Source organism: Molossus molossus, unplaced genomic scaffold (assembly GCF_014108415.1).
Source record: "Molossus molossus isolate mMolMol1 unplaced genomic scaffold, mMolMol1.p scaffold_m16_p_6, whole genome shotgun sequence".
Classification (NCBI taxonomy): Eukaryota; Metazoa; Chordata; class Mammalia; order Chiroptera; family Molossidae; genus Molossus; species Molossus molossus.
This window is the reverse complement of record NW_023425399.1, coordinates 22,045,832-22,111,638: the sequence shown is the minus strand read 5'-3', so window position 1 is coordinate 22,111,638 and position 65,807 is coordinate 22,045,832. Positions and strand designations below refer to the sequence as shown.

At 49.2% G+C, this 65,807-nt stretch overlaps 2 protein-coding genes across 2 annotated transcripts; both read left to right on the top strand.

Moving 5' to 3' along the window:
• Positions 1-7,003: 7,003 nt before the first annotated feature.
• On the top strand, positions 7,004-11,495 carry BPIFA1 (BPI fold containing family A member 1). Its single transcript, XM_036244726.1, has 7 exons — positions 7,004-7,142; positions 7,299-7,470; positions 8,917-9,024; positions 9,334-9,480; positions 10,364-10,448; positions 11,035-11,098; positions 11,455-11,495. The coding sequence occupies exons 1-7, from the start codon at positions 7,004-7,006 to the stop codon at positions 11,493-11,495; spliced, it is 756 nt and encodes a 251-aa protein (XP_036100619.1).
• A 30,776-nt stretch (positions 11,496-42,271) lies between these two features.
• On the top strand, positions 42,272-61,961 carry BPIFB1 (BPI fold containing family B member 1). Its single transcript, XM_036245531.1, has 15 exons — positions 42,272-42,386; positions 44,816-44,957; positions 45,935-46,042; positions 47,242-47,391; positions 48,190-48,271; positions 51,360-51,423; positions 53,080-53,165; positions 54,135-54,314; positions 55,180-55,233; positions 55,729-55,887; positions 57,159-57,226; positions 58,082-58,127; positions 58,980-59,043; positions 60,074-60,150; positions 61,856-61,961. Exons 1-15 carry the CDS (start codon positions 42,272-42,274, stop codon positions 61,886-61,888), a joined length of 1,428 nt encoding a protein of 475 aa, XP_036101424.1. The 3' UTR covers positions 61,889-61,961.
• Positions 61,962-65,807: the final 3,846 nt, after the last annotated feature.

Here is a 65,807-nt window from a genome sequence, read left to right as displayed (position 1 = left end):
CCACCCTCCTCCACCTGAGGGTAGGGAAAGCCTGCTGAGAAATCAAGGGGAAATAACACACACATATTAAGCCCTTGGCACATGCCAAGCTTAGTGACAGGAGCTCACATTCAGCATCCCATCAAATCCCCATGAAGTACTATTCTGTTACCCATAAGGACACAGAGGCTCAGAGAGAGAGCCATGTGCCCGAAGCCACACAGTGATGAAATGACCACGTCGACTTCATTCAGGCAGCCAGACTCTGGAGCCCCCACTCTTGACCACTGCCAATTCCCCTCCAATCTTCTCTCCCTTCTAACACCGCCCCCCAACACACACACACACACACACACACTAAGGGGAATGTGTTGAAATGTGCGTTCAGCTGGATTGAGAAGCTCAAATAAGGAAGTGTCAACATCTGAGAAACGAGAACAGGGGAGAGAGACTCACACCGGTGATTCCCCTGGCAGCCTGAGATTGTGGGGTTCTTCCTTCTCATGATTCAAAGAGCAAACATGGGAGGACTGGGCAAACGAGGCTGCCTGGCCCCTTGGTGAAGGCAGCTTTTGTCTGCCTTCCTCCTGACCCTTCCAGGGGTGGCTCAGGGACCTCCTTCCTCAAGTGGCCTTCTTGGGTTTCTTGCGTTGTTTTCATTTTAAGGTTCACAGAGCCGTGGGTACATTCTGTTTTCTCCTAACAGAGTTTGTACAATGGACCTCTGTTATGAGACTGGGGTCTGGGTGGGGAGAAATTTAAGCAGAAATTCAGCCCCAAATGCTCAGAAACTCTGTGCCCCATAACTTCACACCCTTCCATTGCTGAGTCCTGACTCTGTGCCAGGGATCGGGCTGCATGCTATGTTTGTTTCCCCCGTTTAACCCTCTCCACCGCCCGAGGAGGCAGGTGCCACCAGCTCCCTGTTGCAGGAGAGGGCACTGAGGCTGGAAGAGGAGAAGCATCTTGCCCAGAGTCATCAGCCGAGCCGGGTTTGGAACTCAGCGCTGTCTGATTTTCCAGCACTTTCTGAAGACTGAGGCACAAACTTGCTCTGGAAGTTATGAGCACTAAAGGCAGAGAGCCCCGAGACCGTCTGAGTCCACTCCTGCCTCGCTGAGGGGACCCTGGGCCGCTGGCTGTCCTCCCTGAGCCTCCGAGTCCCCACGGGTGTGTTTGGAAGGGCACAAAGCTCTGGTGTCCTGTGAAAAGCTTTTACTATTATTAGCTGTCAAAGGAAGGAAGATTGATCTCCAGAGTAAGCGGAATTTGCCTTAAGCAAAAATATCTTTTCTCATCCAAGTTGGGGCACCTAGCTCTCCGTGAATCCTCTTTGCCCTCTGCCCCTCCACAAACCACTGGACTTCAAGGCCATCTGAAGCTCCCCTCAGACTCAGCCCCCACCCGATCTGCGGGAACAGAACCAATGTCCCACTCCCGGGTTCTGAGAATAGCCCTGGGGTACCTCAGCGCTCCTGGAAGAAATGAACTCTGCCCTTGAAAAACAGATCTCTTGGGTCCGGCGGGTGTGGCTCAGTGGTTGAGCTTCGACCCACGGACCAAGAGGTCGCCGGTTCGATTCCCAGTCAGGACACATGCCCAGGTTGTGGGCCCGATCCCCAATGGGGGACATGCAGGAGGCAGCCAATCAATGTTCTCTCTCATTGATGTTTCCATCTCTCTCCCTCTCTCTTCCTCTCTCTCTAAAATCAATAAAGGAAAAACAATTTTTAAACAAAAATAAATGTATCTCTTGGTTCACAAAACACCACCGTTCAAGGCTCCCAACCACAACCACAATCAGACATGTAGGAAGGAAAGCGCACCATCGAAAGTTCTTGAGAAACATGTTGGGAAGGCACTGACGTCACCAACGTGGAAAGCAGTCCTGGAACGTCAGCGGCGTGTCCTTCCACATTCCTGATGTTCCACTGCCCGCACCCTGCACGGCTTCCAGGAGCGGCAACGTCGGCAGAAACCTGGGTTTCTGCACCAGGTCTTTACAAAACAGTAGTGACAGAGGACAGATCAGTGCTCACCAGAGGGCTGGTGACTCTCACAGGGAAGTGTGAGGGTGTCTGGAGGGTGATGGAACTGCTCTATTTCCTGATTATGATGGTGGTGACAAAGCTACGTGTACATTACCGTTTCTAGAACTACACACCAAAGGATAAAAAGCCAATTTTACTGTGGGTTAATTTTTTTTATATTTTTGTAAGCCTGGGCTTTTTCATTTCAAAACTCTGGACATAGGAGACATCAAGATTAGCACATATGAGTTAAAACCAGGTTTCCTGCCCCAAGACTAGAAAATCTCCATGTTGGGTTGGTGGAGTGTGAGAGTCCAGGAGAAATCGTGAACATAGTTCTGGTGGGTTCTGGAAAGTGTCTTGTGCCCTTGCGACCTCCCAAGCAAAGCTTGTCATAGGACAGCAGACACCTCAGGTTGATGCACAGGATTCAAGAACAGCCCTGGCCGGTTTGGCTCAGCGGTTAGAGCGTCGGCCTGCGGTCCTGAGAGACCCGGGTTCGGTTCCCGCTAGGGGCACGTACTTCGGTTGCAGTTTGTCCCCGGCCCTGGTTGGTCGTGCGGGTGGCAGCCACTCGATGTGTCCCTTTCACGTCGATGTTTCTCTCTCTCTCTCTCTCTCCCTACCACTCTATCTGTACAAAAATTGGAAAAATGTCCTCGGGTGAGGATAAAAAAAAAAAAAAAAAAAAAAAGAACAGAGGGCATCTGAGCCCATGTCCCTTCCAGAGCCAGGGGAGATGACAAGACCCCAGGGGAAGACGGGCTGGGCAGCCTGCATGGTCCTGCCTGAGGCTCACGGGATCGAGAAGCAGCAGAACCATTTGGGGTGTCTAACAGGGGAGTCTTAAGTGAATGCCAACTCTAAAGGGGCCTTTTGGAAGGAGGGACACACGATGTCTCAGGGATCAGGGGCCAGACGGCACGTGGATGTTTCTGTATTTCCAGTCAAAACAGGCAGGGCAGCCTCCTCCACATGCCGTGGTACAAATGAAACCCCTGGAACAAAAACAAAATAAAACCCCAGGGGAACAAGGGGAAGTTTCTGTTATGCAGCAAATAGCATTTGAAATGGTACTAAACTATAGATACATTAGCAAGAAAACTGTATAGATACATGAGTTTGTGAACTGAGATTCTACCAGCTCTCCAGACATGACCCCCCCACAGCCCTAAGTAGATATTATCCCCTCACTTTAAAGGGGAGTGAACTGCCCAGCTGGTGTGGCTCAGTGGTCGAGCATTAACCCATGCACCAAGAGGTCCCGGTTTGATTCCCGGTCAGGGCACCAGCCCAGGTTGTGGGCCAGATCCCCAGTGGGAGGCATGCAGGAGGCGGCCAATCGATGATCTCTCTCATTGATGTTTCTCTCTCTAAAAATCAATGAAGGAGAGTGAACTGAAGTTCGAGGGGTTAGAGTGAATTGCCCAGGTTAACAGGGTTTAAACCAGGGCAACCTGTGCCCAAATCCATCCCTTTTGTGCCTCAGACACATAGCAAACTGAGGTCGTTACCTGTCCCATAACTGGCTGTGTAAACTGAATCAGTTCCTTGATGTATCTGCCTTGGTTTTCTCCCAAAGACAGTAGCAACCTAACTCAACCCATAACGAAAAATGGGACCCCTTTGAGGATGACTGGCAACGTACAAGCTCTGGGAGAGTCTAGGGAGTGCTTGAATGGATAATTGAGTTCAAAGCCACAGCCCTGGCCCCTCAGAGGCATCGCCAAACCCTCCCAGGACCTGGGAGCAGCTCCCAGGAAGGTCTGTCATGAGGACAAGCAGCGTGGCTCACTGACGACAGGAGTGACGACACGGGGCGAGTTCGGACTCCACTACCCATTCGCGGCACGTCCCTGGGAAGCAGTCACCTCTCTGAGCCTCAGTCTCCTTATCTGATATTTGAGGGACAATAATACCAACCACTCCTGAGGAAGATGAAGTTCAAATATGGAGAGCACCCAGCACAGTAGGTGTTCAACAAACGTGCATTTCCTCCTTTCTTTCTGTTGCTTATAAAGTGTTAGGTGTTGCCCTGGCCGGTTTGCTCAGTGGTTAGAGTGTCGGCCCCGCGGACCTGAGTCCCGGCTCCGGTTCCTGATAAGGGCACATACCTCGGCTGCAGTTTGTCCCTGGCCACAGTTAGGGTCGTGTGGGTGGTAACCAGTCGATGTGTCTCTCTCACATCAATGTTTCTATCTCTCTCTCTCTCTTCTTCCCTCTCTCCCTCCCACTGTGTCTGAAGATAAATGCAAAATGTCCTCGGGTGATAATAAAACATTTAAAAATAAAGTGTTAGGTTTTGCAGGGCAGGACCTGCGCTCACTGGTCTAAGACCTTGACATCTCCATGCCTCATTTTGTCCTCTGTAAAATAGGCGGCAAAGGCCCAAATTGTGGGGACAAGTGCCTTATTACTTCATTTAGGGAAGGGAGGAAGAAAGGGTAAAGGTAGAAACCAGGATGCTACAGCATCCCTCAGACCTGGGGACCTGCAAAGACTTTCCCAGGATATAAGATTGAAATTTCATGACAGCAGAGACTCAACGGTGTGGGAAAGCAGGAGACAGTGAACGTACGGCACGGTGACTCGGGGAAAGGACGAGTGTGACTGCCTCAGCCCCATGTCCCCTGTGCATCTCTGGACCTGTCAGCTCCCACTCTGGGCCTCAGTTTCCCCGTGAAAGTGGGAGTCCTCATTCCACTCCATGCGAGCTGTGAGGATACGCAAGACGCTGCCTGTGAAAACCAGTCTGGTCCCAGCACCCAGCAAGGGCTCGGCAAGTGCTGTCTGTTGATACCGTCCTTATTGTTACTATTTTCCAACGAGTCGCTGTCTTTGGGCACTTATCTCCACTGGGCCTCAGTTTCCTCCTCTGCAAAGGGGGAGCAGCAACCCCTCCCTTCCAGGGTTAGGGTAAGAATGGCGAGCCCACAGATGGAGGGAAATCAGAAGCAATTTGACTGTTGTTGGCACTCTGGAAACAAGAGCCCTCTAATCGGAGCACAAGAGCTGGACCTAGAATGGAAAAGGTCCTATGTATGAGACTGAGTCTCCTCCTGGGCTCGCTGGCTGCCTTCTCCCATGTTCCAGATTTGATCTCCCAGGTCACCCTGGAGCGCGGGTCCCCCGCCTCAGCTGCTCATGGAACCATGAAGTCTTGAATAACATCCCTATCTCAGGTTTTCCTCTGTTTGACTTGTCGATCAAATGGCTTAACTGTCCCACCTATTAATGTAACTGGCAATTATTTACTTTGGAGAGCCCTGAAAGACACCACCAGATTGCAGAATTTTGAATTCTCTAGAAACCCATCATCCGGTTGCACGTTTCCTTCTTGCCACGCTATAAAAGAGGCGCCTCCTCCGCAGCGGCCAGCAGTAGAGGGCTGCGGAGACGGACAGCCGCCGGAACGGAGCAGCCCAGGTGAGACCTGCCCGGTCGGCTCCCGCTCTGCAGCGGCTGGCAGGGGTGCCAGGCTTTCTGCTGAGGGGTGGGCACTGGCTGACTTCACTTAGGATCACTCATTGGGGGTCTTCTAAAGGAAACGGGGCTGGCTATTCTAGGGGCATGGGGATGGCCATTCACTCCGCTTCCCTGGAAACCAGTAATGTCGATACAGGAATGTGGGAATGTGGCACAGGGAATGTGATGGTGAGGGGAGGCGTGTGGCTGCAGGTGTGCACCACGAATTCTCTCACAGGCTCACCCTGTGTACCCAAAGTCAAATCTCTGTGGCACGAGTTTCAACTTGTGGCTGCCGCAGTGGATTCAGACCATCATCCACAAACCTCCTAAAATCCACCCAATTTACACATTTGGATGCATTTTTTTTTTCCGGAACTAGGGTCTTTAGCTTCCATGGATTCATAAAAGGTCTGTTTCCCAAAGGACCCCATTCAGGGGGCCCACTCCCCAGCGAGGCCACAGCTGGCTCTTTGGACCGAAAGCTTTTCAATTTCAGTTGGCCACAGCAACGATGCTGCTTTGGCCCAATAGGCCAGTGGGTGTAATTTTGCCTCAAGCAGCCAGGCGGCCCCAAAGTATAGGGACCAGGTCCAGCTTTGGACACCTTTGCTAGCTGCTAAATGAGTCTGTGAGAGGGTTGGTGATATCGAGAGGAGACTGGTGAAAGTGGAGACAGATGGCAGGGGTCCCCCAGAAGTTCATCCAGGTCAGTCTGAGGGGAAAGAGGGAGAAGAGACAGGCATAGAAAAGTGTGTGTGTGTGTGTGTGTGTGTGTGTGTGTGTGTGTGGAGGGGGCAGGTTCAGAGACCTACTTTCAACCACAGCTCTGTTATCCATTTGTTGTGTGACCTTGAGACTGTCACTACCTTTTCTGGTCCCCTGATTCTCCTTGTGAAATGAAGACTTTGAATGGCCCAAGATCTCCTCAACACTGGTCTGGATGAGATGGTAGCTCTGACCATATGATCCCTGATGGTTTGTGTCTTGCAAAGGCTTCCACACAGCATCGCAGGCTGAACCCAGACCAAAGGACTTAACAGGGATGGTGGCGAAACAGTTTGGCTCCTCAGCCACTAGCGTGTTTAAGTTTTTTATTTGCTTTGTTTAAAGAGTAGGAACTAGGGGCAATGATTGAAGCCACTACAAGCAAGCGCCATTAGAGAGTAAATCTGATGGGCACTTAATTGAAACAGAAGCCTGTGGGTCCAACAGATCTGACTTGAAATCCTGTCCTCAGGTGTACTTTGACCTTGGGGGAAGTTACCTAAACTCACTAGACCCCCATTTCCTCACCTGAGCAATGCAGACAATTAGCGCCACATCTTAGGGTGCAGTTAAGGTGAAAACAGGTACCGAGTGTGCAGAGTTCACCCTGATGCCTGGCACAGAAGAAATTCTGAGTAGTGTCAGCAATTGCTATCCTCTGCCGGTGTTCTGAGGGCCGGGGTGGGTGGTGGATAAATTTCTCTCTGGTATCCATGCCACAGTGGGCCTGTCATTCTGTCCACAGACACCAAGGAGAGAAGATGTTTCAAGCTGGGGGCCTCATTGTCTTCTGTGGGCTGCTGGCCCAGCTGGAAGGCCTATACTTGCCTGATGCCATTACCCTGCCCCGGGATCTGCATCCACAGCCGGTCTCAGATCTCATTACAAACTTGAAGACTGGTAAGTGAGTCTGTGACAGCCTCCTTTAGGGGTGTGTGTGTGTGTGTGTGTGTGTGTGTGTCCAATCATGGGGGTGGCCAGGGATGAATGAGGGAGAGGGGGTGAGGATCTGAAATTGTCAAATCTGACCCCTAAGAGCCCCATACCCATTTGCAGCTCTCAGCGGAAACCTGCTCGCTGGAGGGCTGTTGGATGATCTCACACAGCTTCCTCTGCTGGACAGCCTGAAGGGGGAGGCTGGCACTTCTGGTGGCATGGTTGGTGGCCTGGTTGGTGGCCTGCTTGGGAAAGTGTCTTCAGGGGTCTCTCTCCTGACGGACATCATTGAGTGAGTAGCCCTAAAGTAGGACCTTGGTCCCCACCAGAGAAGTCCCTTTGGATATATGTTGACCCCAGGCAGTGGCCCTGAAGAGGGAGGGGTGGTCTGAACATGAGGCCAGGACTCGGTCTGAGACCCTTCGCACAGTCTGGCAGGGAACACCAGTCCTCTTGAACCAGTAACTGCCCTCAGTCCTGAGGCATATCCTGAGTCCCCAGCACCATCTGTAACCCTCATGACAACCCTTGGAGGGCAATTCAATAATCCTCACTTTGCAGATGGGAGACAGGAGAGATGCAGAACAGGCTCCACCTCTGATTCACTCGGTTCCAAAGTCACAGTTTTCCCCACCACACAGTGGTGATTCTGTCCTCACCTTCAGAATCCCTTAGAACACAGGTGGCCGTCAATGGTAGCAAGAAACTGTAAATCACTGTCTTCAATTACATCGTCAACATTATGTCCATGGAATGATCTAATACGGTGTTTCCTGCGAGACATCCGAGAGCTTGCTAAGCAAGAAGGAATAATGGAAGACGTAATGCAATGAGCTGCAGAGCCTGGGTCCTTGATAGGCTGGATTAAAGCCATTTCCAAGATTCCCACCCATGCTGGGGTTTAACCCTGATTTGAAGACAGAGAGATAACCCTGAGTTTGATTTCCAAATGCACCATGTACTTACCGGATGACCTGGGACCAGGCCCTCAATCTCTCTGGGTTTCTTAGTCCCACTCAGTTTCTCTATCTACAAAGTAAATATTATGGTATCCACAGAGAAAAAGTGTTGGGAGGACAGAGCGATGTAATCACCTGGCACAGGGGCTGACTCAGAGAAGAGGCTCACTTCCATCTGCTATCCTCTCTCCCTGACTTCCTGCTCCTCAATCTCCATGATGAACACTGTTAATTAACCTGCCATCAAATGTCATGGCAGGACAAGCGATTCCTACCCATAAATATTTATTAAAAACTTACTCTGCTTGCCCATACAGCATCCACTCATCCACTTACCCATCCACCCATCCATTTGTCCATCTTTCCTTCCATCTAACCACCTACTCTTCCATGCATCCATTCACACATCCATGTACTCACCTGCTCATCAATCCACAAAGTCAACCAATATGGATGGAGTAGCCCCTTTCTTTGTAAGGCCCTGGACTGGCATACAGAATGCAAATATAATTCAGACAGAATACAGTCTCTATCCTAGAATACCTCACAAACTTGACTTGAGGAGAGAGCCATGGGTATGTCAGCATCTGGCCCGGTGCAGAGGTTGGGAAAACTGATGCAATGCAGAACCCATGTGGTTTTGCCTAAAGACGCCCCTTCTGTCTTCCCTACCCACCTCATGGGGAGCTCCACCTCTGGGATGGGTACAGTTGGGCTAAAGCTGGTTTCTACTTTTGGAGCTAGAAGAACTGATGTTTCTCCCTTCATATCCTGGGCAGTCTGCAGATCACTAATACCAAGATGCTGGAACTTGGCCTTGAGCAGAGCCCCGATGGCCATCGTCTCTATGTCACCATCCCTCTGGGCTTGGTCCTTAATGTGAAAACGTAAGTGGGCCCCAAGCTGGAATGGGAGGGTGGCTTACCAAACAAGGCTGAATGACCATGGGTGGCCAAAAAGGGGGTGTTGGAGTCTAACAGACATAAATCTCCAAGTTCAGTTAGTTTCCTGCTATCTTCAGTGACCTGGAGTCACTTGGGAAACTCACTTGACCTCTTTGAGCCTTGGTTTCCCCTACTGGGAAATGAGATGAGTTCAGCTATGGGCCAGATGGAGTGAGGTGAGGCTGGCGTTCCTGGCAAGGAGAAAAGCCTCCTCTTCCTTGGAATGTGGTGGGGCCACTGTCTCCTCTGCAGGCCCCTCGGGAGTGTGTTAAAGCTGTCTGTGAAGCTAAACTACACAGTAGAAGTCAAAGCTGTGAGAAATGAACAGGGGGAGACTCACTTGGTTGTTGGCAACTGCGCTCACCGCCCTGGCAGTCTGGACATCTCACTGCTTAATAGGTAAGGCCAGAGCGGGGGCTTCACCTGCCCAGAGACAACAGGCCAGGATGATGGACAGATGGTTGGAAACATAGACAATGGGAGAATGGATGAGTGGGAGGATGGAGGGTGGGAGAATGAAAGGATGGGAAGATTGATGGGAGGGAGGGAAGACGGAGGGATGGGTGGATGGATGGGTGGATGAGTGGGTGGGTGGATGGATGGATGGATGGATGAGTAAATAGATGGGTAAATAGTGACTTACATCTTCTGAAGCTGGACTTACCAATTTTATGCTGGATCAGGCAACAAGAAATCTGAGTTCAAGCCCCATCTACTAGAGGTCATGGGGAGGGGTGGAGGGCTTCCTGGGTAAACCTGGACAGTACTTCCCCAAACTGTGAGATCAAGCTGCATTGGGGTTATTGACGGATAACCCACCAGGATAGTAGGTGTGAATGTGCTTTGTCCTACTGAGGGGCAAAATAACTACGGAACCTACCTGGGTTACTCATTCTGGTTGTCTGTCACAAGACAGCCGTGCACAGTGCAGCAGGAGTCGCCCCATCATGCTAACATGTACTGAGCACACGTGTGCTCCACGTGTGTCATCTCATGAATCCTCATGACAGCGACACACCAAGCTGTTTCATTTGTGGGTTCTACAAAGTCTCACTGGGCTCTTGCTATATACTGGGACTGCGTTTACTCTATGTGTGCCACTCTGTGTGTTCTGTGTGGGCCATCACTCCCTCTGGACAGTCCCCTTAGTGTTTGCCTGCATGTGGGTGTGGATGGTCAAGGACTGGTTTCAGTTACTTAATGCTGAGATTGTGATGGGCCTAGTGGCCCCTCCGAAACCTTCTCCACACCAACCCCAGACCCTGTGGCTTTTCTCTTTCAGAGTTGGTTTACTCCCCATTCAAAACCTAGTTGACGAGTTCAGTGGGGTCTTGACTAAAGTCCTTCCTGAGCTGGTGCAGGACAGGGTAAGTGGGTAAAAGTGGTGCTCCTAGTCCTTGGGTCTTAGTTTCTCAGGCTGAAAGAGGCCCCTGGGATGCTCTTTTCTGAGCCCATCAGTTTGATAAGTAAATTTGATCCATGTCTATTTGTCCATTGATCCATCTTTCCAGTTTCTTCTTTCCATCCTTCAAATGAATTGATTGGTTCTTGCCCTGGGCCAGGCCCTGAGTATGTCCACCCTACAGCTACAATGGATTGGCCTTGCCTAGATAAGCTTCCAGTCCACCCCAACAATGGCTGCAGACCAGTGCTCTTACAGCCTGTGCTTGGATGCCTCCTCTAGCCAGAAATGCACTCTTCCCAGAGCAGTCCACCTCCTTAGGGATCGCTGTTGTGTCCCAGAGTGAACACTGGCTCGCTGTGCGATTGGGCACTTTCCACACGTGCCTTCAGCTTCTCCTTCTGCCCAGGGGAAGTGTGAACATTTACCTGTGGAAATGCTCAGAAACAAACACTCTCAGACACAGAGAAATGATAGAAAATCTGCCCCAGAGAATTCATCCTAAAATGCTGCTGCTCCCAGGGTAACTCCCCTCTCTGCCCCTGGATCAGGTGTGCCCTCTGTTCAATAAGATTCTCGAGGGATTGGACATAACACTGGTGCATGCCATCACGCGTAAGTACCTGCCCCCAATCCCTCTCACCCCCCTGCAGCACCGGTGCTCGCCCCCAGGAGCACTGCACTCCCGGAACACATAGATCCCTCTAGCCACAACTCTCTCCATTTCCAGTTTCCTTTTGCCTTGAATTATAATGTCAAGGTATAGACCCTGTCTCCCCCCATCAGCCCTGACACAGAACAGCTGGGCTGGTTGGTGGACGGAGGCATTGCCCCTGCCAAGCCCGGCCTTGGTCAGACCTCCAGAGTTCCCATTCCCGGCCCCGGGCCTCAGGGGAAATGTGGGGTATTCCAGATTCCTTCACACTGAGACCATCACTCAGGTCTGCAGTGGTTGTCTTTTCATTTTCCAGACAAACTGATCCATGGGCTGCAATTTGTCACCAAGTTCTAAGCCTTCCAGAAAGGGACCTGGCCCCTGCTGAGCTGTGAGTGCTGCTCCCACCTCCCCAGGGTTTGGGGGCTACTCCTCTTCCCCTTGTAGAGGCTGCGACAGTAACATCCAAAGAGAGACAAACAGCCACATTGACAAGCACAGATGTGCACAGAGAAGTCCACAGAAATGCTGATATGTGGAGAGACACAGGTGGCAGCACAACATAGTCAGAAACAGAAACACGCATGGTCATGGGTGCACACACACACGCCCAAACACGAGTTCACTCAGACAGACACACACTGTTACACCAGCACACTCGCACATGCGCACACATTTGCAAACAAACTCACTATGCACAAGTGCCCATGGATACACAGACACACACTCACTTGAACGCATGCACAAGGAGCCCCCTGACCCCAGGCCTGGGCTCCCCTTGTGGCTGAGACAAGACCCCTAGCCCCAAGGTGTCAGCCTCCTTCCTCTCTCTGGAGGGTTTGATGATGGGCCAGTACCAACAAGAGTCAGTGACTTCGAGTCCCCATTCTGATCGGGGTCTTCTCCCAACAGAACCATTTTCTGCTGCTCAGTCCACTCCCTGTCCAGCTTCTGAGGACTCACAGAAGGCTGCTCATGTCCTGGACACTGTTTGGGAACCAGAGCAGCCTTCTCTCCAAGGAAACTGCCCCCCTCCTTTCCCACCACATTCTACGTTCCTCACCAAATAAAATCGCTCCTTGTCTGCACAGGGGCCTTGTCATTCTTCACCATCACTTGAGGGCTCATAATTTGGAAGAAGCCCTGGCCTGAGTGGTTGGGCCATAGAACAGAGTTTGGACCTTACAGCGGAGATCCTAACGGTTTTCAGCAGGACCGAGAGATGTTCAGATGGATGTGGATTTCAGAGGGACTGCTCTGGGGTCTGTAGAATGGGTGGGCAGGACGTTAGGGGCAGATGTAACATGCCGGGCAGAGATGATGATGACACACAAGGTAACCACACAAGTAAAAGTGGTGGATTTGAGAGGTGTTCAGGAAGTGGGCCTGGATGGGTGTAGATGAGGGAGCAGGTGGGGCTCCTGTCCATGTCCCAGGTTGGGGATCCCAAAGGTAACTGTAAATGTGGGAGGATGAGTTGATTTCAGCAGGACGATTGTGCGGTGGCCACACTGCACAGAAGTGCCTGAAAGACCCCGAGAGAGTGTCCAGGAAGCTGACGGATACGCAAGTCATCTCCACTCCTCTTTGCTCACTTGCAACCAGTCATACTGGCCTCTTATCTGTCCTCAGAGCAAGAGGATGATAGAGATGACAAAAAGGAAGTGAAGGAGGAAGGACAAACTGGTCCAGAGTGCTCATAGCTGAAAGGCTCGAGGAAGTAGGGATAGAGAAAGGTCATTGGCATTACATGTGAAAAGATTGTTCATGCTTTGGGTGAGAGCCATAGTTTTGGAGAAAGAAGACTGATTTAGAGGAAGAAAGAAGAGAAAGGGACTAAGGATGTTGAGATTGTTAACACAGATAAGATTTATGAAACACTAAAGGCAAGAAGGAAGAAAAACAGGGCTATCCAGAATGGTGAAGGTTTCCCTTCAAATAAAAATTAAGATGTCAGTATTGTTTGAGATCCTACAGGGCTAGCCCAACCCTTTCACTCCACACATGAGGGTGCTAAGCCTTGGGGTACACGTGAATGACTTGTACAAGGTTACAGAGTCAGAAAAAGGCAAATCAAGGGCTGAAACATCCCAGACTTCACAGAAAATCTTGTCCCTTGATCTTTGGGAGACCCCATTGACCTTGTGAAAATGAGCACATTCAGTTGGTGTTTCGCAGCCCCTGCCAAATATGTGTCATCATGTCCAGACCCACTACTGTCTGTACCTACTATTGCCCCCAACCAACATGACATCGTGGGAAGACAGTCCCAGAGTTCAGAGTTCAGAGTTCAGAACTACAAGAAGGTTAACTGTAGGAAACCAGCAGGTGTCTCCTGGTGAGGACTTAAGAGAGGAAGCATCTTCCACACTCACAGAAGTAGATCTTTGAGCCTAGGGTGAGTAAATGCCATAAACAGCTGTATGATCACTGTGAATGTCTATCTAGTTAGTACCTGAAGTACAGAGGACCTTCCTGAATGGGAACCAGCTATCAGGAACTGATTGGGTTAGGAGGGGATCCAGGCATTAGCTAACTTCATGTCCTCTTGGGGCAGGCACTAGGTCAAGACTGAGAGTCCTCCTTGGCTGAGGCTCTAAGTGTTGTGGCATGACAGAGTCAAAGAAAGATGACTAGAGAATTGAAATCCAAATAAGAGCCATTTATTAGCCAGCATCTGATTCTGAACACCCCTGTAACAGAGTCTCCAGAATCAGCCTCGATATGCTTTATTACATGCCTTTTATACCTTACAGCAAAAGTTTAATGATATAAGAAAATAGGATCTTCTTGATATAATGCCCAGGGCTACAACAATGCTGTATAGAATTAGTTTGCTTTGCGGGTAACAGGAACACCCAGGCACACCCAGGAACACGCAGGAACACCCAGGTATTTCAAGGTGCATTAGGTCACATTTAGTCACGAGCTGCACAGACACAATACAAGCCTAATTCCTTGAGACTGTGGGGGAGGTCGAGTCTCTGACTCAAGACCTCCAGGCTCCATGGACTCTGTCAAACATGTAGCCGGCTCCCAACAATTTCTTGGTTCAGGGGTCTTTACAAAACAGGTTCAGCTAGACGGCACAGTGACTTTCCCAATCACCAATTATGGAGCTTTAAACAAGTCTGCACAATAATTTACCAATCATCAACTATGGAGTTATAAACATGCCAGCACACAAGAATCAAGATGGATAAGGAGAGGCACACACACCTGGGACCATCAGAATTGTCCTGCTCCCCCTTGACCATGGTACCAAACTGCATTCCTTCCTGGACACACATCCACTGCCCACGTCTGGACCATTTTCCCACTGTTCCCAAGACTTCTTCCTGTAGCTCACAGATGAGTCTTCCCCTCCCCTAACAACTTCAATTCCTAACTGACTAATCTAAGACTCCCCTGGATACAAAACAGTCTGAGAGGGGCAGGTTAATGAGAACACATTTATGACTTTTTTTCTTAATCCTCACCTGAGGATATTTTTCCACTGATTTTCAGATAGAGTGGGAGGGAGGGATGGAGAGAGAGAGAAACATCAGTCTGAAAGAGACACATTTGCTACCTCCCACACGACCCTGACCAGGTCCGGGACCAAACCGAAACTGAGGTGCCCTTGACCGGAATCAAACCCTCAACTCATTGGTCTGAGAGGCGATGCTCTAACTGCTGAGCCAAACCAGCCAGGGCACATTTATGACTTTTAAATAGAGACAACATTTTAACATTTAAAAAAAACTCCCTAAGAGGCCTTCCAGTCAAGATGGCAGCTTAGGTAAACGCAGTATCGCCTCCTCCCACAACCACATCAAAATTACAACTAACTACAGAACAGCTATCCTTCAGAACCACCTGAAATTGAACTAATGGAAGTCCTACAACTATGAAATTAAAGAAGCCACATCGAGACTGGTAGGAGGGGCAGAGGCAGAGACAGGCGGGTCCCACACCCATGTGTGGATAAAAATCAGGAGGGACACCTCAACTGGGAAGGTCCTCCCTGAGGAGAGAAGGGTCCTGGTCCCACACTAGGAGCCCAGCTCAGGGTTCCAGTGCCAAGAAGAGAAATCCCCATCACTTCTGACTGTAAAACCAGTGGGAACTAAGGCTGAGGGAGGCTGAGGCTTCTGGAGCCCCAGCAGCTCCTCTTAAAGGGCCTGCACACAGACTTACTCAGATTCACACCCTCCAGACTCCAGCATGGGGGAGGCATCTTGAAAGGCACCAGAGACATACAGTAGAGAACTGAATTGTGAGGATGTGACAATGGCGGCGGAGTGAATGGAATCTACACAGACGATCTCCCAGGACCAAAGGGAATTACAACTAAAATAAAGACACATCTTTGGGAAAAAGCAACAGAAAAGCAGCGGGACAGGACCATATAACCAGGGACACTGGGAGGATCTGCGGAGGCGTGAGAGGGTGGTGGGCTGGGAGCCCACGGACAGCAGCAGTCTGAGCTGTGAGCAGCGCCCTTGGGGAATAAAGACCAAGCCTGCTCCACAGCGCAGAGAGCCAGGACAGAGTGCTAAAGTAGCCCCAGCCACTCACCTGGGGCTCTGGCAGAGGAAGGGCAGACTGGGCTGGAACTCTGGAGACACCCAGGATTTGGAGGGCACTCAGAGTTTTTGTTAAGTTGCGGTCACAAAGGACAGTGGCCAGTGTGCTCCTTCCCAGAGCTGTGGGGAAAAGCAGCAGCCCCTCCCTCGGAGATTCAGCCTTTTCCAGGTGAGGCAAAGAAATGCAAATTGAGGCTCATTAACAACCAGCCTCTATCCCACCCTCTGGAAATCCTCTTATGCAGAACACCAGGGCTACATTCCAAGGCCCTGAGTAACTGAGACTACTAGCCTCCAGGAAAAAAGCTACAGGATAGCTGAACCTTTCCTGGGCTTGCAAATTTACCCAGAAAAGTAAGACTTGACAGTGGTGTTTGACGTGGGCCCACCCAGGCTCATTCAAACCCAGTAGAGGGAGCCACAAACAGCAGAACACCAACACCCACAGGGAAAATTTGGCAGGCTCCAAAACCCACTGAGATAGCCAAAATGGTGAAACAAAGAAACAAATCTCAAATGAAAAAACAAGAGAAGTCTGTCAAAGATGAGATAAATGAAATGCAGTTAAGCAAATTATCAGAGGTAGAGTTCAGAGCCATGATCTTGAGGAAGCTCAACAGCATGAGTAAGGACATCAGCACCATGAGTAAAGATATAGAAACATTGAAAACCAACCAAATGGAAATAAAGAATGACATAGCAGAAATTAAGAACCTATTGGAAGGACTAACCAGCAGAGTATAGAAAGCTGAGGACCAGATCAGTGAATTAGAAGACAGAGTAGAAAAAATTCAACCAATCAAAAAACCAAAAGGAAAAAACAATTTAAAAAAAACAGGAAGATAGCTTAAGAGAACTGTGGGACAACTGGAAATGTAATAACTTTCGCATCATAGGAGTCCCCAAAGAGGAAGAAAATGGGCAAGGGTTAGAGAATATATTTGAAGAAATAGTGACAGAAAACTTTCCTAACTTGGTGAAGAAAGAAGGCATTCAAGTTCAAGAAGCACAGAGAGCCCCAAGTAAGAAGAACCCAAACAGCCCTGGCCAGTTTGGCTCAGTGGTTGGAATGTTGGCCTGCGGACCAGAGAGTCCCAGGTTTGGTTCTTACTAAAGGGGGGAAGAAGAAAGAAGAAGAAGAAGGAGAAGGAGAAGGAGAAGGAGAAGGAGAAGGAGAAGGAGAAGAAGAACCCAAACAGGCCCACACCAAGACACATAATAATTAAAATGCCAAAAATTAAAGATAAAGAGAGAATACTAAAGGCAGCAAGAGATAAGCAACAGGTTACCTACAAAGGAAACCCCATAAGGCTCTCAGCTGACCTCTCAACAGAAACACTACAGAAGGGAATGGCATAAAGTAATCAAAGTCATGAAAAAAAGGATCTGAATCCAAGACTACTCTATCCAGCAAGGCTATCATTCAAAATAGAAGGTCAAATAAAGAACTTTCCAGACCAAAAAAAGGCTAAGGGAATATATTAACACCAAACCATCACTGCAAGATATGATAAAAGGACTGCTGTACTTAGTAGAAGACATAGAAAGAAAAATATAACCACACTAAACAAAAATGGCAATAAATAAGTACATATCAATTATCACCTTAAATGTAAATGGTTTGAATGCTCCGATAAAAAGACACAGAGTAGTTGACTGGATAAAAAAGCATGACTCACATATATGTTGTTTACAAGAGACCCACCTCACAACAAAAGACTTACATAGGTTGAAAGTGGAGGGATGGAAAAAACGCTTTCAAGCAAACAGAAAGGAAAGAAAAACTGGGGTAGCAATATTCATATCTGATAAATTAGATTTCAAAATGAAGGCCATAACTAGAGACAAAGAAGGCCACTACATAATATTGAAAAGATCTATCCAACAGGAAGATATAGCCTTGGTTAACATATATGCACCCAATATAGGAGCACCAACATATATTAAAAATCTTCTGGAGGACTTCAAAGGAGAAATTGACAGCAATACAATCATAGCAGGGGACTTCAACACCCCACTGACATCACTAGATAAATCATCTAGATAAAAAATTAACAAGGAAACACAGACTCTAAATGAAGCGCTAGATCAAATGGATTTCATAGATATCTACAGAGAATTACACCCCAAAACTGCAGAATTCACATTCTTGTCAAGTGCACATGGGACATTCTCAAAGATAGACCACATGTTAGGGCACAAACTAAGTCTCTACAAGTTCAAGAAGATTCAAATCATATCAAGCATCTTCTCAGATTACAATGGCATGAAACTAGAAATCAATTGCAACAAGAACATGCAAAGACATTTGAAAACATGGAGGCTAAATAGCATGTTATTGAACAATGAGTGGGTTACCATGGAGATCAAAGAAAAAATTTAAAACTTCCTGGAAACCAATGAAAATGAACACACAACAACACAAAATCTATGAGATGCAGCAAAAGTAGTTTTGACAGGGAAGTTCATAGCACTATAGGCCTACCTCAAGAAACAAGAAAAATTTCTAATAAACTATATAACCTCACAACTTAAAGAATTAGAAAGCAAACAAAAAGTAAACCCCAGAGCAAGTAGAAGGAAGGAAATAGTAAAGATCAGAACAGAAATAAATGACATGGAGACCAAAAAAACAATTCAAAGGATTAATAAAACAAAGAGCTGGTTCTTTGAAAACATAAACAAGATTGATGGACCCTTAGCTAGCTAGCCTCACCAAGAAACAAAGAGAGAGGGCCCAAATACACAAAATCAGAAATGAAAGAGGAGAAATAACAACTGACACCACAGAAATACAAAGGATTGTTAACAAATATTATGAACAATTATACGGCAACAAATTCGACAATCTAAGTGAAATGGACAAATTTCTAGAAACACATAGTCTCCCAAAACTGAATCAGGAAGAGATAGAAAACATGAACAGACCAATAACAACAAAAGAAATTGAAGATATAATCAAGACTCTCCCAGCAAACAAAAGCCCAGGCCTGGACGGCTTCACAGGGGAATATTACTAAACATTCAAAGAAGAACTAATACCCATTCTCCTCAAACTATTTCCAAAAATTCAAGAAGAAGGAAGACTTCCAAACTCGTTTTATGAGGCCAGCATAATTCGAATTCCAAAACTGGAAAAAGACACTACAAAGAAAGAAAACTATAGGCCAATATCCCTGATGAACATAGATGCCAAAATCCTGAACAAAATACTAGCAAATTGAATTCAGCAATACATCAAAAAAATTATTCACCATGACCAAGTAGGATTCATCCCAGGGATGCAAGGCTGGTACAATATTTGCAAGTCAATAAATGTGATACACTACATAAACAAAATGAAAGATAAAAATCATATGATTATATGAATAGACACTGAAAAAGCATTCGACAAAATCTAGCACCCATTTCTGATAAAAATGCTCAGCAATTTGGGAATAGAGGAATAATATCTCAACATAATAAAGGCCATATATGAAAGACCTACAGCCAACATCATACTCAATGGGCAAAAACTAAAAGCATTTCCCTTAAGAACAGGAACAAGACAAGGATGCCCACTTTTGCCACTCTTATTTAACATAGTACTGAAAATCTTAGCCACAGCAATCAGACATGAAGAAAAAATAAAAGGGATCCAAATTGGAAAGGAGGAAACTATCATTATTCACAGATGACATGATATTATACATAGAAAACCCCAAAGACTCCATCAGCAATCTACTAGACTTAATAAATGAATTTCGCAAAGTAGCACGATACATAATTAACATCAAGAAATTGATGGCATTCTTATACACCAATGATGAACTCATAGAAAGAGAAACTAAAAAAAAAAAAAAAAAATCCCATTTACCTATTCACAGAAAACTACAGGTCATTGAAAGAAGAAATAGAGGAAGATATAAAAAAGTGGAAGCACATACCTTGTTCATGGATTGGAAGAATTAACATCATTGAAATGTCCATACTACCCAAAGCAATCTATAGATTCAATGCAATCCCCATCAAAATACCAACGGCATACTTCACAGAATTAGAACAAATACTTGAAAAGTTCATATGGAACCAAAAAGATCTTGAATAGCCACAGCAATCTTGAAAAAGAAGAACAAAGTTGGAGGGATCACATTACCAGATTTCAGGTTATACTACAAAGCCACTGTAATCAAAACAGACTGGTACTGGCACAAGAACAGGCAGATAGACCAATGGAACAAAATAGAGAACCCAGAAATGGACCCAAGACAATATGCTCAATTAATATTTGACAAAGGTGGCAAGAGTATACAGTGGAGTAAAGACAGCCTCTTTAATAAATAGGGTTGGGAAAATTGGACAGCTACCTGCAAAAAAAAAAATGAAATTAGACCATCAACTTACATCATACATAAGAATAAACTCAAAATGGATAAAAGACTTAAATGTGACTCATGAATCCATAAAAATCCTAGAAGAAAATGTAGGCAACAAAATTTCAGACATCATACGCAGCAGAATTTTCACTGATACATCAGAGGCAACAGAAACAAAGGAAAAAATGAACACATGGGACTACATCAAACTAAAAAGCTTCTGCACAGCAAAAGAAACAACCATCAAAATGGAAAGGCAAGCCACTGTATGGGAGAGCATAATTGCCAATGATACATCAGATAAGGGGTTAATTTCCAAAATATATAGAGTGTTCATACAGCTCAACAAAAGGAAGACAAAGAACCCAGATAAAAATGGGCAGAGGCTGGAAACAGCTCAAGTGTCCATCAGTAGACAAATGGATAAAAAAGCTGTGGTACATATACACAATGGAGTACTATGCAGCTGTAAGAAAGAAAGATCTCTTATCCTTTGAAATGACATGGAGGGACCAGGAAAGTGTTATCCTAAGTGAAACAAGCCAAGCAGAAAAAGACAAATACCACATGATCTCACTTATTTGTGGAATATAATGAACATAACAGTCTGAGGAATAGGGTAGACCCAGAAACATGGAAGTAGGGTACAGACTGACAACCCTCAGAAGAAGGGGTGGTGGGGGGAGGGAAGACATAAACCACAGAACTTATATGCATGTACACATAACCAATGGACATGAACAACAAAGCTGGGGACGAGGCGGGGGGAATGGGGAGGAGGGTGTCAATAGGGTAAAAAAGGAGAAACATCTGTAACAAAAATAAAATTTTAAAAAATAAAATAAAATAAATAAATAAAATTTTAAAAAAAGAAGAAGAAGCCTGAAACACCAAAAAAAAAAATGAAAGAAAGAAAATGGGCAGAGGAACTAAATAGACACCTCTCCAAACAGGACATACAAATGGCCAAGAGAGCCCTGGCCAGTTTGGCTCAGCGGCTGAGCATCGGCCTGCAGACCAGAGAGTCCCAGGTTCGGTTCCCGCTAGGGACACATACCACAAAAAAAAAAAAAAAAAAAAAAATGGCCAAGAGACATATGAAGAAATTCTCAACATCACTAATCATAAGAGAGATGCAAATTAAAACAACAATGAGGTATCACCTCACACCTGTCAGAATGGCCGCCATCAACAAACAAGTGTTGGCGAGGGTGTGGAAAAAAAGGGACTCTGGTATACTGCTGGTGGGAATGCAGACCGGTGTAGCCACTATGGTGTTACCTCAAAAAATTAAAAATTGAACTGCCATTTGACCCAGTGATCCTACTTCTAGGAATATACCCTAAGAAGCCTGAAACACCAATCAGAAAGAATATATGTACCCCCATGTTCACAGCAGCACTATTTACAATAGCTAAGATCTGGAAACAGCCCAAGTGTCCATCAGTAGACCAATGGATAAGAAAGCCGTGGTACATATACACAATGGAGTACTATGCAGCTGTAAGAAAGAAAGATCTCTTATCCTTTGAGACGACATGGAGGGACCTGGAAAGTATTATCCTAAGCGAAACAAGCCAAACAGAGAAAGACAAGTATCATATGATCTCACTTATTTGTGGAATATAATGAACATAACAGTCTGAGCAACGGGGTAGTCCCAGAGACGTGGAAGTGGGGTACAGACTGACAATCCCCAGAAGAAGGGGTGGGGCAGGGAGATAAACCACAGAACTTATATGTATGAATGCATGAACAATGGACATGAACAGCAAAGCTGGGGACAGGGCAGGGAGGGAGAGGGAAAGGGGTATCAGAGTGGGGAAAAGGAGAAACATCTGTAACAAAAATAAATTAATTAATTAATTTTAAAAATTTTAAAAATTAAGCCCTGGCCGGTTTGGCTCAGCGGTTAAGAGTGTTGGCCTGCGGTCCGGAGAGACCCGGGTTCGGTTCCCGCTAAGGGCACGTGCTTCGGTTGCAGTTTGTCCCCGGCCCTGGTTGGTCGTGCGGGTGGCAGCCACTCGATGTGTCCCTTCACGTCGATGTTTCTCTCTCTCTCTCCCTTCCTCTCTCTCCCTCCCACTCTATCTGTACAAAGAATGGAAAAATATCCTCGGGTGAGGATAAAAAAAAAAAAAAAAATTTTAAAAATTAAAAAAAAAACTGAATTGTTTGGCATTGGGGTGAGAGCTGGAGAGGCAGCTTTCTCCTGGACAGACGTGCTGACCGAGGCCTTTGTTCCTTTAGTGAGCCCTTCCCCCACAGGGCTGGCAAATGGGCACCATATCTGGGACTCCAGCAACCTCATTCACACTGTTTGCCCCAACCTGGTGATTCCCTGAGGCCCTGCGCCACCCAACCTTCAGGCCCACCCAAGCTGTTTCCAGTGGCTCTACCATAAAATTAGGCTGTCTTGGCTCCTGCTTCAGATTTTCCTAAATTCTCTCAAACAAACAGCATCTGGTGTCAGCGAGTCCCATACCTCTTGCTAAATGGACCCAGGCCCAGCACTAGAAACAGCCAGGCTTGGTTCATAGCTTGGCTTTGCCTGGGCACCTCTAAGCCCAGCACAAGAAGCAGCCATCAGCATATTGCTTTGTAGCTTATGCCTGGTGGTCCCAGGCAGAGGCTGACCTTGCTCCAGAGCCAGCACACCCAGTGGACAGCTTCATACCATGTCAAAGCACCACAACCTAACCACCTCCACAAGCGACACACTCAATGAGTAGACACAGTGGGTACCAGAGCCCTGCTGAAGTAAGTCTTGCTCTGTGTGGTGGGCCCCTGCACAGCTGATCCTCCAAGGTAGTAAGAGGTCAGTGGTCAGTGGGCACAGCCAGTCCTTGCAGCTGATCAACTTGAGTAAATCCCTCCCATTGACGTGCCAACAGCAATCAAGACTCAATTCAGAAGGGTATACAGTCCACATGAGCGGTGCACCTCAAGGGCCTAGCTGGTGTGACCAGGGAGGCTGTGCCACTGGACCCCACAGGACACCTACAACAATAGACCACCCTATGAAGTAAAGGAGACATAGAAACTCTACCTAATACATAGAAACAAACACAGAGAAGCAGCCAAAATGAGGAGACAAAGAAATATGCCCCAAATGAAAGAACAGAACAAAACTCCAGGAAAAGAACTAAACGAAACAGAGATAAGCAATCTAACAGATGCAGACTTCAAAACACTATTTATAAGGATGCTCAAGGAACTTAGTGAGAATTTCAAGGAAATTAGTGAGAACTTCAAGGAACTTAGTGAGGACCTCAAGAGCATAAAAAAGGACCAGTCAGAAATGAAGGATGCCCTAACTAAAATAAAGAATAATTGACAGGGAATCAATAGTAGAGTAAGTGAAGCCAAGAAGCAAACCATTGACTTGGAATATAAAGAAGCAAAAAACACCCAATCAGAACAGCAAAAAGAAAAAAAGAATCCCCCACAAAATAAGGATAGTGTAAGGAGCCTCTGGGACAACTTCAAGTGTACCAACATTCGCAAAATGGGGGTACCAGAAAGAAAAGAGACAGAGCAAGAAATTGAAAACCTATTTGAAAAAATAATGACAGAAAACTTCCCTAACTTGGTGAAGGAAACAGACATACAAGTCCAGGAACCACAGAGAGTCCCAAACAAGATCAACTCGAAGAAGTCCACACCAAGACACATCATCATCAAAACGCAAAAGGTTAAAGACAAAGAGAGACTCTTAAAAGCAGCAAGAGAAAAGCAGTTAGTTATCTACAAGGGCACTCCCATAAGGCTGTCAGATGTTTCTCAAAAGAAACTTTGCAGGCCAGAAGGGAGTGGCAAGAAATATTCAAAGTGATTAAAAGCAAGAACCTACAGCCCTGGCCAGTTTGGCTCAGCGGTTAGAGCGTCGGCCTGCGGTCCGGAGAGACCCGGGTTCGGTTCCCGCTAAGGGCACGTACTTCGGTTGCAGTTTGTCCCCGGCCCTGGTTGGTCGTGCGGGTGGCAGCCACTCGATGTGTCCCTTCACATCGATGTTTCTCACTCTCTCTCCCTTCCTCTCTCTCCCTCCTACTCTATCTGTACAAAAAATGGAAAAATATCCTCGGGTGAGGATAAAAAAAAAAAAAAAAAAAGCAAGAACCTACAACCATGATTACGCTATTCTGCAAAGCTATCATTTAGAATCGATGGACATATAGTTTCCCAGACAAGAAAAAGCTAAAGGAGTTCATCACCATCAAATCAGTATTATATGAAATATTGACAGGTCTTCTTGAAGAAGAAGAAGATAAAATATGAACAATAAAATGGCAATAAATATATATCTATCAACAATTGAATCTACAAACAAAATGAGCAAGCAGAACAGAAACAGATTCATAGATACAGAGAACTTTTTGTTGGTTGCCAGATGGGAGGGGGCTGGAGGAATGGGTGAAATAGGTGAAGGGATTAAGAAGTACAAATTGGTTGTTAGACTAATGAATCTCAAAGGGAAGGGATGAGGGAGGGCAGAATGAGATAAACCAAAGAACTTCTATGCATATATGCATAACCAGTAGACACAAACAATAGTGTGGGGAAGGCAGGAGGGGGGCAGGAAGAGGGAGGAGCGGGTCAATGGGGGACAAAGGGGAGATATCTGCAATACATTCAACAATAAAGATAAATTAAAAAAATAAAAAACTCCCGCCCTGGCCAGTTTGGCTCAGCGGTTAGAGCGTCGGCCTGCGGTCCTGAGAGACCCAGGTTCGGTTCCTGCTAAGGGCGCGTACCTCGGTTGCAGTTTGTCCCCAGCCCTGGTTGGGTCGTGCGGGTGGCAGCCACTCGATGTGTCCCTTTCACATCGATGTTTCTCTCTCTCTCTCTGTTCCTCTCTCTCCCTCCCACTCTACCTGAACAAGAAATGGAAAAATGTCCTCAGGTGAGGATAAAAAAACCCCCAAAAACCTCCCTAGAAGGATGTCAGTGAAAATGGCAGATTAAAGACCTCTGAAAATTCTCTCATACATAAGAGCAATGAGAAAAATGGCAAAAACAAATTTGTCAGAAACAACTTTTTCAGAACTCTTGAAATTAACAAAGACTTGCAGCAATCTGTGGGTATTTCTTCCATGACTATGTCATCCCAGGCTCCAGAGGCATTTGCTCTCAGATTCTACAGAGGCCACTCAAGACATGAATGAGCAGAGCAAGTATCAAAGATTTTCAGTAAGCTGGTTGAAGTTGATCCACCAGGGGGAGTGAGTACTGCGGTTCTCACCGTAGCCATGAACCGTCTGGACCACCAGGGGGCAGGCACTGGCCTCCTCAAGCCCAGGGTCCTCTCCAGAGGAAAGGAGGAAGGCAGGCCATTCACAGTGACCAGCATTCAGAGCCACATCTGCCTTAAATGTCAGCCAGTGGAGGGAGAAAATTCCTACCTTTACAACATGCCTCCCATCTCTGCTTGATCATTAATTTCAAACTTCAACACTTGATTTGTTTTCTCTCTCTTGTCACTGCCCACCCACCATCACCCCCTTTACTCACTAGGGCCTGGGTCTACTGTGGCTCAGACTCCTTCCTCTTTCCCCAGTCTTCATCATAAAACCTCAACAGTTTCTCTGTCACCTGCTTTCATTCTCTTTTCTAGTCCCAACTCCCCATTTCCTTCTACTAATTATCCTCAATAGTAGCATCTCAGAATTTGTTCACTTTTTAAAAAAACAGAATCTATGCTTCCGTGGTATTAGTCAGAACAGAGCAAGTCTGTGCTTCAAAAACAAAGGCGCCCTGAAAGCCCAGTGGCCTAACATGGTAAAGCTTGATTCTTCACTCATACATTCACCCCATGCTCCATTTCGGAGCTACACCATCTGGAATTCATGACCTCCTCGGTCACCAAGACAGTGCAATGAGGGCTGGAAGATGGGCAGGATATTACTAGGGGCCAGGCTGAAAAGTAGCACGCATGCATCACTTCCTTCACAGCCCACTGGCCAGCATTCTGAGCCCATCTCCTCGTCTGCAGAAACCCCCATCTCAGAGGGGTTTTGTGGGGATTAAATCAGTTAATACATGTAAAACACTTGCCTATCACCATGCATGGCATGTAGTCATGGCTCAAGAAACATAGCTGTCATTATTATTCAGGCCAACTACTTCCTAGAGTAACATCTCAAGCAAATTATTTGAGCCTCATTTCATCATTGGAAAAAAAGAGAAAGAGAAATCCTCCAATTCTTCTTCTCGCCACATCCAGGAAAACAACACTTTTCTGATCCACTTGTATCTATTTGTGGTTAGCTTCTATTTCTGAAAGTTGATACTGGGCTTTTAATTGAAAATTGGAACATTTCTTATTATAATGGATTTCTTTAAAGATAGTGACACAGTTTAAAGGGGATAAAGAATTAGTCAATAAAGGTAACAGTGGCTCGTATGTGGCAGAAATTGTGGAGGTAATATGACTGGAATCTAGGGAGCTTGGGGACTCATTCTCCTATGCCTTACTAGCCTGGCTACTGGATACTTTGAGCCAAGAACTCTGGTACCCTAGCCTTGCACCAGCACTCGCACATATGTCCTGTGACCACTAGAGGGAGCTGTTGCATAGCAATCCAGCAGTCTTGAGGATTAACAATTATTTAGCATTAATGGTGGGCCCAGCACCTTGATAAATCGTTTAAATGCAAGATTTTATTTAATTCTCACAAAGTTGAGGATGCTAAGGCTCACGGCCATACAACTTGTGGGTGGTGGACCTAGGATTCAAATCTTGTGAGTCAAACTCTAGAGCCCTAGTTCTTGGCCAGGGGTTGCAAATTCACCAGCATCCAGCCAAATCTGGAACACTGTTTTTCATTTTTACTTTAAATGTTGATTATTCTCCAACTGAGGGCTGATTATAAATGCCCTCATAAATTCATCATTTCCTCATCCCCATCACATCAAGTTGTCTTATGCTATTAAAAGCTTAGCCCCGCCCTGGCCAGTTTGGCTCAGCGGTTAGAGCTTCGGCCTGCAGTCCGGAGAGACCCGGGCTCGGTTCCCGCTAGGGGCACGTACTTCGGTTGCAGTTTGTCCCCGGCCCTGGTTGGTCGTGCGGGTGGCAGCCACTCGATGTGTCCCTTCACGTCGATATTTCTCTCTCTCTCTCCTTCCTCTCTCTCTCCTTCCTCTCTCTCCCTCCCACTCTATCTGTACAAAAAATGGAAAATATCCTCAGGTGAGGATAAAAATAAAAAAATAAAAAATAAATAAATAAAATAAAAAAAGCTTAGCCCCTAAAGAAGAGTTGCCCAATTTACCAATAAAAATATAAGACATCTAGTGAAGTTTGAATTTCAGATAAGCGATGAGTCATTTTTAATGTAAGTAGGTCCCAAATATTGCATGGCAAATACTTAAACTAAAAAATTATTTATCTTTTATCTAAAACTCAAATTTAAATGGGCCTCCTGTATTTTTTCTGGCAACCTTACCCCTACAAGCGTTGGCATTTATAACTCTCACCCTGTACTCCATCCTCAACCCGACCAGAGAGGAGTATCTATTGAGCATCTCTTCTGAGCTAGTTTTGCGTGGGACCCAGAGCAACAAAGGGCTGTGCAGCTCCTCCAGGCTGCAGTTCAAGCAGCACTGTTGCTGGAGCCATGTGACCAGGCAGACTTCGTGGTACTAGAAGTATCTGTGCCAGATGAAGATGCCACGTGGAGTTTCCGACAAACCTCAGAGTGAGTCACAGAGAAGATCGCTAACGCTCTGGAGCAAGGCCGTGCCATCTTCTGCAGAAAACTGCATACTGTTAGAAAAACAGCTCCTGACACGTTCCTGGGCTCTGGTAGAGCAGCATCTGGCCATAGGCCTCACTCAAGTGACCATTTGGCCAGAGCTTCCCATCATGCACTAGGCACTGATATCCACCAAGTCAGAAGGTCAGGCAGGACCACAACCCATACATCAGGTAGAAGTGGTGCATCTAATTTGGGCTCAAGAAGGTTCAGCAGGCATAAGTAAGCTACGTGAATAGGTGACCTGGACCTCCCATGTCACCTATGCTGCCCCCTAGTGTTGCACTGACACTTACTGTGACCAGTTGATGGAGGAGGGAGAAACCCTGAGCTTGGTTCATGAATGAGTCAGCTCAGTGTGCTGTTATAAGCTGATAATGGACGTTGTCTCACTACAGGCCCGGTTGGAGTGACTCAGAAAGGCAGAGAAAGGAAATACTCCCAGTGAGCAAAGCTCCAGGCTGTACCCTTGGTCATCTGAGAAAAGAAAAATGGACAACTATTTATCGTCTCAGAGGCTGAGGCTAATGGCTTAATAGTTTAGTCAGGGACCTGGAAGAAGCAAGATCGAAAGATTGGGGACACCAAGGCTGATGTAGTAACTGCCATCAAATGTATGACCCGTCAACAACAGAGACCAGCACTGAGTTCCATCTGTCAGGTGACCAACCAGCCACTTGGACCAGCCGAAGTGCTGAGAAGCAGGGCAATGAGAATGGAGAGCAGAGGAGGGACAGTGCGAGTATCAGTTAAGGCCTCGTGATCAACTGCAGCATCAGGGACTCTAGTGAACATCGTAAGTGTCCCATGAACTATGACTGTATCAGTCTGCTAGGGCTGCCATAACAAAATACTATTAGGCTTGGTGGTTTAAACTATAGAAATCGATTTTCTTACAGTTGCAGAGGCCAGAAGTCTAAGCTCAAGGTGCCGGCAGGACTGGTTTCCTCTGAGACCTCTCCTCTTGGCTGGTGCATGGCTGCCCTCTGTCTGCCTCTTCACATGGTCACCCCTCAGCACAAACACGCCCCAGTGTCTCTGGGTGTCCTAGTCACCTCTGCATGTAAGGGTGCCAGCCAGATTGAATTAGAGCCCACTGTAGCAGCCCCATGTGAATTTAACCACCTATCTAAAGGCCCTATCTTCAAATACAGTCACATTCTAAGGTAGTGGGGGTTAGGGCTTCAACATATCAATGGGGGGGGGGGACACAATTGAGTCCATAACAGTGACCAACCAAAATCCCAGAGCAGCTGTGCCTGGAGACAGTGAACTTACTATGCAAAGCAAATTGATTCCAGCAGTACACGGGGTGGAATGTAGACACTGGCATTGCCCCACCCAGGTCCCCTTTAATAAGCACTGACCCTCAGGAGCTGTCAGTGTTGACCACTAACCACTCACAGCGTCCCCCTTCTCTAGAGAATTGCCTTCCACTGACAGGAGCCTCTCACCCCCTGAGGGACAGTCCCCAGCCAATGACTAACTTTCTGAGGGGAAAAGGGCCAGCTCCTGCGCCTCATGGTAAGACACTCTGGTGTGTTCTTATGCTCCCTTTCATAACAGTGATCAGAGCTGCAGCAGAAATAGCTGGGGAGTACCACCAGGGCCCTGAACGCTTGTGGGTGAGATGCTCATCCCTGGAGACAAGGGGGGAAGTCATGGTATGATGCAGCCTGTGAAATGAAACACTGAAACTATATATGCTGATGTGGAAACATCTTCAAGACCCGACAGTGGGGGGTGGGAGAACAAGGTGCAACACACAGTGTAGTTTGATCCTTCTGTGATTATTGTGAAAGGAGAAGTCCTTTCTGGAAAGACACACGGGACGTGTTCACGATGATTAAAACTCCTGGGAGTGGAGCGGGTCAGGGATGAGGAGACTGTACGTCCGCTTCACTCCATATCCTCCCTACTGATGGGATTTTATCCACTACATGACTCCCCCCACCACCACATTGTGTTATAAAATTTTCACAATACAGGAAATTTGAAATAACTTCATAATAAGCACCCATGTATCTCCCACCTAAATTCTATCATGAACAGTCTTCTGTGCCTGCCCTGTCACATACCTGCCTGTCTGGCCACCCTTCCGTCCAGCCAGCCGTCTAATGTCTCGATGCCTTTCAAACCGCAGGTCTCAGTTCACCTTACCTGTAAACACTTCAGGATGCATTTCGGTAACTGGAGTTCAACGCTTGTTTATGTTCTTTAAGGAAAATGTATATGGAATAAAATGCACATATACATATATGGAATAAAATGTATTTATGTTTCATTTTTATACCTGGCTTTCTTAAACTTTTTTCGAAAGGGTGCAGGCACTGGCATCCATTGCTCCACTTTCAACCAGCACTTACCGTGCCCCTGCCGCGTGCCCCGCAGCACGGCGGTGTGCGGGAGCGACACAGAGGACGTGACGAAGCTGTAGTTCTCGTGAGCTCACTGTTGGGAGTGGGGAGCAGATGATAAGCACTTAAACGAAGGAGTAAAAAAGATCACTGTGCCCAGCCAGTGTGGCTCAGTGGATGGAGCGTCATCCCATGGACTGAGAGGTCCCAGTTCAATTCCGTCAGGGCACATGCCCAGGTTGAGGGCTCAGTCCCCGTAGGGGGCGTGCAGGAGGCAGCCAATCAGTGTTTCTCTCACACATGGATGTTTCTATCTTTCTCTCTAAAAAATATCAATAAAAATATTTTTTTAAAAAGATCATTGCTGGCTGCGATGGCGGCTAAGAACATCAATAAGTGGGGGGATGTAAGGGAGAGAGATTGCTAGGCTGAGGACGGGGGTGCAGGAACAAAGTGGAAGACGACCCCTCCAAGGAGGGGACATTTGAGCAGAAGCCTGAATGGTAGGAAGTTGCCCAGACATATCCCAGCTTTAACAGCCCTGGCTGTTTCCTGCAGCAAGCCTCTTCATCTCTGAGCCTCAATATCCTCATCTGTTACAGGGATGGCATAGCTCTGCCTCAGGGGGTTGCGGTGAACACTGAATGAGGGAGCTGCTGAACTCCACACAGGGCCCAGCACCCATGCGCATGTCACAGATGTCAGCGGCTATTCCAGTGGCCCCTGCTGCCGCTGTCCATTCTGTTCAATGAAGCCCAAGCTCCTGCTATGTGCAGACCCTGTGCGGGGTGCTGAGGACACAGGGGTGAGTCAGATGGGTGTCTTCTCTTACAGAGTTCACAGTCTGGAGGGTGAGACAGTTTCAGAACAGGATGATCAGAGCTGCAGGAGAAGTAGCTGGAAGGAAGGAATGACTTCTCTGAATGAGAGGTCCAGGAAGGCTTCCTGGAAAAGGTAACATCTCAAGAGAGCCTAAAAAGACAATTGGGATGTCATCAGTTGAGTAAAGGCAGGAGCACATTCCAGGCTGAAAAACCAGCCCATTTACAAGCAGAGAAAAATGACCTGTTGCCACAGGTGACTCTTACCGTCTTTGTATTTTCAAAATTTTACACTGAATGCATCTTTTGATCAGCGAACAACCCCATGAAATAGCTTGAAAATGAGTAAATAAAAGTTGGGCAGAGGACAAAGGAGCTGAGAAAGCCTGACCCTTTCCCAGAGCCACCCGCGGACTCGGGATTCCAGAGAAACGCTGCCGTGACGTGGCTGATGGCTGGACAGGCAAGGGCTGGACCTCGGGGAGATCAGAGCTAAGGCTGAGAGCCAGACCTCCTCCTGAGCCATCAGGAGCCAGGGACATACTTGACAAAAAGAGGGCCCTGACACTCCAGCCGAAGGGCTAAAATGCAAAAGACTGACCACACCACATGCTGGTGCGAGAGTGGAGCAGCCAGACGCTCTTATGCTGCAGGCAGAAGGGTTACATGGCACAGCCACTTTGGGGGGTGTTCTGGCAGTTTCCAAAAAATAAGCAGACCCCTCCCCAGTGACCCAGCAATTCTATCCATGAAAAATGAAAACATTTATTCACAAAAAGATTTGTCTTAAAATGTTCAATAGACACTGTATTATAATCCCAAATTGGAATAGCTTGAGTGTCCATCAACAGGAAGAAGAATGAATGAACACCTGCGATGCGCTCACACGGTGGAATACTGCGCACCCATAACCAGGGAGGGCCTACCAACAGCTGCAACCACGTGGGTGACTATGAAAATATTAGGCTGAGTGAAAGAGGCCAGACACAATAGAAAATATACTGTATGTTCCATTTACGTGAAGACCAAGAATAAACAAAACAAATCTTTGGTGGTAAAAAAAAAAAAAAAAATCAGAACCCCCTCACATGGTGAGGAGTCAGGGGGTAATTGACTGGTTGACTGGACAGTGGCATGAGGAACTTTTTGGGGTGATGATACATTTCTGTATCTTAGTAAGGGGTTGGCTTACACAGTTGTATGCATTTGTCAAACCTCAGCAAATGGACACTTAAGATCTGTGCTTTTCATTGCGTATTGATTGAAATGTTTTCCGTTGCAGCCCACAGGCTGGACAGTCCCCGGGATCACTTTAACGGTTCCAGAGAGTTCGCTGGCTAAAGATCAATGCCGCATCTGTCAGGCAATGTTGACGATCCTATCAAAAGTGATGTTCCCACTGTGCTCATTGTTTTGCTGCTTCTTTCCATCCTGTGTGGCTCCTTGAGGGCTGGGCTAATTGGGGTACAGGCAGAAGGTGCCCACTATCCTGGGCCTGTCTGTTCTGAATGGTCAGTTCCGCTGTAATCCCCAGAGCCCTCCAGTCCCCAGTTGACTCAGCAATGTCACCACCAACTTTTTCTGGACTCAGACCTGAAGGGCCAGGACAGACATGACCCCCACTTCCCCACCGGCACATGGCTTTGATCACATTGGGTTAAACTCGGGCATCATGGAGGAGGCGGCTGGTGTTGGATGAACTCAGCTGCTGGCTGACCGGGGAGATATACCTTGGCTTCCTCTGAGCCGAAAGCCCAGCCGCAGAGAAATGTTGAACCCTTGGTAATGGCACTCGAGCTGAGGTGCGGTGGGCAGGGTGCTGACATCTGCATTGGGTTGGAGCCCGTCAGACCCAGGAAGTTGGATGGGCAGCATTCAGGTGGTGGGTAGACAGTGTTATCTCTGAAACTAACTTTGCTCTGTGTTTGAAAACGTTCATGAGAAAGGATTAGCGGGAGGGAAAATGGCTCTGGCTACAGTGTGCAGAGAAAACGTGAGGGGCCAGACCAGACTCGGGGAGGCCAGAGACAAGCTGCTGCAAGTGCACCCGCCCAGTCAGTAACTGGTGAGGCCTGCGGGGAGGCCAGGCAGTGGGGGAGATGAGGGAGGCCGGAGGCCCCAGTGGGGGACTCAGGAGGTGAGAGACGGAGTTGAGAAACAAGTGGAAACAGGCCTCTGTGCAATGAGACCCTAGAATGACCTCTTCTCTTGGGAGCGGCAGACTCTGAAAGTGCAGAGAAGCAGAGTATGGGGGGGGGCACAGGGGGCAGAGGGGTGCCTTGAATGTCCCTATCCAATGCAAAGGGTGACATTGAAAAGTTTCTGCAGTGTTCCCACCTTCAGATGGTCTCCTGGTTTGCCCACTAATTACCTTTCCCCTCACCCAGAGGACTGAGTGACTAAGTGAGTAAATGTTAGCACAGGAACCTAAGTCCTTATAGGTGACTTCGAGGGAGGTTCCCCTTCCAGGCCCCCTGGGAAGTCTATATAAGCAAAGAGTGAGACATGCAGTCCAGGGAGGTGGTGAGTCCAGAGACGGCACCAAGAGGTTGGAGAACGCACTTCGTTCGGGTTCCGGAGCCTCCTCTGCCAGTGGACACAGGGCCGCAAGGTAAGAGAGGTGCGGCCCGGCTCCCACACTCAGAGGGTGCTCTGAAGCATTTCCTGATGCGGGACAGGGAGCCGGGCGCAGTTTTCCAGAAGCAGAGCTTGGCCTTCCCACTGCTCAATCCTTCCGATCGGAAGGCTCCGCAGGGCCCCGGTGGGTGTTCACCCCTGCGCGCTCTGGCTGCCGTGTCCATCGCCCGGAGCTGGCAGCGTGGCCAGCTCCGCACAGCGTTTCTGCGTCTCCACGTGACTCTGGAACAGTATGCTGCCTCCGGAGGACTCGTTCAGACCTCACCCACGAAGTGAGGATAGGACAGTGCCCACCTCTGGGCATCGGTGTGGGCTCAGAGGGCTAATGCAAGCAAAGGGCAAGGAAGTGCTCATTACGCCGAATCACAGACATTATTATTGTCACCAGAGTCATGTCAGCTCCTGCTTTGTGGCAAGTGACGTTGTTTTGCACTTTGGTAGGGTTATTCAGTTTTCTGTTAGAAATAGAAAATCAAGTGTACTTAAGTTCTCAAACGTGATTCCACTTACCAAAACGAATGTTGGGCCAGCAGTCACCCAGGGCTGGTAGAGGCTGCAGAATGTGAGGCAGATGTGGCCGCAGGGGAAGGCGGGGCACAGACAGCAGGTGTTCGGACGGTGGCTGACAGATGATGGCTAGAGCATCAGCCCGCGGACCAAGAAGAACACAAGCTTCAGAGTCCGATAGACCCGAGTTCAAATCCTGGCCACTTGTCCCAGGGGCTGTGTGACCTTCAGCAGGTCACCCAGCCTTGCTGCACCTCCATTTTCTTATCTGTACAATGGAGGTGACAGTTGCGGGCTTGTGGCCTGGAGGCTCAGCCTGGCAGGGAGCGAGCACTCAGAGGTAGGGCCTCCCATTCTATACTTCAGGCAGTCCCTCCCTTCATCCGTAGTGAACCCCAAAACTGTGTTCCCAAAGTCAAACATGTGAAATGTGAAAGTCAAACAAGGAGAGATTTACACAGGGCGTGTGTGAGTGTGTGAGTGTGAATGTGTGTGTGTGTGTGTGTGTTGGATGTTGGGGGAGGGCTTCAACCCTCATGATGCTCTGAGGGTAGAGCTCCAGCTTTCCATTCGTGGTTCTCCGACCCCACAGCTGAGATCACTGAGCTCTGTGTTTTTGTATTTCTTTATCCATTTCTGGCTCACTCTCTGTCTTCCCGGGAGAGTGTGAGCCCCGGGAGGGCATGGGGTGGCTTATGTGCTCAGTGCTATGTCCAAGGCACCCGCATACAGTGGTCCCACGCACAGTGTGCATACAGTTAGCTGACTGACCAGCTGCCCTGCTGGCTGATGCGTCTGGCCCCACAGTCCTGAGGTAGTAAAGAGAATGGGGAGTACACATCACCCCGTCTGGACTTCCCTTTCCTAGGGCACTCACAAGCGCCTCACTGACCCCCACCCCATCACACGGTGCTCCAGCTGATGGGAAGGAATCACAGCCCTCGCGAGGGACCCTGCCTGTGTTGACCCTGATCCTGACCCAACCCAGGAGTCTGGCTTAGCCAGGGTTTGTTTGCTCTAAAGCTTATGTATTCCTATCCCACAAAAGAGGGATTATGTCCCTGTGTTTCCAGTGTCTTCCTTTCCCGGTGGTTCCGGGACTGGCGTGACTGGGCTTTTGTTGCGGCCATCAGCCACGTCACGGCGACGTTTCTCTGGAATCCCGAGTCCGCGGGTGGGCTCTGGGAAAGGGTCAGGCTTTCTCAGCTCCTTTGTCCTCTGCCCAACTTTTATTTACTCATCTTCGAGCTATTTCATGAGGTTGTTTGCTGATCAAAAAATGCATTCAGCGTAAAAATTTTTTTTAATTTTGAAAATACAAAGAGTTTTCTGTGATGACACCACCAAGAAATAAGCATTGTTACCATTTTGGTAAATTTCCTTCCAGTACTTTTTCTAGATTAAAAAATAATAATAATAAATAGAAGAAACCATTTCTTTTTTTTTTTTTCCACTTGCTAAGGACCTTCCATATGTTCTCTACATTGTTTTGGGATGGCTGTCTAGTGGCCTACAATTTATTTACTGAATCCTCTGTTGTTGGACATTTAAGCTGGTCTGCAGCGAGCAGCCTAACAGTTCATTTTTCCCGCATCACGGGGCGATTCCCTTGCTCAAACCTACACAGATCCTGGGTCAGCGGATGTGTGCCTTCCCAAGGACAAATGTGTCCCCAGAACAGGCCATCCTCACTGCATATTCTCCGAGCTCCCTCTGCTCTAAGCCAAGGTTGTCTGAGCCGACCTGAGCCCCGGCATCAAGGAGACCAACATCCTTATCTAACAGTTGGGGAGATTGAGCCCAGAGATAAGAAGACTTGTCCGAAGGCGGGCAAACTCCATGTTGTCCAGGAATCGTCTCCCCACTCTGTTTTCCCTTTTGACATTTCCCTTTCATGAGGGAATGCAAAATCTTCAACGAGGCAGGGGCTGGCAGTCAGCATATGGCATCTTTGCTGCTCACGGCAGACATTACTAATCAATCATCACATTCTCCTCTGCTGGGCCCAGACCCTGAGCACTTCTCCAATGGCCAGTACCAGGCAACAGGAGGAGAAGTGTTTCTGCCATTCTGGCGGCATCTTTGGTGCCAACAGAGAGCCTTTATAAACTGTAGATTTGAGTTCCTCAAGGCGGCTTCCTTCTTGCCTTCCAAGTCAGTAACAGTCGGCAAGACCTAATTTCCACCTGTCCAACCCTGCCGTGTCCTCGGAAACCATTTCTGATTTTTTACAGGACCACAGGCTTCCCAGAACAGGATGCCGCTCGTCCCAGCGGGCAGTGATGGGGGCTGGGCCAGAGGGCCAGAGCACGGGCTCCAGCGTCAGCCAGGACTGGGCCCAAACCGTGGCTCCGCATTGCATGGCTGTGGGACCTTGGGCAGGTCACTCCATTTCTCCAAGAACCTTTCTTATCTGAAAAGTGGGGGTGATAACACCTCCATTTTCTCCAGCCTGGGCCTGTAGAATGGAGATGGTCTTTTCCACTCTGCCACTTTGCTGTCAGAGTGTCCAGCTTAAGCTGAACATCAAACTCTCTCCCCCACTCCTAACTGAGGCTTCTATGGACCAGCCTGGTGGAGAGACAGGGGAGGAGAGTCTCTCCCTCTCTGTCTCTCTCTCTGTCACACACACACACACACACACACACACACACACACACCCCTTTCTCCCCTTATCTCTGGCAGGAAGGAGAGGAAAGAGGGCAGGAGAGGTTTCCCCTGACTGATAGATGGCTCCCTACTCTCTGGGGAGTCAATCGTGTTTCAAGCCGAGTCTCAGGGGCACCTTCATTGGGAGTACTTTCTTCCTTCTTTTTTTTTTTTTTTCCCATTGATCTTTTAGATCGAGTAGAAAGGAGGGAGGGAGAAACATCAATGTAAGAGAGACACATCAATTGGTTGCCTCCCACACGACCCCAACCAGAGCCAGGGATCAAACCTGCAACTCAGGTACATGCCCTTGACCAGGAATTGAACCCGAGACCCCTCTGTCCACGGGCCAACACTCTAACTGCTGAGCCAGACCAGCTAGGGCGTGGGAGGGGGGACCTCTCACCCCTCCCCACCAGGCCTCTCAGGTTGCAACCCCGGAAGAGGACAGAGCTTCTCCAACGGATCACCCTGCATGCTACCCCAGCCCCTGGTAGCACCCTTTTCTCAACTGCCCAGGGGATGATATTGGGAAGGATTTAAACCAGCCCCAGACCAGATCTCTCCTGCGTGATCCACGCCAGTCCCTTGAAAAAACATACACAAGCTTTGACTCCATCCGGAGGGAGCAAAGAGCTGTAATTTTCCACTCACAGAAGCCACTCTCCCCACCATAACTTAACTCATCAGCCTGTTTGTCTCAGGCAAGAAAGAGAATTCAGTATATTCCATGTTCTAACTCCAGGGACCCTCAAGCCCCTAAATGGTCCTTGGAAAGCCCCCTCCCCCTAGGCCTGCATTAGAGGCAAACACCCCTGCTCTCCTCATGGGAGGAGGGACCACAGCTGTCCCCTTTGCCTTCTTGACCCTTTCATCACCTTTATCTGGGTCAGGAGCCCCCACAGGAAGAACCCAAGAGCTATACCGCCGGTTCGTGGCCACCTGCTTCCACTGTGGTCTGGCCCTGTCCTTGGTATATAGAATCCATGGAATTGTGGTGCCTCAGATGACACTTGAGTTTTCAGATTTGAGTAAGGGCTACTGAGGACACCCATAAGTAGGCAGAGAGAGGGAGAGCTTGAATTTAGACAGAGTGGCCAGGAAAGACCTTTCCAAGGAAGGGACACTGGCATTGAAACCTGGTGAATGAGAAGGAGCCAGCCAGAGGGGAGGGCTGGGAGGACACTCAGTATGTGCAAAGTCCCTGAGGTAGGAATGAGAGGGGCGAGGAGCAAAGCAAGGAGAGATGAGGGCTGAGGGGTGGACAGCAGCCAACCATGCGGGGCCTTGCAGAGCTTGGATCTTCATGCCAGAGCTGCAGAAGCCTTGGGGCAGCGGTTCTCAACCTGTGGGTCGCCACCCCTTTGGGGGTGGAACGACCCTTTCACAGGGGTCGCCTAAGACCATCAGAAACACATATTTCCGATGGTCTCAGGAACCGAGACACTGCTCCTCTATCCGTCTCCAGGCGGGTCTGCCCACATGCAGATACACCCACATACAACATGAGGAACTGTATTGAAGGTTGAGAACCACTGCCTTGGGGGGTTTTAAAAAGCAGGGGAGTGACAAGGTCTGAGTAATATATTTAAAAATTAACTCAGGTTGTTAAGTGGAAATTAGATTTTGGTAGAGGTGGAAAGAGGGAGATTGGGATGAGTAAGTGAATGAAGCATAGGCCTGGCTGGTGTGGCTCAGTGGTTGAGTGTCAACCCCATGTACCAAGAGGTCACCGGTTCAGTTCCTGGTCGGGAGACACACCCAGGTTGTGGGCAGGATCCCCAGTGGGGGGCATGCAGGAGGCGGCCAATCGATGTTCTCTTTCATCAATGTTTCTGTCTCTCTCACCCTCTCACTTCCTCTCTCTCTAAAATCAATAAAGAAAAAAATTTTTTTTTAAAGAATAAAGGATGGGTGGATAGATGGATGGATAAAATGGACATTTCTCAAGGCAGATGGGGATCCAAGCCCCAAGAGAGTAAGTAGTTTGTATTTGGGGGGCTCCCAGGAAGGCAAAAGGATTCCAAATCTGTGCAGAGCAGAGGCCGGGTGCTTCATGCAGATCCTGCCTTCTACATTGGGTCTTGAATGTCAGTGATCTTATTTCAACAGCAGGAAATAGCATTTATCATCAACTGAATTCTCGGATGTTCTAAGCATCCCACATTGTCTTTTGTGACCCTCAAAACAGTTCTATTTTACAACTGAGGGAAAAGAGGTCAGAGAGGAGCAGTAATCTTCCCACAACCACACAGCTGACCAGCCCAGGAGCAGAAATTGAACCCCATCTGTCAAATTCCAGAGCCTCCCCCACTCTGCTGCCCACACAGAGCAAGATGGGGTTGTCCGGGGTGGACAAGGCATTCCAGGAAGGGGACACAGCACAGTCAAAGGCCTGGGCGCTGAAAAGGGGCAAAGCCAGGACAAAGAGACCCTCAGCAGTCTGAGGGGAGCTGAGTGATATTAAGAGCAGGGCCGAGGCAACTTGTGGGTGCCAAAACGTGCCAGGCCTACAGAGGCACAGTCGTGCCTGCTGACCCAAGCGAATGTGTGTGGCCGAGAGGCAGGAAGCAGGAGCTGATGCGGGCCCAGGCCCTGGCACTGGGCTCAGGCCTCCTACAGAGAGGTATTGTCCATAGCCAGCAGGCATGGCCAGCTGGGCAGCCTAGGAGGGGGCATTTGCCTCTCTGGCGATGTGCCCATGGGATGTGCAGCGTCCGTCCTGGGAGGCCTCACCTTTCGAAGTTCTAGGTCATAGGCACATTTGCAAACAGAGCCACAGTGTGCCTGGTCAGTTGCCTGCCATGTACCCCTACACCCCGCCCACCCTCCATGATGGCCCAAGACCTTTCTCCAATCCTCAGGAAGCTGGAGTCCTGGGGCTGCCTCCAGGCAAGGATGTGGTTCAACAGAAGCCACAAATATTTTCCTTGGAGACCTTGGCTCAGCCAGAGGCCTCGGCCCAAATGCAAAGGATAACTGCCTAGCCCAGGGTATGAAGGATATAAGGCTGGACTTCCAGACCCACTGTCCAGGTGAGAAGTAGGCTGAGGACTCCGGCGTGTCCAGGTAAAAGTATAGGGAAGGGGCTGGAAGCGTAGGGCACCAGGAAGGTTCTGAGCTGGAGACACCTGTGAGGGTCAAGTCAGAAGCAGGAGAGAGAGTTGGCCCTGAGGTAAGGTCTCTCAGCCGACTAGGACCCTCTGAGGGGGTAGAGAGGTGCTCAGCTCCCTTACCCAGAAGACCAAAGACTGGTCCTGAGGAATAAAAATGTCTGAGTCTTCCTGGCTTCATCCCAATGACATGAACCCATTCTGCACACACCAATTACTCTGTGCCCAGCCTATACTGGGGTGATTCTAGGTTCAAGACATATCAGACAGTTCTGGCCCTCAGGGAACTCCTAATATGGGTCAGTGTGGTATATGCTGTGCTCAAGGAAAGCCCAGGGATACGGTGGTGGAGGGCAGTCAGGGAAGGCTTCCTGGAAGAGGTGACATGTCAGTTGAGAAGCTGAGTAAAAGTTGATTGGACAAAGGAGGAGAGAAAGGCATCCCATGTGAAGGGAACAGCATAAGCAAAGGCCAGGAGGTGAAAAATTATGTGGTGTGTGTGTGTACGGTGCTGGGATTTGGGAAAGAGACATTTTTCCACAGAAACAGAAACATTCTCTTGGTTCCCTGGGTGTTTCTGATCAGAGGACAGAGTGATGTGTGAAGAGAATGGAGGGAAAACAGAGCTAAGATGTTTAAAAAAAAAAGATTATAGAGTGGGGAGTGGGGACTTCCAAAAGAGCAGGGTGCAGGGCGTCATCTCTTTTGTGGCTTTAACTACAAGCTGATTCTTTCTGAACCCAGTATTAGCAACAATAACTGCCATACTCATAACAACTAACATTCACTGAGTTCTTGTAGCGTGCTGGGCCACAGATGGATTGTCTCATTTAATCCTCCCAACCCTGTGACGTAAGTATTATTATCCCTTATTTTATAGATGAGAAAACTGAGGCTCAGATAGGCTAAGTCCCTTGCCCAAGATCACACAGCAAGTGATAAAAGAAGTCCACCAGCTCACGTCCGTCTGACTCTGAGGCCCATGATGTTTCTCCACTAACCCTTAGGCCTCCTGGCCCACAAGGATGGGGGATCCTGTGACTAACAGGGTTCTCTATGGCCTAGACTTTATCAATTTAGCAGGCTCAGATTCCCCATTCTTCAAGGGCTCCCAAAGATCATTCATTCATTCAGGAACCATTTGTTTATTAAACATCCACTGTGTGCCAGGCACTATGCTGGGTGCTGGGGACACAATGGGGAGCCGGTAGAACCAATGCTCCCTTCCAGAGCTCATGGCTTGGTCAGGGAGGCAGATGTTGAATCATTATAGCAAGTGTGTCACAGAGCTCACACTGTTCCAGTTCCCAGAAGACACGTGTCACCCAGATGCCACCTTTGTCTTTAACAGCAAGAAACCCACATGCTGAATCAAGACAGGGTTCAGGTCTCTGGCTCAGCATCTTCCCTCCCTCCAAGCAGGACAGTCCACGGGAGGCAGAAACTTCCACAGGGGTTTGGAGGCTGAGCCAGAATGCAAGCTGGGAGCTCAGCACCAGGTCACAGGTGCCGACGCTCCACCCCATGGAGGGGACAGAGCAGCTGAGGGGCCAGAATACCCCTGCCCTTCTCCCGGGAGACACCCACAGGCCTCTCCCTCTCTCTCTACCTACTCTCCCTGGCTCCAAGTGGCCACCTATTCCTTCCTCAGACCCTTCAGAATTGCAGATTCAGCAAACAGCTTTCCTGCCACTTTGAGTTCTGCCTGAATTCTCATGTCTCTCCTGCCTCCAAACTTCCTGTCCTGGGCACACACCAGCCCCAGAGCAATATTTCTCCAAGTGTGGTCCAGGGTCTCTGGCTGCAGGAGAGAGAAAACTTTACCGAGGAAAGGGACATGGAGGCGAAGTTTGAAAGGATGAATAGGAGTTCAGCAGGTAGATGAGGAAGGGGAAGCACTATAAGAAGAGGGAAGAGCAAGGGCAAAGGTGCAAACCCAGGGGAGAACAGGGTATGTTCTGGGACCTGCAAGCAACTTGGAATGACTGGGACTTTATAGATCAGTAGGTGAATAATAGGAAGTGGAGTTGGCTGAGGTTGGGCCATCGAGGGTTTTAGGTGTTTTCTATGAAGTAGTGCACTATTTCATTATACCCATTTGCCAGAGGAGAAAACTGAGGTACAGAGACGTTAAGTTGATTGTCTAGGCCACACGACTAGCACTGGGCAGCAGAGGCCGGACACAGACCCGAGCAGTCGGGCTCCAAAGCCCACTCTATCAAACACTTCGCTAAATGGCCTCTCCTGGACTCCATCCCCCGTCACCAGGCGTGGAGGACCTGCCCTTGGCCTCTCTTCCTGGCTAACAGGGCCCTTTATGCTCACCCCAGGTTCTGACGCCTGCCACCTGCTGCTACCTGACCCCAAGGAATATGGGCAGCGCAAGGACCTCGGCCCTCCTCTGTGGTGTGCTGGCAGCCACCTTGGTCGGCGCCACCCTCAGCCCTCCTGCAGTTCTCATCCTCGGCCCAGAAGTCATCAGAGAAAGTAAGTCTTCGCTGCCCGGGCTCCAGTGCCATAGGCCATGGGGCAGGTGGAGCAGCTCTCTGAAGGAGGGAGGGAGCTCCCCGTGACTGGAGGTGTGTAAGACACGGCTGGGACCCCAGGTCGAGGTGAGATTCAAGTGGGTGAGTTATAATAGTTGAGAGTGTCTATGATCCCAAGAAACCCTTCTCAAATTCCGTGATTCCAAACCCCAGCTCTCTGAGGCTCTGCCGCCTGCAGGGGGTGTGGCCCTGAGCATGATGCAGCTGCCTCTCCTGTGACCCCTGCCTGAATCCCCAGGGGCAGGGCACCTCCTGAGCCAGAGTCCGTGTGCAGCCAGTCCCCAGAGCAAAGACCCTTGGCTGGGAATCTGGTGGCCTGGAGCCCAGGCACAGCTTTCTCACCCTGGGAACCTCCCTGAGCCTCGGTTTCCTCCTCGGAAAACAAAAAGAGGGCCTGCCCCACCAGGTTATTGGGACTATGCTACAGGACAGGAAGTGACAAGAACTTCATGAACTTTACAGTCGAGTTTCTCAACCCCGGCATGTCTGACCTTGTGGGCCATGTAACTCTCTCGTAGGTGCATCTAGGATGATGTTAGCAGCATCCTCAGCCCAGTTATAACAACCAAAAATGTCTCTAGACATTGTGTCTCTTAGGGGAAAAAATCGTCCAGGTTGGAAACCAACACTCCAAAGTGTTGTCCCCTGAGAGTCCATCTACATACCAGAGGCCATGCCCTGGACCTGGGCCAGGGCTTGGATGAGCGGGTGGGACCAGGTCCTGCAGGGCCACACAGGCGCGGTGGCCAGAGGAGAGAACCCTGAGTAGGGACAGGGAGCAGAGAGTTCTGGGTGCCGTGGGGCCAAGCAGAAGCGCCCTGGGACCATGCTGTGAATCACAAGCACGTGGAGTGGCAGCCAGAAGGAGCTTGGAGATGAGCAACCATGGAGTAGGTCCCCCAGCAGCAGAATCTGAGTTAAGGAGTCGCCTGCAAGGGGTTGGATTCAGAGGTGATGTCAGAAAATACCGGCAGGAGAGCGGGAAATGAGCCAGGCGAGGGCAGGCCAGTTACAACTGGGGCCTGAAGCTCAGTCCTGCTGGGCAACTGTGTTAGTTAGGGCCAGTCAGGAGGCAGAAACCACACGGTTAGTCCAACACATGAGTTTGCACAAAGAATTATGAGCAGGGGATCGGAGTCATGGGGAACTGGCCGAGGAAGAAAATGAAAAGAACTCCAAAGAGGACTGGGGAGGGGAGGCTAACTCAAGGACAGAATAAACTTGGAGGGGGCGAATCCTCCCCAGACCTCATGGGAGGGGTGTGGCTGAAGCCCACTGGATGGCGGGGAAATCTGGGAGTTGTCCCAGGCCAGAGCTGCCCACAGCTGGCTCGCCAAGCCAGTGGGCAGAGGCCTGCCTGCAGGGAGCCGATGGAATTCGCTGGGAAGCTGCCCTCAAGGAAGGGGGTTGCTGCTGACTCACTGGGAAGCCTTCCCCAGGAAACTGCCTGGCCTGGAAGGAGCTGGGGTGCCCACAGTACTCACTAGCTGCCCTGGGGACTGCTGCTGCACTCACAGCCCTGGACAATGACACACAGGAGCCTGGCGAGAAGGGCACACCAGGGCCAGGAGGGGAAGCCCCTTCCTCCTCCGTGGTCCTCAGAGCCTCCACTGACAGGGCTTAAGGTTGCACCAGCCAGCAAAGGAGGACTATTTACAGGGCCCATCTCCGTGATCACAGGGCAGGCAAAAAGGGTGGTTTTGTTGCCGAGAGGCAGTAACCCTCGGGGACTCTGGGGCACAGTGGGGCACACCTGAGTCATCCTGCCCAAGCATTGAGGGAGCTGGGTGTTTACATATCAATTCCTATCAGTCAGCGGACGAGGGCTCTTCCCAAGATCAACTCTTCAGCACTTCTGACCTGCTCTGCACACAAGCCAGACGGGCTCCAGCTGCTGGGGAGAGTCCAGCAGGGACCAGAACCGGGCTCCAGCTCCCAGGCCCCTGACCTTGCCTCCTCCTTTCTCTGCTCAGCACCTGGTACCCTTTGGACAACAGGCCCATAGGATGTGGAAGACAGGGAATTGTTAGAAAGTGTGTTTTGGGCAGCAAAAGAGGCCTAAACAGGGACTTATGGTTCCCTGCCTCTTGGCTCCAAAAGTATCTGCCGCTGGCTGGTGGCTGGTGGGAGGGACGTGAAGGCCAGCAATGCTCAGGGTGTGAATGGTCACCCATGCCCCAGCCTCAATCTTCACGTGAAGATGACCCATCTGGGCCACCATCTGCAAGGCCCTGTCAGGTGGAGATGGTCAGGATGGAACCATCTATACCCTCGCCTTGGGTCCAGGTCCAAGCGGTCCTGAGAGTTGCCCCCACCAAGGCATTCTTCTTGCCCGTCTGCTGGACTCTAATCCCTAGATTCTGTCTCCAGAGACGACACAGGCACTGAAGGACCATGATGCTGTCCGCATCCTCCAGGAGCTGCCTCTGCTCAGCGCCATGAGGGAGGAGCCGGCTGGCGGCATCCCCATACTAGGCAGCCTGGTGAACTCCATCCTGGACCATGTTATCTGGTAAGTGGAGCAGGGCCAAGTTGAGAGCTCCCTGTCTATTCTGCCCAGGACACTTTGCACATTTTTGTTTGTTTGTTTGTTTTTGGTGTGGGTTTGTTTGTTTGTTTGTTTTGTTTTTTAAGTCCTCATCAGAGAATATTTTTCCATTTATCTTCAGATAGAGTGGGAGGAAGGGAGGGAGGGGGAGAGAGAGAGAAATATCAATGTGAGAGAGACACATCAACAGGTTGCCTCCCGCATGACTCCGACCAGGGTCGGGGACCAAAGCGCAACCGAGGTACATGCCCTTGACCAGAATCAAACCCGCAACTCTGGTCTGCGGGCCAATGCTCTAACTGCCGAGCCAAACTAGCCAGGCCACATTTTGCACGTTTAACTGATCAGTCAATAAACAATAATTGGTGTCAATTCTGTGTCTGACTACAAAGAATGGAGCAAATGAAGTCCCTTCCTCGGAAGCTCCAGAGGAGTTAACAACCATGACATTCCCACAGGAGCCCTCATAGAGCGACTCTAGAGGAAGGTCACCTGGGGTGAAAGAGGGTGAAGGGATAAGGTGACACTTCTAAGTCTCGGTGACAGGTGAGCCAGTGACTCCATGCTCACCAGGAGACAAGAAGAAAACAGTATTCCAGGCGGAGGGGCCAGCCTGGGCAAAGGCACAGAGGGGTGAGAGTTGGTCAGAATGGCTGTTGCTCAAACCCCAATGTGAGGACTGGGAGGTCAGTGAAGCCAGGTCACAGAGGGTCTTACAAGTTGGCCCAAGGAGCTGGATTCATCTCCTAAGTAAGGGGGAGCCATAGAAGTGTTGTGAGCAGCAGGGGTGGGGAGCATGGCAAGACTATGCTGGGGAAGAGTCAGTGGACAGGGCTTGGGTCCAGCTGCCGGCTGGCCACCAAGGAGGACAGGAAAGATGGAGAGGAACAGTTTTGTGGCTGATGCTCAGGTGACTCTCATCTCTCCCTCATCCCATCCAGGCTGAAGGTCACCTCAGCCAACATCCTCCAGCTGCAGGTGGAACCCTCTGCTGACAACCAGGAGCTAACAGTCAAGATCCCACTGGACATGGTTGCTGGCTTCAACACGTGAGTATCCTCTCAGTCAAGAGGAGCAGACCTGACGGGTTCATCCCCTTATTCCCCCTTTCCCTCTATGCAGGTATCTGGAAGAGTCCTAAGCAGAGGGAAGAGCAAGTGCAATGACTCTGAGGCAAGAGTACACTTGCTCTGTTCAAAGAATGGCAAAGAGGGGGGGAGAGGAGACTCATGGGAGGTGAGGCCAGCAGGCAGCCAAGGGCACACCACACATGGCCTTGTGGACCAAGGTGAGGACTTAGCTTCTCCAAGTGAGATGGGAGCCATGGAGGTTTCTGAGCAGAGGAGAAACATGACATGTTCAACTTTTTTTTTTTTTTAATCCTCACCGGAGGACATTTTTCCATTTTTTGTTCAGGTAGAGTGGGAGGGAGAGAGAGGAACAGAGAGAGAGAGAGAAACATCGATGTGAAAGGGACACATCGAGTGGCTGCCACCCGCACGACCAACCAGGGCCGGGGACAAACTGCAACCGAGGCACATGCCCTTAGCAGGAACCGAACCCAGGTCTCTCAGGACCGCAGGCCGACGCTCTAACCGCTAAGCCAAACCAGCCAGGGCCATGTTCAACATTTTAAAGAATCCCTCTGGTTGTTGTATATGGAGGCACGAGCAGAGGCAGGGAGGCCGTCCAGAAACTACTGGACTAATCCAGAGGGAGACCATGGTAGCTTGGACCAGCGTGTGGGGCAGGAAGGTGGTGAGAAGCGGTCAGAGTCTGGATATGTTCTGGCGGGAGGTAGAGACAACAGGCTTTCCTGATGATTGGATGTGGGGAAGAGAGACAGATTAAGGAGACAAGACTGACTTCAAGGAGTTTGCTGTGCAACTGGCCGGATGAGTGGCCAGCAACCAAGACCGGGAAGACCAGGAGAGGAGCAGCTTTGTCAGGACCCACAGTTTCATTCTGTACGTGCTAAATTGGAGACGCCTGTAAGATACCTACATAAGAAGTCAGGTATAAGTTTGGAAGCTGTTGACGTATTCAGAGGATTTAAACCAGGAGGGGAATCAAATAACAGAGGCTGGGACGTGCTGGGGTTAAAAAAAATAAAAATGGGGAAATGAGAAGAACCCAGCAAAGGAACCTGAGAAGGGAGGTGAGAGAGCCAGAGGCGGAAAGGGACAGCAGGCTTGCTCCGGCCTGGAGTTGGGGTGGTGCTCACAGCGTTGGGCACTGTCACCCCCAGGCCCCTGTTCAAGAGCATTGTGGAGATGCGCCTGGAGGTGGAGGCCCAGGCCACCATCCGAGTGAAGACCAGCAGCAGAGGTCACACCCAGCTCACCCTCAGCAGCTGCTCCGACAGCCGCAAGAACCTGCGCATCAGCCTGCTGCAGAAGTGAGTGCGGCCACTCCCACCGGGCTCCCACCAGGCCTGGAAGGGAAGCCAGCTGGCGCGTTTGCCCCATTGTGCAGATGGCGAGCACTGATGCCCAGAGAAAGGAACCAACCCTCCCGACTCTTGATCAGGGGCTCCTTTCAGGGAATCTGCGATGGCAAAGAAAGTTCAATACATCAAGGGTAGAGTCCACAGTGATAGGATTTCAGGCATCATGCCAGGCAATGGAGCAAACTTTTAAAGGTGGAGAGGAGCCACCTTCCTAGGGCCCCTCAAACCACCCCAGGCAGGCTAGGGTGGAGCCACGGGTAAAAACCTGCTCTGGAGTCAGGCAGAGAGAAACGTCAATGGGAGAGAAACATCCATCTCCTCATTTACTATCTGGGTGATGCTGGGCAAGCCCCTCCTGGTGCCTCAGCTTCCAGGCTGCAGTAAGAGGTTAGCTCAGGACACCGCTGTCAGTGAGCACTCAGCAGAGTACGTGGCATACCGCAGGGGCTCAAACACGTGGTGCTTCCCTCCACTTCCCCTAGCAGGAGAATGGATATAAATGCCAACTGCCATCAGCCCAGTGTCCAACACAAATGTCTATGACAACCCCCAGCCCTCGCTCCCAGAGAACTCTCTGCCACTGCCTACACCTGACTCAGGGTCCACTCCCAACCCTGTCTCTAACGGGCCATGTAACCTTGGGCAAGTTCCTTTCTCCCCTGGACTCAGTCTCCCCTTCTGTAAAACAAGGGAGGGATGATCATCTCTGACCTTTCCTAATCTATCCCCCTTTCTCCTCTCTGGAAGGCTCTCCTTCCTGGCCAACCCCATAGCCAACAATGTCATGAAACTCCTGGTGCCAACCCTGCCCAAACTGGTGAAAAGCCAGGTGAGTGGAATCAGGACCTCACTGGTCTGTAAAGATTGCATCCCCTGTGGGGCTGGGGTGGAACTGCAGGCTGGTGCTAAGGGACCTGGGCCTGTCTGTCTCTTTGAGTGGGAAACTGGGTCTGGATCATTCTTTCAACAATGGATCCTTGAGGTCAAGGTAAAGGAACTGGCAAAAGTCAGCCAGGAGTCTTTGAACACTGATGTGCTAATAAATTGTTAACTATCGACTCTGGAGAGGTTGAGGAAGGGAACCCAGATTTGCAGCATTTGCTGACTTCTCTGGTGTAAACACTCCCTCCAAGGCCAATGTCAAGCTACTGATGTGATGTTGCTGAGCAGAGTTGGGAAGACATGTGCAGCAGCTCACCACGGCATGGTCTATCCACCACATGGATACAACAGGCATAAATAACCTCAAGAGCAAGAAATAATAGTAAGATATAACAAAATAATTAGGAAGTAATGAGTTTTGAGTTTTCATTAACTTTGCTTTTAGTATAATTTATTTAGTTGTAAGTTTATATACTTCAATTTTTAGTAATGTATTGGTCTGGCACCGGCTCAGAAATTCCTGAAAATTTAACAATTTGCCCTCACGAACCAGTACAAGCTGGCCGGAGGTACCACGTCTCACACTAACCTGGGGGGTTCGGGAGTCTGTCACCCATCAGGTCCTGTTGGGTTTATTTTCCTGAGTCAGTAAACATGAGTCAGTCTCATTTTATATGTCCCTTGTATGCCACAGGTAAGTTAAAACCCTCTAAGTTGATTCATCCACTTTGACCATTGATTTCAAGATATGTTCACAACATATAAATTCCAAGATACGTTCACAACAGAGGGCCTCCTGGGGTTCAAAAGACCTTGTCATATAACTAATTTTTTTTTTACAATAAAACTTTTGAAATGAAAAGAACTAAACAACTCCCAGGAAAAAAATACCCATAATCCTTCTACCTTAACTTGGCAGCTATTTTTTCTTTTGCGTATTGCTGTCCGATGTCCATCCACTGCACGTGTGTTTCTGTGGCTGCGCCCGGTGTCAGCACTACTTTATATTATCTAAGTGATCGATGTTTGCTATGCCATTGTGCAATCTTCATAATCATTGTAATAGCTGCATCGTATTTAATACTTTCCTAAACCATTTCTTCTTAAAGGAATCTGAAAGTTCATAATTTTGTAAAATTTGGCTTTTCTTACATGAGATCATTTTTCTTTTAAGAAAGTTTTTTTTTCTACTTAAAGGTGGGAGTTTCTTTAGAAAAAAAAAAAAGTGGGAGTTTCTTAAAGTAGGACCCAGCTGGAAATTTCTTCCCAGTTTCCATCAAAATCATATTTAAATTGGCACCATACGTTAATTACTTACAAGGTATTTTTACATGTACTTTACATTTACTCAAAAAGATGTGAATCATCCCTTTGTCAGATATCCCCACGCTGCATATGCTCCCCACCCACTAGTCAGTTGGTAACCCTCTCGGTGACTAGCTGGATTGTCATGGTATCACAGTGCGTGTGTTCAAGCAACCCTTATTTTACTTAATATTGGCCCCAACGTGCAAAAGTAGTGATGCTGACAATTCAATACGACTAAGAAAAGCTGTCAAGTGCTTCTTTAAGTGAAAGGTGTGTATGTATAGTGAAAAACATCGTGCATGTAGGGTTGGGTACCATCTGTGGTTTCAGGCATCCATGGGGGGGGGGTGTTCTAAGAATGTATCCCCCGCAGATAAGGAGGGACTACTGTACTGATATCTGGGCTCTACCTCAGAGATTCAGATTGAATTGGTCTGGGTGGGGCCATATTATCCCAGAGGGTTCTGGCTTATATCCCCAAAGATTCTAATGTGTAGCCAGGGTTGACACCCACTGGTGAAATTGAAGGAAGGGGAATTCTGGGATAAGATGCAAAGGTTGCCAGGGACACTGTTCCCATGAAGAACAGGTGGTCCTTTAACAGTGAAGTCTGGGGGTGTCTGAGCCTGAGTCCTCCATCCTCCTGGGTTCTGGGTTGGAAAAGCAGCTAGGAGCAGGAAATGGGTTTTTCCAAAAAAAAGTTAACATTTCTCAACGTGCAATGTCCCTTCTTGAGAGGTAGCAATGGGTGGTCAACCAAAAGTTTCTTCCACTGGGGAAATTGTACCTAAGACAAATGGCAGAGTATCAGAGCACTGCCCTGGAAAATGGGCTGCCTAGAGCAGGAACGAGTTCCTCTGGATCCCACAGGCAAGTAAATGTTTAACCTCCTCTTCGACAGCACGGGTGAGGCCAGGATTAGGTTAGGCCAAGGTTTCTCACCCTTGACACATCAATTGGCTGCCCCCCACTGAGGATCAAGCCCGCAACCCGGGCATGTACCCTGACTGGGAATCAAATCAGTGACCTCTTGGTCCATGGGTTGATGCTCAACCAGTGAGTGAGCCACACCGGCTGGAGTGGACCAGATAATTCTTTATTATGGGGGGCTGTCCTATGTACTGTGGGATGTTTAGTAACATCTCTGGCCTCTATCCTCCAACATTGTGACAACTAAAAATGCCTCCAGAAATGTCCAAATGTCTCCTGAGGGACAAAATTGTTCCCTGATAAGAACTGCTGGCAATTTGGGAGAAGCTAGAAACTCTCAAAGGACACAAAGAGATTGTTCACAGGTCTGGTTTGGTCTGTCTTGCTGGCATCTGTTCTAGAGTCTGACATGCAGAAGGAACTCAAGTAATGACATGTTGAATGAATGAGTGAATGAAGGAAGGACTTCTTCATCTCACTCTCATGGAAAACATGGTCTCTCGGGAACAAGATGAGGAGTCTGAAGGGGAGGGCACCTGGTGAGCCAGGCACAGCCATAGGGCAAGGGACAAACCATTGCAAGAAATCCCAGGTTCACCGGGGGCTGCGGGGGGGGGGGGGAGAGCTCTGAGTAGCAGAGTTGGCTGGGGGAGTGGATGCACCACTGAGTCCTCAACCCCCTGGACAAAAACCTGGATGGCCATGAGTACAGCGGTGGGACTCAGGCCGTGTGGTCCGGGCATGGGTGACTGTGCGACCCCCTTGCTGATGAAACTCCCACATTTGTGCTGTTACAGCTGTGTCCTGTGATTGAGGAGGCCTTTGCGGACCTGCATGAGGACCTCCTACACCTGGTGAGGGGTAAGTGGACTGCTCTCTCCCACCTTTTATCTTTACTGCTGAGCCGACCTCAGGGCCCTGGCTCTGCCCAGGGGGCACCTCCCCAGTCAGGCTTGAGCAGCAGGTGGGAAGAGCAGACTGGAATTCACAATTCTGACTTCACCAGTACCTACTACAGGCAAGTTTCCATGTGAGCCAGCAGGTGCCCCAGATAAACCCAAGTTCAAATCCCAGTTCTACCATTGACTTGTCCCGTGACTATGGAAAGCCAACTCCACCTCCTTGTCCTCAGCGTCCTTATCTGTAAAATGGGATTTTAGTGAGGACTGTTAGTGAGCATTAAAAGTTTACAGGAAAGTTCCAGGCACATAGCAAGGGTTTTGGCTGCACAGAGAAGTGTTTTCAAACACGTGCTGGATGGATGGATGGATGGATGGATGGATGGATGGATGGATGGATGGATGATACAACGACCACTGTGGACTTACAGAAGAGGGAACAAGGGAAGAGACCAGGTGTATACTCAGGAAGGAGGTCTGAGAGTAGCAGAAATGGAAGGTCACAAGCTTCTACCCCCACCTTGAATTTCTGCTGTGCCCAGATGCCTCAGAGTGGGGATTGGCAGGAAGAAGAAAAGTCTACAGTCTGCTCTTTTAGCTCAAAGGGACCACCAGAGGAGTGGGAAGAGGAGGATGGAGTCAGTAGCATTGAGCACCCACAGAGCAAATACTGGGCTGGGTGTCTTATATACACCATCTGGCTGACTCCTCAGACAATACCATGAGGTAGTGATCATTACTCCATTTCACAGATAAGCAAACTGAGGCTCAGAGAAATTAAGTCATTATCTAAGTTCACAGAGAAAATTGGTGATAGGGGAGGATTAAACTCAGTTCTTCACGTTTTAAGTGTGGTGTGATTCAGATTCAAGCCAACTTGACTAGGTACCTGTTCTGTACAACCTATGAGGCCGGTATTACTGTATTACACCCCCATTTTAAAATGAGTAAACTGAGATAGAGGCGATAAGAGACTACCTAAGGCTGCTGTGGCTAGAGCGGAGGTCTATCTGGCTCCTCTGCCCCCCAGGGGTAGGGCAGGAGTTGGGGGTGCAAGCAAAGAGGTAAGAGCAGGCGGTCCAAGGACCTACTCCGCAAGGCCCCTGTGCCTCCTCTCCTCCCCTTCCCATTCTCCACCCAACAGCGAGGGCAGCTGAGACACCACCGCCCCTCATAGTCAAACAGGGAATCCCAAGGCGAGCACGTGCCTGGGTACAGATCAGTCTGGTGGGGAGGTGGAGAGTGACAAGCAACAGGTCCGTTTTGTTCAAACCAGTACATTGGCATAGGACCAGGGGGTTCAAATCTTTTCACACTATGAGCAAATCATTCCACTTTTCTGAGCCTCTTTTTCCTCATTTGTAAAGTGTGAGTAATAATAGGACCTGCCTCCTAAGGTTATTGTGAAAATTAAATGAGCTAACACACGTAAAGGTTTAGCACAGTTTAACACCTGGTATATGTTTAATAAATGTCAGTCATTATCATTCTCATCATTGTCATTATCAACATCATCATTACTGCTGCTCCTCTCTACTTACCCACCCCGTGCAATAACACAGCTCCAGCCAAAAGCTGCCCTTCACCCTCACACAACTTTCTTCTTGTCCCCAAGCAGAGCCCATTTCCTTCGGCAATGACCACCTGGAGTTTGACCTCCTGTCTCTTGCCATCAAGGGTAATGTCATCCAGCTCAACCTGGGGGTGAGTGTCATGGGACCTTGAGAGAAAGTGGGGACATCATTGCCATTCTCTGACCACCCAGGGTCAGACACCATGGGTCTGTTTCAGTGGAGAAAACACTGGTCACGGTGAAGACACAGGCTGATTTAGAAAAATTTCAACAGGCTGAACATGTCCCATGTGAGTCATTTTGATGGGAAAAAACAAAAAACAAAAACAAGCAACAGGTAGAATCTAAGGGCCAAACACGGAACATCGACCCTGGTGATCTGTTCTCCAACCCTGATTTCCCCAGTCTCGAGCCAGGGTGTTTGTGCTGGGGCTCTTGGCCATTCTCTCAGGCAAGCCCCTGCCAATCCCCAAACATCTGGTTACCTTGAAACAAAAGCCCTGGATCAAAACACATCATTGAGAATCACACAGACAAGTTTCTCTCCCAGCTCCACCAGTCCCTGGCTGTGTGATTTGGGGCTAAGCCTGTTTTCTCATCTGTAAAATGTAGATAATCAGAGTCACCGAGGAGAGACTGAAATGAGACTGAAGACTGGCAGGCAGGGGAAGCTGCAGACACACTTGGGCTGGACTCCCTAAGGACCAGGCCAACCTGGGCAGCTTGAATCCCAGATCAATTTTCATGGATCCCTTGGAAAACTGCAGCATCAAACATGTCCATCAATTTTGTTGCAGTTTTTAATTTTCCCTTCATCCAAAGAGTTTGTGAGGAGCTGAAAAGTTGAAACCTAAATGCCAAATAAGACATTTAAGGTTTAAAAAACATCAGAGACTATCTGAGGGGTCCAGGAGGAGTCGAGGTTGCTAGGCACCTGAGATAATTCATCACCTACAACACGGCACTGAATTCCAGGCTAAGCTTCCTGTAAGCAAGTTCAAAAAGGGAAATAGGCTAAGGGATGCTGTTTCCTTTCAGGTTGTTATTGAGTAAGCTGTGGAGTTAAAGTTATGAGTCAACTCTCTGCTCTGTCTTCTTAGGCCAAGCTGTTGAACTCACAGGGAAATGTGACCAAGTGGTTCAGTAAGTCTGCAGCTTCCCTGACACTGCCCGCCCTGGACAGTGCCCCTTTCAGCCTCACCGTGAGGCAGGATGTGGTGAACGCTGCAATAGCTGCCTTGCTGCCTCCAGAAGAACTCATGGTCCTACTGAACTACGTGGTAAGCCGCAACATGGGACAGAGGATGAAGCCATCTCTACTGCATAATGGGAATTTTCTGAACCAAAGGGGCTGCAAAGACCCCTAACTAAGCCTCTGGGCCTGAAGCCCCTGTCAGGCTCAGTTTAAACCCCTCTAGTAATAGAGAACCCCCTCCCCCAAGTCTCTGCCTCTGAGATATTGTTCTAAAGCTGAAACGTTCTCTGTAACATCCAGCCCCCAGTTTGGTTCTGCCCTCTGGAACCTGATACACCTGCTTCATCTACCAAATAACAGTCCCGTTGAACCAAGGGGCGCCTTAGATGCTATGCCGCCACTGTCCACTAGGAGGCCCATAGCAGACATTACTAAGCAATCAGGGTCCTCCACCTTATATAGAGCCTAGATGCCAACACAGTGTTGGAATCCTTATCAACACAGCACGGCAAGCAAGCAACCAACCACCTCTAGTCAGCCAGGGTGTGCCACCTCCTCCAAGGTGACTTATGGGGAAACTGAGGCCCACAGGGGGAAAGCGTTGGCCCAAAGTTATGAGCGGGTATCAGGACTTAAAGTAAGGTGACAGACAACAGATAACAAGGCTCTTGAGGATTAGAACTCAGAGTAAGGGGCTGAGAAGGTGAGAAAAGAGGAGTGGTCACCAGCAACCACATTCATGACTATAGTAAGAATTGGGTCACTTCTCTGTGTCCTCTGGGAGCAGTGAGCTGCCCACAAACCCACAACCATCACCAACCCACAGTAAAAGTCCAGGCCCACCCAGCTTTTCCGGGGTTCTGGGGATCCCATCAGTGAGGCTGCTGGAAGTATGTCTCCTCCCAACCCCCACCTCCAGCTCACCTGCTCTGACTTCCTCTCATCCTCAGCTTCCTGAGCTGGCCCACCGGCTGAAGTCTAGCATCAAGGTGATCAGTGAAAAGGTTGGTCTACTGGCAATCAGCAGCTTGATGGGTGTTTGCTGTGGTCTGTCCACTGGCCTCTGGGGAATAAAAATATGGGTGGGATCACTCAACTTCCTCCCAGCACTGGTGATATTTGACTGGTCCCTATCCTCACGAAGATTTCAGTCCAACAGCACAGATTGACCTGAATCAAATAATTACACAGATAATATTTCAGTTACAAAGGACAGATTCTAAGGGTTATGAGAGCATTCCTGGGGCACCTGATAGAGTCCAGGAAACCAGGGAGGGCTTCCCTGGAGGGAAGGGTATTCCAGACAGAGGGAGAAGCGAAACCACAGGCTGCGCGATGGAGAAAGCAAGAGTCCATTTCAGGATCTGAGCAGACAGTGTTGCTGGAGCACAGAGAGGATGCAGGGAGGCCAGGAAGTTGGGCACGAGCCTGGCCACAGAGGACCTGTGGGCCATGGGGAGGAACTGGGGAGGCCACATGCAGATCTGATGTCCTTCCAGGCTGCGGCTCAGCTGGGACCCACACAGATTGTGAAGATCCTAATCCAGGAGGCCCCAGAGCTCCTTCTGGACCAGGGCAGTGCCAAGGTGGCCCAACTGATTGTGCTGGAAGTATTCGCCACCAACGAAGTCCGCCGCCCCTTCTTCACCCTGGGCATTGTGAGTTCAATTGCCCGTGGATTGGCAACAATCTGAGGGACCTTCACGGTTACTGTTCACCGCTCTTGCTCTGCTAAACGTTTCTACCACACTTGTACACACAGGATTGGAGTATAGGAAGCTCTGAACCCCAAAATCAGGAGCTTTAGGGGCCCAACTCTGACCTTGTGACTTTATTAGTCAGTCAGGCCTTTGTGCTCCCTTTCAGTCAGTTACTGGCCACCGACGGTCCCCAGGGGTAAGAGGGACATAACTCCCCACAAGGCAGCTCTGTTCAAGTAAGAGCACTTCTCCAGAGAGGGGGTGGCTGTGGGCTGTTAGCTGCAGCACTCAGCAGTGGAGGGATGGATGCCCTGCCCTCTGAATGGGGATCTGAATGGGGCACCAACTGCACCCACTACTGAGGCAAAGAGAAGAGAGAGACAGTGCAGGATTTATGCGTGGCTGCTGGAACCATGCTAAACCAAGGAGTCTGGACAGTACCTGGTTGACAGAAGGAGGCTGTTGACACTGTCCTTACAGCAGAGTGCTGCGTACGGCTGGGTGGGTTGTCCACACACATTTCAGGGGTGCCATTCATAAAAGTCTACAGGAGGCACAGTTCCCTAGCTTCCTGTACAAAGATATTCTGCTCCCTGACCAGCAGTGACCTGGCCCCTCCATGGCCAATGGCAGGCTCTTTCTTTGCAAAAGGCCGCCACGCCCAGGCCTGCAGGACAAGTTTGTTCTCTGGGTGCAGCTCACCTAGAGCTGGAGCCTGGCACTCTGTCCTCAGGCTGACCCAGCACACAGGTCAAGTTGATGTATATCTTTGGTGCTTGTATTTGAGACCTGACTTTGCTTCTAACCTTTGTGATAATAATAACAGTTGACATTACCAGGAGGTTTCTGATCTTCTTTGTCCCTCAGTTTCCTCACCTCTACAATGGGATAAAAATCAGTCACTTCACAGGGTTGTGAGGATCAAAGGAGATAATCACATAAACGTCTTACAACTGCCAGACATACAGTGAGGGCTCCATGTGTGTTGGCTGCTGTCATCACCATTCCCCCCAGTCCTATGGGGTTATCTGTTCAGTAGGGAGTGGGTGCAGGCACTATCCCATTTAATAGATGAGGAAAGTGAGGCCCAGAGAGGTCAAACCCTTTCCCAAGGCCGCAGAACCAATACCTGAGATCCAAGTGTCAGCTTGACCCCAGAGCCTCCTTGCAGAACCCCACGCTTGACGCATCTTCTAAAAGAAACGGGGCCTGGACTTCTCTTGTTGCAGGAAGCCAGCTCAGAAGCTCAGTTTTATACCAAAGGGAACCGACTTATGCTCAGCTTAAGTGAAATCAGGTAAATATGTAAATCATTGGGAAGAGTCTGGTGATGAAAATGAGTCCCACCCAGTGACCATTGGCTTTCTTTAAACACACAGTGTTTTGAGTCTCTGGGGTGCGGGCGTCCAGTGAAGGCAGAAAGACTGCCTTACCTGGACTGTCCTGTTGTCGAGGGCTGAGTGTGAGAGACAGAGAAGGGAAGTGGCCCTGCAGCAGCCACGGGCAGGCTGCTCAGCATCATCCGCTCGGCCTGGGCGGCCCTCTCTGGACACCTCCAACACAGAGGCAGTGCCAGCCATGCCCAGGTTCGAAGCCCCCACAGAGCCCAGCACAGATGCACGGGGCTCCAGCTGCTTCTGCACCCCTGCCTGTTCTCCCCCCACCCCACCACCCCCCTGCTGCCCCAGAGGGAGTTCAGGGGCTACAAACTGGAGCCTCCTGGGACAAATCAAGCCCAAATGAATGTGTTTTGATCAGCCCACATAGGGTTAGGTATTTTTAATATAAATGAGTTGCCAACATACAAAAATCAGAATTTCTGCCTGTCGGGGGCCTGCATTCCTACATGGCAGTGAACAGTTGAGCTTGGAATCAGGCATCCCCTTTAGAAAAAGACCAAACTCCCCAGTTCACCATGATCCTCACTCTTAAGGACAATTTTTATGTTCTTTGGGCAACTATTTGTTTTCTCTCTCCCCATCCACCCACAATTACAATGTAAGCTCCATGAAGCAAGAATTCGTCACTGCTATATCGCCAGAGTTTATACTGTGCCTGGTACATAGTAGGGGCTCAATAAACAGTTGTTGAATGAATGAATGAATGAATGAGACTTGGAAGGACCATTCTCATGGGCATCTTTCTGTTGCAGCTCTAATCGGATCCACCTGATGAACTCAGACATTGACTTATTCAATGTGAGTATTAACAGATTGTCCCTGGGAACACAGAATAGCCCAGGATGGTCCGTTTCAAAAGGAGACATTGCACAGACTGTGCTTTCAACAAGCCCTGAGTGGGCTGGCCTGCCTCCACATTATCAGCCACAAAGTCCAAGCTCCTGGTTCAGGCATTTACTGAGCACCTACTGTATGCCAAACATAACCGAGAACACACACATACAGACACACAGATACACACTCACTTTTCTTCTGTGAAGTTTTGACCCAAAATTAGGAAACAAATCTCTTCTCTTCGCAGTCACATAAACTCATCTCAGTGACCCTCTGCAGCCCTTCCCTCTGGTCCTCAGGTTCCTCCTCTGAGCCAGACCTGAAATTGGCTGAATCCTGTCTTCTAACACGGTGTGGGTTCTGGGGGGTTGGTGGGTTTGGTTTTGTTGTTGTTGATGTTTTGTTTTGTTCTGGGAGGTTTTTTGGTCTTTATGGATTTTTTTGTTTTGTTTTTTAATTTTTTTGACTAATATCTTTAAATGGGGAGGTTTCCACATGAAAATCAGGACTTCTGGCTTCCCTTGAGAAGTCAAAACCTCAGGAAGCACAGAGCTAACTTTCCTCCGGGCACATTCTGCTGGAGCCCTTGAGAGTGGGCTCCTTCTGATGCACCCCAATCCCCTCACCACTGGACCCCAGGGCCAGCTGGGTTTGTGCCACCCCCAGGAGCCCTAGCAACTTTGACTGGCAGGGGCTTGGGATTCCAGCATCTCCACCAGCTGTCCTCGCCATGGGTCAGGGCTGTGCCCGTTCTAGGAATGGCCAGGAGGACTTGGGATTCTCAGCCAGGGTAACGGTGCCCCTTCTCTCTCACAGCCTGAACTTCTGAAAGACGTCATCACCGATATCCTCAGCTCTGCCCTGCTGCCCTATGAGAATGGTGCGTCCCTTTTCTCGCCATCCCCCCACTTCCCAGGGCTTCTGGGGTGGGCGCATTGCTTCTCCTGCCTGAGTCTCCATTTGGGGCCCTTTCTTTCATTCCCCCAACCCCCTGCAAATTCCACCTCTCCAGAAAGCATTTCCGGTCACCCAGCTGGAAATGAGCTCTCTCACCTCCAACTTCCTTTACTGGTTCCAGAGCCTAGGCATGCACAGATGAACCAGGCAATGCCCAGCCCCACAGGGATGACAACAGGTGTAAACAGACGACAAGAGCACACTCGACGTGTCTCAGACACCCCTGGTTCAAATCTTGATTTCCCTCTTGCTGGCTGCCTGGTCGTAGATAACCTTATTATACTGAGCCTCAGTTTCTCCACCTGTAAAATGAGGAGATAAGGGTACCTGCAGAAGCAAGAAGGAGATGATGACTGGAAGGGGTGGGTGGGGCTGCCTAGCACAATTGGTCCTCGGCATTTCTCAGCCACTGCTGTTGTGGGCACTGTCATCTGTGTCAGTAGAGAGGAAGCCAAGAGAAAAGGGGAATTGCTCTAATTAAGCCTCGGGTCCTGGGGGTGGGGAAAGTTGATAACCTATGCCACCCTTGCCTTTTGCACGTCTTTATTTGAATGAGAAATCTCGATTTCCACCCTTCTGCTGTGGATGATGGGAGGCCCTGATGGTTCTTAAGCAGGAATGTGAGGGGACGTGAGGGGGCCCTTGGGAGTGTGAGGGGATGTGAGAGGACCCTTGGGAGTGTGAGGGGACGTGAGGGGGCCCTTGGGAGTGTGAGGGGTGCTCTTGGGAGTGTGAAGGGGCCCTTGGGAGCAGCCAGGAGCCCGTGCTGGAGGCACAGGTTAAGGAGATGAAGCTGAGTGGATGCTGGGCAGGAGAACAGATGAGCAGAGGCAAAGGGACAGTCTGAATTGGGCATGCCAGGTCCTGAGCCCCCTCTGAGAACTGTGAGCTTGCCCACAGCTGCCCAGTCCTACCCAAGGCCCACCAGTTTCTGACCATATTTGTTATTTCAGGCAAATTAAGACACGGGATCCTACTGTCAATGGCGAAGGCCTTGGGATTTGAGGAAGCTTCATGGTCTCTGACCAAGGTGAGTGGGGTAAAACATCCGGCCCCAGGGAGGGCACTGGGAGAGCTCTGGGCTGGGCGGTGTGGGCTGTGCTCTAATCCTGGCCCCTCTGGTCACTCAGGAGAGACCTTGGGCAAGTCTCTTCTCTCAGGGCCTCACTTCATCTGTAAGTGGAAGAGGACAACCGTCCTTGCCTGGGGTCAATACACCTCCAGTTTTTTCCACTCTGCCTGTCATTCATTCATTCAGTCATGCATTCAGTAAGGCTTGGCACAGTAGGTTCTCAATAAATCCTTATTGAGCTTATGACCCTCCTTGGCAGCCGCTGGGAAGAGGAGCTATAGCAGCATCCCCCCCCCCCGATATTATCATTAATAATATTTAACAGCTCATAACCATTTTGTGCCAGGCACTGGGGTATAGGCAGCGCCTTGCTCAGTTTTCACAACTACCCCATGAGGTGCATCCTGTTGTAATCCCCATGTTACAGATGGAGAAACTAAAACAGAGAGATGGCAAGCCCGTCTCCAAGGTCATACACCTAGTAAGTGGCAGAGTCGACCTTTGCACTCAGCACCTGCCCTGATAACCCCTTGCTTTGGGCCCCAATCTCTGTGTGAGTCAATGACAGTGAGGTGGTCCCATCTCAACCAGCTGGCCAGCAGGCATTTATTAAGCACCTACTGTGTGCCAGGCACTGATCACAACTGTGAACAAAAAAGACAGAAACCCCTGCCTTCTTGGAGTTCCTAGTCCACCCTAAATGGGGAGAGACTTTAAAAACAGAATTATTAACAACTAATCCCTGGTAGGTGTGACTCCGTGGTTAGAGCATTGGCCCATGCACCAAAAGGTTGCTGGTTCGATTCTGGGGCCCTGGTTGGGGTCATGCAGGAGGTAACCAATCGATGTGTTTCTCTCACATGGATGTTTCGCTTGCTCTCTCTCTCTCTCTCTCTCTTTTTCTCCCTCCCTTTCTCCCCCTCCTTCCCTTCCACGCTTTCTAAAAATCAATGGGAAAAAATATCCTTGGGTGAAGATAAATAACAACAAAAAATAATTATTGCCCTGGCTTGTTTGGCTCAGCAGTTAGAGTGTTGGCCCGCAGACCGAAGGGTCATGGCTTCGATATCCAGTCAAGTGCACGTACCTGAGTTGCAGGTTCAATCTCTGGCCCCTGGTCAGGGTTGTGCGGGACGCAGCCAATCGATGTGTCTCTCTCACATGGACGTTTTTCTCTCTCCCTCCCTCCCACTCAATCTGAAGATAAATAGAAAAATATCCTCGGGTGAAGATTTTTTTTTAAAAAATTCAACATTACCGTATATTTGAAAATGATCATAATAAAATGTTAGGGGAAATCTAGACTAAGTTCTTCATATCACACTTAGTTAAAAAAAAAAAACATGCCAGGGGCTTAGTAATAATTTAGCTAGACCCAACTGGTACAATGAGGAAGCTGCATTTGATGAAACTTTTGGGGGAGGTTTGGTGATCAGCTGGGATTGGGGCAACACTCCTATACAATTCTACACCCTGCACACAGACCCCGATAAGCTATCACTATTCACACAAAGACCCTGCTCCTCTGACCCTTCCAAGAATTCTGTACGAGTGAGTTCAGGGTCATAACCGCCAACGCCAGAGGTCACCTTGTGGAGGACAAACCAGTATAAATCACAAGGCAGAAGGTAAAAACACATTGACTTTTCTCCTCCAATTCCAGGATGCCCTTGTGTTCACCCCGGCCTCCTTGTAGAACTGGACCCCTCTCCTCTCTTCCAGTGAAGACTCGAACAGCGCTCATCCAGGCAAACTGGCTCCCAGTGGGAACCAGCTCTGTGGGTGTCCCTCTCTGCAATAAATAAATAGTTGTCTATGACTTCTGCAGTCTTGAGTGTATCTTTGTCCCAACTTAGGAGTCATTGTGCCCCTAGCAGGCTTGGGGGCTGGACATCCACACCTGAGTCATGTTCAGGCCCTTCTGAGCCAAGCTGGGCCACATCCGAGCTATGTTTGGGCCACATTACACCACATGTGAATACTATACAAGGTCTTGGCCGCCTCCCTGAGCTCGGGAATAAGAAAGCTTGTTATACCCTCCTGCCTTCTGCGTTGGCCTTGAGAGCCCCACTTATGGTGGGACAGCCTCTTGGCCAGGGTCACATGCTTTGATGATCTTGGCAGTGTGGTGGGTGGAGGGCTCTCTGAACATGTGACTGTAGAGGCAGGCTTTGAGTTCTGGCCTGGCCCCCCTCAATGGTTGTTTGACCCTGTGATGTTACTTCCCCTCAGTGGGCCTCACTTTCCTTCTCTATAAAATGTGGAGAATCACCCTGGCTGGTGTGACTCAGCTGGTTGAGCGTCATCCTGTGTACCGAAGAAGTCACCAATTCGATTCCCAGTCAGTGCACATGCCCAGGTTGCACACTCGGTCCCCAGTAGGGGGCGTGCAGGAGGCAACCTATAGATCTCTATCACAGTTGTTTCTCTCTCCCTCTCCCTTCTTCTCTCTCTAAAAAATCAATAAAAACATTTTTTTTTTAATGGGGAGAAAATCATAGTCCCGATCTTGGAGGGCTATCCAAGGATGAATGAGAGAGAACAGTTCCAGACACATGGGAGGTGCTCAGTGTCATCTGTGGGTGATGTCATCATCACTGTTGTTTCCTGGCTTCAGGATGTTGGGTCTTATCACTGAAGGCCCTTCCTGCTTGGACCGCAGCATGACTGCCGTTGTCTCCCTGACCTCCCCAATGTCAGCAAGTTCAGGACAGGCAATAGGGCCCCTGCTCTCCAGACTCCAGGCTGAGCCTCGCACACAGAGCCCTTCAGTTACGCAAGGAGACTTGCAGGAAGGATGGGTGGCACTTCAGGGTCTAAACAGGCATAAGAACAGCTCACAGCCTGGAAAGGCAGCCCAGAAGGAGCTTCTATCTGCAAGACACAGGCTGGGCCAAGAGGGACACAGAGGGCCAGGATAGGACCCGGCACAAGGCGCTCCTACCAGGGTCAGCGAACACTGGCTGGACAGCCGCTGAGCTCCAGGCCCTGTGCTGCAGCTCCCACACACTGTGACTCCAGCCGCATTTAGTGTGCCCTGTGTCCCCACCTCAACTTCCATTCTTTTTCTACATCATATTAAATCTGGGTGTGAACCCCCACTCAGAAGGAAGATTAGAAAGTCAATCGCTATCTTGTCTGGGGTAGGTCTCTTCTGGTTCCTGAGAGTCATACAAGGATCTGTTGAGGGGCTTCCGAGGAGCCTGGAAGATGGGGCAGAGCCTGTGGTCTGGGGTCCCATCTGGTGCTGTGCCAATGAAGGGACCTCTGTCCCAGCTGACACGATCCTGTCAGAACAAGCGACTTCCCACCCAGTCAAGCTGGAGCACCTCTCCCAAACAGCCACGGCCGTGGCTCCCAGGTTCCAACCACCCACAATCTCTGGGGCTTCCTGGAGTTTAGTGGATAAATAGCCCCACTTCCTCACCCCATGGGGGCAGGGAACAACTCCACACTAGCTCCCACAACACCCCAGTGGGACTGAGCCCCAGGTGCCCCTGGAGTCACCTGCTTGATGACACACCTTTATGGGCTGTCTCCTTCCCTCATTTTCTCCCTCCCCTACCAGTGTCTCCTGGGATCACCTCCCAAATCAGCTACCTGCACTCCATCCTTCAGGGGAACCCAAACCAAGACAAACACCTGCTCTGCAGGTACCATGCTAAGGGTCTGACGGACCTGCACCCGCCCAGCCTACAGCACCCCCACTTGACAAATGAGGAAATCGAGGCTCTGACTACAGGACTACCAAGCAGCCCCTAACCATTACCTCACGGTGCTTCCTCTACTCTCTGCAACTGCATCCCCGCCTCTTGGGTCTCCATCTCCCATAAAGGAGAAGGTGTCTTCTGTGCTGGCCTCCTTCCATTCGAGCTCAAACTCACAACCTCCATCCATGTGCCCATGGGGCAGGAGGCCCCAGATCCAGACTCCAAGATCCTACCACCTTCCCAGGCTGGGGGAGGGAAGAGTCCTCTGCTTCTCTCTGAGTCTTATTAGCCACAGGGGGGAAGAAAATAATCACCAAGTAATATCTCAATAACCTCTCCTGCCTAGTAGGAGTTATTACTCTTTGTCTTACAAATGAGAGATCAAGTAACACACAGCCAATGAACCATTGTGGACCCAAGCCTTGGCCACTTGTCCCAGCTTCCCACCTGAATCCACAACAGGACAATGACCCTGTTTTCTTATTCTTCAATATAATAGTGACAACTCACAGCTTCTATTCCCTGAGGACTTCTCAGTTCACAGCACGGTGTTCTGCACTTCCAAATGGGATTAACAGATCCGTTTTACAGGTCAATAAACTGAGGCTCAGAGAGAAGCAATAATGGGTTTTATACCTCTTTGTGTCCTCCCCAGGGCTTCCCTTTTATGGAGGAGACCCCCAAGAAATCTCCTCTCAGCAGAGATTAGTCAAAGAGGTAAAACAGATTCCATGAGGCTCCAACCAAATTCTTCCCTTCTGTCACATTCAGAGAGGCCAGATTTGGGAAGGGAAGGGAGACCTCTGAGCTTCCACCAACATCCTGCATCAGACCCCAGTGACTCAGATGAGGAGATTAATCCCAGAGCCTTTCTCTGCCCCAGGCAGAAGGAAGATAGCATTCGGCCCTAATGGTGAGACCCAATCAACAGAAATGAGGGGGACTGGCCATTTTTTTTTTTTTTATCCTCACCCGAGGACATTTTTCCATTTTTTGTTCAGGTAGAGCGGGAGGGAGAGAGAGGAACAGAGAGAGAGAAACATCGATGTGAAAGGGACACATCGAGTGGCTGCCACGCGCACGACTGACCAGGGCTGGGGACAAACTGCAACCGAGATACGTGCCCTTAGCGGGAACCGAACCCGGGTCTCTCTGGACCGCAAGCCGATGCTCTAACCGTTGAGCCAAACCGGCCAGGGCTTAACGCATCTTCCAACCAAAAATGACACTGAGATTCTAGAATAAGTACATCCCATCTAAAACATGCTCCTGAATCATACTAACATCAGCCATTTGCTTTTGACATTAGCCAAAGTGACAATTTCAGAACCAGCTAACATTAACCTAGCATTTCCTGGGCAGCTGCTGCCTTCCAGAACCTACTCTTCCACCATCCTCTGCCTGGTGTGTCCAGCTGAAAACTGAAGTTTAATACCTGTCCTGATCACATCTCTGAGCTGGGAAAGGGAAAGGAATTAATTACAGGGAGAATCCTGTGGAAAAATCTAGAAGCCACCTGGAGATAAAGACGCCTGCCATCAAAATAACCCCAGTGGACAGCAGTTAATGAAGGAGTCCACGCCGACACAGCCGGCTGCGCACACTCGCAGTGGTGGCGCCAGGATACTCACGTACGAGGACTTTTGCATAGCAGTTTGGTTGGGAGTGAGGACTTGGGGGTCTTGGAGCCATGTTGCTTAGTAACACTGACTTTGCCTTTCACTGGGTAGCCAGTCCGCTCTCTGGGCCCTGATTTCAAATCCAGTTTTGCCTTGGACATGCTGTGTGACCTTGAGAAAGTCATTTAACCTCTCTGAGTCTCAGTTTTTTCATCTATAAAATGGAAATTAAAATAAGTAACTTCTTTTGAACCCTTTCTATGTGCCAAGCCCTATGCTGATGTCT

Coding starts and splice junctions, on each gene's coding strand:
- BPIFA1 (XM_036244726.1), top strand. CDS start 7,004: ATGTTTCAAGCTGGGGGCCTCATTGTCTTCTGTGGGCTGCTGGCCCAG. Junction 9,025..9,333: donor TTGGTCCTTAATGTGAAAAC/GTAAGTGGGCCC, acceptor TCTCCTCTGCAG/GCCCCTCGGGAGTGTGTTAA. Junction 11,099..11,454: donor ACTGGTGCATGCCATCACGC/GTAAGTACCTGC, acceptor TTCATTTTCCAG/ACAAACTGATCCATGGGCTG.
- BPIFB1 (XM_036245531.1), top strand. CDS start 42,272: ATGGGCAGCGCAAGGACCTCGGCCCTCCTCTGTGGTGTGCTGGCAGCC. Junction 54,315..55,179: donor TGGTCCTACTGAACTACGTG/GTAAGCCGCAAC, acceptor TCTCATCCTCAG/CTTCCTGAGCTGGCCCACCG. Junction 58,128..58,979: donor CAGACATTGACTTATTCAAT/GTGAGTATTAAC, acceptor TCTCTCTCACAG/CCTGAACTTCTGAAAGACGT.